The 70942-nt window shown below is 46.4% G+C and overlaps 5 protein-coding genes and 1 long non-coding RNA gene across 9 annotated transcripts in view; 1 reads left to right on the top strand and 5 right to left on the bottom strand.

The window, feature by feature from the left end:
* The window catches only part of LOC134029720 (ubiquitin-conjugating enzyme E2 J2), a 59819-nt gene extending 55915 nt beyond the window's left edge, over nucleotides 1-3904 (bottom strand). For 2 of the 4 annotated variants that reach the window (XM_062473994.1, XM_062473992.1), the window contains exon 1: nucleotides 3657-3900. In XM_062473994.1, coding sequence (XP_062329978.1) covers nucleotides 3657-3703 — 47 coding nt within the window. In that variant the 5' untranslated portion in view covers nucleotides 3704-3900. Of the gene's footprint in view, nucleotides 1-3656 lie in introns of all 4 variants that reach the window. The other 2 variants (XR_009931688.1, XM_062473991.1) reach the window with 2 other exon arrangements.
* A 955-nt stretch (nucleotides 3905-4859) lies between these two features.
* Nucleotides 4860-12988, top strand: pusl1 (pseudouridine synthase like 1). The gene is made up of 9 exons (XM_062461702.1): nucleotides 4860-4925; nucleotides 5320-5346; nucleotides 5402-5562; nucleotides 6483-6603; nucleotides 6698-6726; nucleotides 7084-7254; nucleotides 11766-11820; nucleotides 12028-12190; nucleotides 12786-12988. The coding sequence occupies exons 1-9, from the start codon at nucleotides 4860-4862 to the stop codon at nucleotides 12815-12817; spliced, it is 825 nt and encodes a 274-aa protein (XP_062317686.1). The 3' UTR covers nucleotides 12818-12988.
* On the bottom strand, nucleotides 12989-26260 carry ddx19b (DEAD-box helicase 19b). The gene is made up of 12 exons (XM_062473998.1): nucleotides 25986-26260; nucleotides 25473-25512; nucleotides 24943-25032; nucleotides 24720-24855; nucleotides 24521-24613; nucleotides 24241-24343; nucleotides 23231-23345; nucleotides 22865-23042; nucleotides 21300-21537; nucleotides 18712-18874; nucleotides 17450-17641; nucleotides 12989-15301 (listed from the first exon to the last, which is right to left on the bottom strand). Exons 1-12 carry the CDS (start codon nucleotides 26040-26042, stop codon nucleotides 15240-15242), a joined length of 1467 nt encoding a protein of 488 aa, XP_062329982.1. The 5' UTR covers nucleotides 26043-26260; the 3' UTR covers nucleotides 12989-15239.
* Nucleotides 26261-46245: 19985 nt separating this feature from the next.
* camk2n1 (calcium/calmodulin dependent protein kinase II inhibitor 1) lies at nucleotides 46246-49107 on the bottom strand. Its single transcript, XM_062473990.1, has 2 exons — nucleotides 48384-49107; nucleotides 46246-47577 (listed from the first exon to the last, which is right to left on the bottom strand). Exons 1-2 carry the CDS (start codon nucleotides 48553-48555, stop codon nucleotides 47507-47509), a joined length of 243 nt encoding a protein of 80 aa, XP_062329974.1. The 5' UTR covers nucleotides 48556-49107; the 3' UTR covers nucleotides 46246-47506.
* Nucleotides 49108-51654: 2547 nt separating this feature from the next.
* On the bottom strand, nucleotides 51655-52660 carry LOC134035191 (uncharacterized). Its single transcript, XR_009932328.1, has 3 exons — nucleotides 52386-52660; nucleotides 52012-52294; nucleotides 51655-51839 (listed from the first exon to the last, which is right to left on the bottom strand). It is a non-coding gene; the product is annotated as an uncharacterized LOC134035191 (long non-coding RNA).
* A 2552-nt stretch (nucleotides 52661-55212) lies between these two features.
* On the bottom strand, nucleotides 55213-58465 carry LOC134021072 (trypsin-like). Its single transcript, XM_062461575.1, has 5 exons — nucleotides 58399-58465; nucleotides 57316-57475; nucleotides 56226-56367; nucleotides 55740-56006; nucleotides 55213-55383 (listed from the first exon to the last, which is right to left on the bottom strand). The coding sequence occupies exons 1-5, from the start codon at nucleotides 58463-58465 to the stop codon at nucleotides 55213-55215; spliced, it is 807 nt and encodes a 268-aa protein (XP_062317559.1).
* Nucleotides 58466-70942: the final 12477 nt, after the last annotated feature.

Raw genomic sequence — 70942 nt, 5'->3', positions numbered from 1 at the left:
TGCCTCCATGGATCCCCTGCCTCCATGCATCCCCTGCCTCCATGCATCTCCTGCCTCCATGCATCCCCTGCCTCACTCCCATGTGGTGTTGGTTAGCAAGACTGCGTGTCTAAGACAGAGGTTTCATAGAAAGGTCACCACCTCACATCTCCTCCTCGAAGAAGTAAGAAGTGGTTCTTCTCCAGTAACAATCAGAAACAAAACAGATACACTACTATGCCAAGTACGTAGTCAAAGGAATAAATACCAGGGTTGTCCTTTTTAAAGAATAAAAGAGTAAAAAAATACCAGATTTGACGCAGCAGAATCAGGCCAGACGTGAACCTGGAACAGAATCCACCAGAGCAGATCAGCCGAGTCTGTCCCCACACGGAGGGCGTGGGTGAACTAGAACTGAAACCTGTACCTTCAAACCAAAGACAACTCCTTCATAGAGTCGCTATTTTGGTTGGTGTGTCATGTTTCCATGGATTAGATAAGACCCATGTCTGTTTGGGTTGCAGCTTAACTCTGACTCCATTTGCCTCCTACTCAGAGACAGCACTGCTGTTTAAACATGCATCAGGCTGGAGGACTGGGCCGGAAACTTGTGTTGGATCCACTGACCTGCAAATATGCCAACAGGAAAATAATAATAATCTGAGCCAATCAACATTCCTGTCCCGAGAATGAGAGCAGGTCACCTGAGCTAAACATGAGCTACAACCAACCCTGCTGGAGAGCAGGTCACCTGAGCTGCACACCTCACACAGGTCTGGTGTACAACCTGCCAAAACCGTGTCGTCTCTTCACCCTCTATGAGGAACGAGTGAAACTCAATGACAGAGAGGTTGAACTCCAGACAGCGTTGTGTTGACACAGAGTCCAGTTCAGCTGTACAGTGGAGCAGCTCTGGGCAGGAGGCTGTGTTTAGGGTGTGGCAGCTGCAGGTGGCAGGACAACAGAGGGACTAATAGGGGAGAGAGATACAGAGGAGTGTCAGTGTGTTTCAACGAGGAAACCAGAGAGAAAAAGAAGTCTGTGTGCCACACGCAGGTCTGGGCCTGCAGAGAGAGGGGATGAGCTGTTAGAGCCACGGGCTACAGAGCTGCACGTGCAGGAGGAAAGACAGATACACACACACACAGGTTTGTTTTACCATCCTAGTGAGGACAAATTCACTCCAGTTCCAAAGCTTCCCTAACCCCTAACCCCTAACCCCTAACCCTAACCCTAACCCAACCCTAACCCTAACCCTAACCCCTAACCCCTAACCCCTAACCCCTAACCCTAACCCTAACCCTAACCCTAACCCCTAACCCTAACCCCTAACCCCTAACCCCTAACCCTAACCCTAACCCCTAACCCCTAACCCCTAACCCCTAACCCCTAACCCTAACCCCTAACCCCTAACCCCTAACCCCAACCCTTAATGTAATTCGAACCATTAACCCCCCCAAAACCCCCTGGAAATAGCATTGAAGTTATGGGACCCAAGAAAAGGGCACCAAAAGGTACATTCTTTCTTAGTTGACCAAACAAGACCACACACACACTCTCCCTCAACAGCATTGCACAACAGCCACAGCAGACAGCAGCCTGCCGTCTTCTAGAACTCTCCCTCCGGCTGGAGGAACACAAACCAGATCTCACTACGTAAGGAAAATGTCCACTTGCTCCACACAGACCGTAGCTCTGTGATACATGGGAGTGTGGATCCCTTCCAGACTGAGATTCGTATCACGGTTTGGGGTTTTCAAGTTGTTTTTCCTCATCTGCTACTTCCATTATTGTGTCAAGCCTAATGAAACACTCTAGCTCTTATCCCCTGTTTTAATGTGAATGTCCTGAGAGAGGCTGAGACAGAGAGGCTGAGAGGCTGAGAGGCTGAGGCAGAGAGGCTGAGAGGCTGAGGCAGAGAGGCTGAGGCAGAGAGGCTGAGACAGAGAGGCTGAGAGGCTGAGGCAGAGAGGCTGAGGCAGAGAGGCTGAGGCAGAGAGGCTGAGAGGCTGAGGCAGAGAGGCTGAGAGGCTGAGGCAGAGAGGCTGAGGCAGAGAGGCTGAGACAGAGAGGCTGAGGCAGAGAGGCTGAGGCAGAGAGGCTGAGGCAGAGAGGCTGCCGTAGAGGACGCAGGGAAGAAGGACAGAAACAGAGAGTTTCCCAGGAGGAGAGAAGAGAGTGAACTCTCCAGAGTTTCAGGTTAGAGATATTTTTGGAGGGTTAGGATTAGAGATCTGTTTGGAAGGTTAGAGATCTGTTTTAAAGGTAGGAGATATAGAGTAAGTAGCGAAGGGTTGTCAACCTTGATCTCTGGTGTTACTGAGTTGTTTCTATAAGTGACTGCATCCCTGATAACTCTACTACAATCATAATACCCAACAATACTTTCTCAAAAGCTCATTATCACGAAATGTTTCTAAAATGTTTATGTTCCAAGGCAGATTACCAGCAACAGACATTTTAGGATTGTTTGAGTTTGTTCTTGTGAGTGTCTGTGTGAGAGTGTGAGTGTTTGTGTGAGAGTGTGTGTAGGATTGAGAGAGATGATACATAAATAACACGAAAATGTGAGAAAATGAATAAATGCCAAAAACGACAAAACCAGAGAACTGCAGTACTATAGTGTGCTCATAACTCCAAATAATACCATCATACTGCAACACAGAGAGGAACTAACAAAATATACCTCAGTAGATCTCAAATCAACAACACCAGACACTATAACCATAGTAACCAGGCAATGTGTGACCTAGATCTTAGATGACCTTCGTTTATCAAGCTCCCCTGGTCATATCCCTGAAGGATGTTTGGTTCATGTTAGACGCTACCCTCCAGGGGCCAGAGAACTGGAGCTCTGCCCAGAATATGAGGCCCCTCCCTGAAGACAGAACCCACAACCCAGCCTCCCTGCCACGGCTCCGGTGGTTTGACAAGGGCATCTCCAGATTGGCAGCCACTTGTCTTTGCACTGTCGTGTCGCTACAGTGTAGTAAGTGAACCGAGGGACTGCATCTAACATGCATCGCTTTCAGAAAATGGAATACGTCAGTAGACATGCAAATAGGCACGGGGACAGCACCCCCCTTTCAGAGCGCTGTCCGACTATCCCAGGGAAGCCCTCAGCTAAAATAGTCTCATGATCGTGAATGAAGAAACTGAATTATCTTCTACAGTCTCAGAGAGAGAGGGAGAGAGAGAGAGAGGGAGGACCCATATGCGTTATGTCTGATTGTTGCCTCTAGAAAAGAAAATCTTCGAATTATAAATACATTGTCAGGATGTTTATAAGGAATTCTTATCCCATATCATCTCCCACATCATCTCTGTGTACGATTGCAATCTCCTTTCTCCCCGTCACCTTACATAGAGTGATTCATTCAACTGGTTCTGAGGGCGCATTGTACAGGCAGTTACAGAACAAGGTGACAGACAGTCACGAGTAACAATCTTTCAACGATCGCTTTCTTTCATCAAAGCAATGTTAATATGTATCGATAATAAGTCAACGTGATTTATTGGAAACCAATGTCAATATGTCCGCATTGCCGTCCATCGGTGAACGACAATATTGTAATAGTGTTATTGCACGAAATAATCGATGAAATATATTCTGACCCTGGAATGATATTACTCGTTCCAGAATTGCGCACAGCTGTACATGGCATAAGCATTCTTACCTGAATCGAGGTGAATCTTTAATACATTCCTCAAAATCCACCGTCATTTTTGCGTTTATAGTATGTTTTTGTTGTACTATTCCTTCAATCTGTAAATTACATTGCCCGGCGCTTCTGTCGCGTGAAATATAGATACAGTGTCTGCTATTCCCTGTCGCGCGGCAGCTTCTTGCCCGGTAACGTTGACACTGTGTCACCGTATTCAGTCTCTCACTGCATGTCAAATGACCGGTCAAACGAGCACTGCCACAGCTGGAGAAGGACTAGGGGGCGTGGTTACACTGGTGAGACGACACACCCCTCTGCCAATCATCATGACGACATCATAGAGGGACGAACTTCTTTGACGGATAAAGGACCAGTAAGCGTAAAACTCACTTAACATCCGTGTTATTCCCTAAATGCTTCAAATTTCTGTTGACACAATATTTTTCATAACATTCGTCGTAAATTATTTTGGTAAATGACCTTTTATGTCATTGGTATTTCATTATTTTTAATAATGTGTTGAACGCGATCCGACCCGCAAAGGCGACACAAGGACACATGCTCAGGGCTCTCAAGTTTGAAGAAAATATTGTCTTGAGATTACCACCTGTCAACGTTTGGGTACTAAGATCCGGGAGACGGTAGTGGTCGATGTTTCTGATACGAGGCAGCCGGGGCAAGCCTGGTGTTGATGCACCAACACCAGCACCAACACCAGCAGGCCCTTTTAACCAGTCTACTGATGTATTAGCTTATGTGTAGAGGCCTCATCAGGAGAGAGAGGCAGGGCCTCATCAGGAGAGAGAGAGGCAGGGCCATCAAGAGAGCATGATAAATGTATAGTTGTTTATAGTTTTTAATATTTTATATTGATTGATTGAGCAAACGTTAACCGAGATTTAAAAAATATGTCAACAAATCACTTCTACAATAAACTGTTTTAGCACCATCATGTAGTCCAGTCCAGTAATGACTTTGCACAGAGACTGCAAACGTGTCACTATTGAGAAATGGCAGACGTAGAAAGTTCCTTTCATGCAGCTTCGTAAGCGTGTGCATGTCTAGACTTGATAACGAGGCCTCGTCAAGACTCCAGTCATGTTGTTAGAACGTTTGGGTGTTGTCTCTTCCAAACCATGTGATTTATCTTCAGGAGGAACTAGTTTGGTATGAGCCTGGTGTTATCTGTGCTTCTCTGATCTCATGACTGTAAATATGGTACGCCTCCCCCAGATGTGGACCCAGAGGGCCTCATACTGCTCCCGTGACATCACTGCTCCTGTGACATCATCACAGCGACAGGAGTTGAGATTAGATAGTGGCAGATAAATCCACATTATTTTGTTATCTAATGTATGTATTTAACCCTCGTGCTGCCTTCGGGTCACATGACCCAAAGGTTCATAACGAACCATCGTTGTGTTTACCCAATTTTACCCAATACAAAAACAAATTAAAATAATTTTCTTTTAACCTTCGCAATGTGGGGGGTCTGAGACAGCCCAACGGTTAAAAGAAAAGGCTTCACTTTGTCTTTGTATGCGGTAAATCTGTCGCAATACGACGGTGGGTCACAATGACTGATGGGTCAGAATGACCCGAAGATAACACAAGGGTTAATCTATGGAATTCTCTCTCTCTCTTTCTCTCCCTCTCTCCCTCCCTCCCTCCCTAGGACGCAGTGAGGAAGCTTCATCCGCTCGTGTCTTTGACCATCTCCAGCCGAACAGACACGCCCTCTCTCTCTCTCTCCCTAGGACGCAGTGTCTTTGACCATCTCCAGCCGAACAGACACGGGCGTCCACGCCCTCTCTAACTCCGCCCACTTTGACCTACAACGCAGAAACAACAAACCCCCATTCTCAGAGGACGTCCTAGTCGACGCCCTCAACTTTCACCTGAGGCAGGAGCCAATCAGGTATGGGCTTTGTTGTTAAGTGAGCGGGGCCATAGAGATGTTGTGGCAGTTGACTGAAGGATCTGTGACTAAATGACGTTGAGTTTGACATATGTACCATATATTTTTTTAATAAAGCTGTGGTTTATACCCCGATTTAACATTTTTGGGAACGTTTTGGGTTGGGAACGTTTTGGATAGTGGCAGAATCCTGCTTTCTCTTTCACACACCGGGCCTGTGATAGGGATTATTACCAACTGCTGAGGGAAATCACCTGTGTGTGGGGAGGGGGGAGTAGAGGGGTGTGTCACCTGAACTCACAATACCTCAGTCAACACAACTGAGACAGAAATAAAAAGGACAAAAATGACTTTACACTAGCATTAAATATGAGCCATTATACCAGTTATTACATGTTGGGCTGTTCTGCCACATGTCCCCTGTTGTGGGTCATGTTTTCTGAACAGGGTTAGATGTTCTCTGAACATTTCAGTGTAGGGAGGGCTGTCTGATCACATCCTGCTTGACGGTCAACGCAAGGCCTGGCTCTGCGAGGTGTCACACTCAATCTCCTCCCTGGGAAACCTAACCTACTTTTGCTATAGTCTACTGAGTACTGTATGCTGGCAATATATATAATAACCTATTCTATTAATATTGAGAACAGACAGACTACAGGTCAGGAAGTCTTCAGCCTCCTAGGAAGCCGAGGGTGTTTTCTGCAAACCTGTTCTGCCCTTTGTTTCACTCGCTCTACGACCGCCTCCGAGGTCAGAGCACGCCCTCCTGCTGCGGTTGGAGCCACAGGATCTTCAACTAAACAAGAAAAGAGTCGTTCCAAAAAAAGCTGTGTCAGAATCTCTCTGAAACATTTCTCAGGTGTGTTTTGGGGGCCGCTAGATATTCATGTGTGTTTCATGTTTCTGTTTCTGTGTTTCAGGGTCAGCTGTGCCTACCGTGTGCCTGAAGGGTTCCACGCACGTTTCCGCGCCACGTCACGGACGTACGTGTACCGGCTGGCTGCCGGCGTGACCCGGCCCTCACAACTGCCCCTGGCTGACCTCAGGCTGCCGGCGTGACCCGGCCCTCACAACTGCCCCTGGCTGACCTCAGGCTGCCGGCGTGACCCGGCCCTCACAACTGCCCCTGGCTGACCTCAGGCTGTGCTGGGGCCTATGCAACACGTGAGTTACCTTGGCAACCAACGGCCCCTCCCCTAGCTGGGTCACAGTATGTGTTTGGTGTCTTTCTACAGAACCATGAGGAGATCCATCCTCTAACTGAGTTGTAGTCACCCCCCCATGAGAGCTCACCCCCCCCCCCCCCCCCCCCACACACACACAATTTCATGAGCCACACTGCCCTGCCTCTCTCTCCTGATGAGGCCCTGCCGTTCTCTCCTTATGAAGCCCTGCCTCTCTCTCTCTTCTGATGAGGCCCTGCCCCTCTCTCTCTCTTTCTTCTGATGAGGCCCTGCCTCTCTCTCTCTTCTGATGAGGCCCTGCCTCTCTCACTCTCCTGATTGTGTGTGTTTGTTTAAGGGAGCTGAACGTGGGGGCCATGTGTGAGGCTGCTTCCCTGCTGGTGGGGACCCATAACTTCAGCAGCTTCAGAGCGTTGAATTCTGAGACACCCTCCAAGGACCCTGTGAAGACCCTGGACCTGGCTCTCCTGGAGCCGGGAGAGGCGTTCGCTCACAGACACTTCCACAGGTAACACACCTCCACAAGTAACACACCTCCACACACCTCCACAGGTAACACACCTCCACAAGTAACACACCTCCACACACCTCCACAGGTAACACACCTCCACAGGTAACACACCTCCACAGGTAACACACCTCCACAGGTAACACACCTCCACACACTTCCACAGGTAACACACCTCCACACACCTCCACAGGTAACACACCTCCACAGGTAACACACCTCCACAGGTAACACACCTCCACACACCTCCACAGGTAACACACCTCCACAGGTAACACACCTCCACACACCTCCACACACCTCCACAGGTAACACACCTCCACAGGTAACACACCTCCACACACCTCCACAGGTAACACACCTCCACACACCTCCACAGGTAACACACCTCCACACACCTCCACAGGTAACACACCTCCACAGGTAACACACCTCCACACACCTCCACAGGTAACACACCTCCACAGGTAACACACCTCCACACACCTCCACAGGTAACACACCTCCACACACCTCCACAGGTAACACACCTCCACACACCGCCACAGGTAACACACCTCCACACACTTCCACAGGTAACACATCTACACACACCTCCACGGGTAACACACCTACACACACTTCCACGGGTAACACACCTACACACACCTCCACAGGTAACACACCTCCACACACTTCCACAGGTAACAACACCACAGGAAGTCTCTATTCTCACAGAGACAAAGAGATAAGAACATTGACCCTCTTGTGGGGGACATTTTGGAGAGGTCAACTCTACTGTATGTTTACAGAACACAACATAAATGAGTAGGAATGTAGACTCTGATACTTATAATAAAGTTAATATGCATGCAGGCTTTCAATCTGTTAGCCGGGCTTGATTCTGTGCACTTCAGGGGGGGAATAAAATAAAATGTTTAAATATACCATGCAAGGGTTTTACAACAGGCTTAAACACCCTTTCAGCCTTTACAGTAATTGTACATCTCTACCTCTTGTGTGTGTGTGCATGCCTGCCTGCCTGCGGGGGGGCAGATATAATCCAGAATGCTGCAGGAGTTCAAAGGGGAGGCGCATGATGTTGACAGGATTAAAGGGGAGGCGCATGATGTTGACAGGATTAAAGGGGAGGCGCATGATGTTGACAGGATTAAAGGGGAGGCGCATGATGTTGACAGGATTAAAGGGGAGGCGCATGATGTTGACAGGATTAAAGGGGAGGCGCATGATGTTGACAGGATTAAAGGGGAGGCGCATGATGTTGACAGGATTAAAGGGGAGGCGCATGATGTTGACAGGATTAAAGGGGAGGCGCATGATGTTGACAGGATTAAAGGGGAGGCGCATGATGTTGACAGGATTAAAGGGGAGGCGCATGATGTTGACAGGATTAAAGGGGAGGCGCATGATGTTGACAGGATTAAAGGGGAGGCGCATGATGTTGACAGGATTAAAGGGGAGGCGCATGATGTTGACAGGATTAAAGGGGAGGCGCATGATGTTGACAGGATTAAAGGGGAGGCGCATGATGTTGACAGGATTAAAGGGGAGGCGCATGATGTTGACAGGATTAAAGGGGAGGCGCATGATGTTGACAGGATTAAAGGGGAGGCGCATGATGTTGACAGGATTAAAGGGGAGGCGCATGATGTTGACAGGATTAAAGGGGAGGCGCATGATGTTGACAGGATTAAAGGGGAGGCGCATGATGTTGACAGGATTAAAGGGGAGGCGCATGATGTTGACAGGATTAAAGGGGAGGCGCATGATGTTGACAGGATTAAAGGGGAGGCGCATGATGTTGACAGGATTAAAGGGCCACTGGGTCTCCCCGTGCCAAATGGCACTTTCATGATCATTTATTATTAACCATCAGAATATGGTCTACAATATGGACATGACGGGGGGAGGGTGTGTGTACCCTGAATAAATTATTCCAAATAACCCTAACCACCCCCAGAGCACAACACAGACACATGACTTGGCGCGGTTGGCGCCCCCTGCTTAGCTTCTATTCCCTTTAACCTCAAATCAGTTTGTGATTTGTTTGTCGAGCAGTAAAACAGATTTTGAGGATGAAAAAACTAATGTGTACCGCATACATTTTCAAACGGCTTCTCAATTTAAAATATTCCATCTCTAAACCAAACACGACTAGCATCCATATGTCTGTTAACTTACTGTTTCAGCTCTTGGTTGGTGCAGTTGAAGTCTGCATGCATATTTCACGAGGGACACTATCATAAGGAACGGAAATAACATAAAGGAAAATCTACCTGTGAATTATTAAAACGTCAAAATTGAACTGCTTTTTATATTGCGGTAGCAGAAGAGTCGTAGTGTTAGATGAGGTTAGGAGTTGTGTTGAAGCCTTCCGCAGGGAAACTAGAATTAGCTCCATGTCATTGTTGACGGTTCATTACGTTCCATGATTAACCCTTGTGCTGCCTTCGGGTCACATGACCCAAAGGTTCATAACGAACCATCGTTGTGTTTACCCAATTTTACCCAATACAAAAACAAATAAAAATAATTTTCTTTTAACCATCGCAATGTGGGGGGTCTGAGACAGCCCGACAGTTAAAAGAAAATGATTCACTTTGTTTTGGTATGCGGTAAAGTTGTCGCAATACGACGGTGGGTCACAATGACTGATGGGTCAGAATGACCCGAAGATAACACAAGGGTTAAGCGTATGGAGCTTAGGGAGCTGGAAGCATCTGTCGTAGATCTAGACCTGTACTGCTGGTCCTACACCGGTACTGCTGGTCCTACACCGGTACTGCTGGTCCTACACCTGTACTGCTGGTCCTACACCGGTACTGCTGGTCCTACACCTGTACTGCTGGTCCTACACCGGTACTGCTGGTCCTACACCTGTACTGATGGTCCTACACCTGTACTGATGGTCCTACACCTGTACTGCTGGTCCTACACCTGTACTGATGGTCCTACACCTATACTGCTGGTCCTATTCACACACTTCACGGGCCTGCTGTCATATCCATCTGTTGTTAAAAGGCTGATGTCAGTATTATTGCCTGAGGGGTTGAACATCCAATTAATTTGCAAATTAATTGAAAATGGCTTTTGAAGTCAACACAGTCACTTTCACTGATGGACTCCACAAACACTGTCATTCATCTGTGTGTCTGTGTTCACGTCAAGATGGCAACGTTAACCCTTGTGTTATCTTCGGGTCATTCTGACCCATCAGTCATTGTGACCCACCGTCGTATTGCGACAACTTTACCGCATACAAAAACAAAGTGAAGCATTTTCTTTTAACCGTTGGGCTGTCTCAGACCCCCCACATTGCGAAGGTTAAAATAAAATTATTTTTATTTGTTTTTGTATTGGGTAAAATTGGGTAAACACAACGATGGTTCGTTATGAACCTTTGGGTCATGTGACCCGAAGGCAGCACGAGGGTTAAGGCAACATGCCTCCATGCAAATACTGAATTACCATATGATAGAGGTTGATTGTGAAGCCAGAGATGGGAAGTAGATTGTTCTGGTATCAGTACTTTTTACTTTTACTCCTTTCAAACCTGGGTTGTTACTTTTTGTATGAATGTATTAATATGATGTGTTAGTAGTAATGTCCTTTTTACTTAAGTATATGTCAGAGCCCATAATTCTATCATTTAAGTGTAAAAGTGTAGTCAGTACTTTGACCATACTGTTATCAGGCAGCACATTCATGTGTTTTGGAGGAGTGGCTTTTAAGGGGGGGGGTGGGGAGATATTTGGATTTAAATCCTTTCAAACTCAAGCTGAAATTACATGGTTTGCTAAACTTTCGAGGATCATGTTGTTTAATTGTAATTTGTTTAACTACAGCTCTTCTGGTTCTACCCATTGGCACTCATTTGCTTTTTCACAATGTATGCTTCATGTTTTGGCTACCCGCAATGTTTGGGGTTATCTCGTTGTTTATGATCATTGACCTATGCACTTTTTGTAAAGCTCTCTTTTGGAAGTCAATGTGGATAAAAGTGTCTGCTAAATGAATAAATGTAAACTTGCCTATCCTGCCAGTTTGAAATTACCAGTAAACCTGTTATGAAAACTAAGACCCAAACCTCTGCGAAAACATGAAAGTAAATTTGCATTGACCCAGTAGCCACAGTTGTCTCTCTTTCCGTCTAACTCCTAAATGCCCTCCCTCCCTCCTTTTTTTTCAACGCACACAGTGAAAGAAGAGACGAGAACAGAGGAGCCTAAAACACAGTAGATTAAAGCAGAGTACAATAGAGTACAGTAGAGAGTCCTCAAGTACTCATCAATGATGCAAAATATGCAAATATTTTTTCAACCTTTCGAAACTGTTCAGGTTTTAGGATCGAGGTCAACAGTAGCTGATCTGTTACAGTGTGGGTTTGAAAGGGAAGAATGATGCCTTCCTCAGAGATGTGTGTATATATATATATATATATACACACATATATATCTATTTTCTCATATCTTCCACTGTTTGGCATTCACTTCCTGGTTGTGTCCTTTCAGAGAGATCCAGTTCTGGGAGCTTACTTTCAAGAGTAGATCCTTTCTCTACAAACAGGTGCGTCTCAAGTGGCTTTCCTTCATTTTCACAAGATACCAAAAGGCCTTCCTATTAACGAACAAGTTTACAGTAGATGTTTAGCACCTCCTGCTGGCAAATATGGAACACTGACTGGTAAACATCAATGACATGTTGTGTTTGTACTTTTGCAAGCTCCCTAACCTGACCTCCTTATTGCCTCGCCTGTTTGCTGTTGTCCTGCAGGTGCGAAGGATGACTGGGGATCTGGTGGCGGTCGGCCAGGGAAAGCTCTCCGTCTCTCAGTTAGAGAAACTACTGGAGGCCCAAGACTCCCTGGCCTATCCCCAGAACCTGACCGCGCCCCCCCAGGGCCTGTTTCTGACTCAGGTGGAGTACCAGCAACAAGGTGAGATGCTGCAGCTGAGCTCCAGGGTTCTGATCGCCCCGGCAGCTCACTAGATAAGTATGTGTGCCATGTAGGCTGAGGCCTTACCGCACGGCCTGGGTTCCGGCTGTGAGGCCTTACCGCACGGCCTGGGTTCCGGCTGTGAGGCCTTACCGCACGGCCTGGGTTCCGGCTGTGAGGCCTTACCGCACGGCCTGGGTTCTGGCTGTGAGGCCTTACCGCACGGCCTGGGTTCCGGCTGTGAGGCCTTACCGCACGGCCTGGGTTCCAGCTGTGAGGCCTTACCGCACGGCCTGGGTTCCGGCTGTGAGGCCTTACCGCACGGCCTGGGTTCCGGCTGTGAGGCCTTACCGCACGGCCTGGGTTCCAGCTGTGAGGCCTTACCGCACGGCCATGTTGCCTTTTGCTGCATGTCTTCCACTCTCTCCTTTCCTGTCACTTCACTTAATTTCCTAACCCAAAAGAAAATAATCGAAATAAAGGCATATAAAGCAGGAAATATTGCTAAAAATGCATCTTCAAAAGACAGGGAGGGATGCATATGACTGTAGCTCAGAATGTGTTGTGATGATGGAAGATTGTGTTCCTGTTTCAGATCTCCATCCCTGCACCAGCCCTGTGGGGTGACATCAGGACAGAGTTCACCTACTTTAGATGTTTTCTAGGCCCATTTATGTCCGTCATGATGCAATTTATTCTTTCAAAATATACAAATAAATATTTGTATGTATGTTTATGTAACAATATGCCAATATTAATGTATTTGTATCAAGCTGTTATAAACGTACTGAATCTCAATGAAGATCCACAAAGTTTATTTCAACACATCATTCACATGACAACAACTTAGAACAGATTGTCGTCATGCTACATAACACCATAGTCCTCACAACTTGTGTTATAAGATCTGACATCTAATAATTCCTACATCAGCTTTGATATTAAACCTAAGTCTATTTACACTTAAAAACAATTTCTTTAGAATGAAGTAACTTTAGTGTCAAGTACACAAAGACAGTTTGTTCTAAGTGGAGCGTATGGGACCATAGACTGCTGCTCGGTGTTCAATGGAAAAAGTGGTAAGGGTCAACAAAGTGCACTCAAAACTGTACATCCAAACATCCTAGTCAAACTACATTCAAGCCTCTTGGCTTTAACCCTTGTGTTATCTTCGGGTCATTCTGACCCATCAGTCATTGTGACCCACCTTCGTATTGCGACAGATTTACCGCATACAAAGACAAAGTGAAGCATTTTCTTTTAACAGCTAGGCTGTCTCAGACCCCCCACATTGCAAAGGTTAAAAGAAAATTATTTTAATTTGTTTTTGTATTGGGTAAAATTGGGTAAACACAACGATGGTTCGTTATGAACCTTTGGGTCATGTGACCCGAAGGCAGCACGAGGGTTAACAAAGACCCAGCACAATATAGATACATGTTGCTCAACATGAAACACGATACTCTCGCTCATGATTACAAATTTGGCAGCGTTTTCTCATTCAATATAAACGTGCATACACGTCTTTCTCGCAACACAACATTCCAGAAAACAGTCAATAGAACAAACTCCAACTGCATTTTCAATGACAGTTGGAGGAAAATGAGGTTTGTAGGATACAGTTCTGGTTTATCAATAATTGCCCTTTGTTTGACAGCAATCAAATTAGAAGTCATGAACTTTGAAAATCAGCTTCAGCTACAATAGCTGTTTTAAGATTTACCCGTGATCAAGATGATAAACTGCTTATTTGCGTGCCTAGCGTCAGGAATGGCACCGCACTTTAAGCAGTGATGCAAAATCATTCGGCCAAACCAAAAAAATAAAGTCTAATGTGACAAGTACAGGCAATTCCGTCCAAGAATCCATACACACATTAATTCTGGCATACCCACTGTCCTTGAGTCAAATCTGCATTTGGCTTTAAAGAGAAAACAGTACACGTTTTCCGAAACCTGCCCAAATTTCAAGTGTCTCAGAACATGCACTTCAGGAAGGAATTCGGTTTGGTTGAATTGAGCACCTCAAAATTATGTTTCAAGTGACTGTTTTTTCAGAGGACAAAGCCACAGCTTGCTCACTAATGAAGTTGACAAAGTGCGTAATTTGAAATACTAACCCAGAAGATTGTGAAAGGACTGATGAGACCACTGGCTAGTTTATACCGTCAGATATGAACATGAAATAAAACAGGACAGAAGCAGTAACATAATGAAGTTTAAGTGTAGCTGCTAAAACATTGAGATGGTCCACGGTTGGAATTCCCAAACGCCCAAACCTTTGATCAAATATATGATGAATAGGCTACTTATCACTGGATTTATCTATATATCCTCAAAATGTATTTTGCTATCCAAGTATTCGCATTTGGACTAAAATCCCTGACTTCAGAATGAAATGAATGAAAATGAATTTAGCCTCATTCCCATTCCACTGTGTACGCTGCACACTAAAACAGTGCTACAAGTTTGCATAGAGCCTAAAACCCAACCATAACCATGTCAAAGTAACCGTACATAAAAAAATTAAATAAAAATATTCTCTGAACAATCATATTTCACTCTTTGTACTTTGAATTCCATTATAGGCATTTCATTATTATTATAATTTTTTAAAGAATTACATTTGTTTATATGTCCATCTCTGTAAACAATGAATTACCTCCTCAGCATCTATGTAGCTCTGGTAACAACAGAAACTCAATGTTGCTTGAGGCAAATATTTAAGGAATGCTCTTTTTGAGAGATAAAATTGTGTTTCGTTTTTTAAGCAATGTATTGTTTTCAGTACCTCCACAGACATGAGCAGAACGGGAGGTACTTCACTGTTAACACCCTTTCCTTCAGGCACACACAACAGGACTAAAGAGCACATATTTTATTAAGAAGCACAAAGAGTGAAAGACATTTCAGAGATTAAAACAATTAAACAAGGAAGTACAGGAGGACATGTCCATGTGTGTGTGGCTTCGGTTGTCTCCCAGTAATAAAAGAGTAAAACACTCCAGTCTGGGGGGGTAACCTAAAAGTTGTGGTCGCAGACTTCCACTTTAACTCGCGATTTTCTCAATTTCATCCAGATCGTCTGTGTCCAGTTTCTCGATCTTCTTGTCTGTGGAAAGCGTGGAGATGGAGAGTCAGAGCTTCTGAAAACACGTCCAGTGAATCTAGGCAGCTGCTTGGGAATATTCGGTTTCCCAACCAACCGACACATACAGTAGTCCTCTTTCTACAAACGACATTTCACTAAAGTTGCACTTTTGTAAACACTTATACGCTTCACACAGGAACGAACACTCAGAGTTCTCCCAGCAGCAACTAGCTTAAGTTTCTACTAGACTAGCTGTAACATTATTTCATGATTAAATAATAATAATAATAATCAGTTGGCCATTACATCACAAACATTAGGCCTACATTGCGAATATTAATTTTAACTCAAATATAGCTAACTTATAGGCAGGTTAGGCAATGTTACTGAGAAGCACTTTGTCATATTTGCAAAGAGTAACTTCACGTCTCGATGGCAACCAATATTTCTAAAGGTTTTGACAGTAATATGAAATCATTCTGACATCTGTGGGTGTCGCAATACTGTAATAAACACGACCAATCATTAAGGGGTACCCTGACTATTGATTGGACGGGCTAGCTGTCTGTCTACCAACCTGCACGCACTCTGCCCCTCCACTCAATGCTCGTTACTAGGGGTGGGGGGGGAAATCGATTCGAATTTGAATCGCGATTCAGTGTTCTAGCTATTCATATCGATTCACAAATTTCATTTTTTTTTTTTTTTTTTATAACAATGAGTTTACTACACTGCAAGAAAAACTATACATTTCAAGATTTTAATTACGGGTGGAACGGTAGACTGAAGTCACGGTTCGGTTCATATCGTGGTTCAGACATCAACGTTCGGTACAATGGAGGGAAAAGCAAAACAAACCAGGTTCCTCTACAAGTGAATACGGCGCATTGAAGATGACATGTAAATTCCGATTGCTTCAGTGATTTTTTTTGCCCTATTTGTATGTGTATCTAAAGGCTGGTTAAGCACTGTAGGGAGGAGAAGTTGAAAAAAAATATTGTCTCCTTCCAGTGATTGGCACACCTGGGTGATGGTGTCGGATATTTTTGTCATTTAGCACACGCCAGATGCGTTATATGCGTTAGCATGTTAGATGTATTTCCACTTACATACCCCACAACTGCTGAACAACGCCGACACACAGTGCTTGTCTTATCCAACACTCTCTCGCCTGTACTACTGTACTGTAACTACTGTAAGTTTTCCCAAACTTGCAATCTTAAAGAGGCCGGCGGGTCCTCTATCTCTCATGGGTCGCTAGCTAGCTATCTCTGACTCACGGCGGCGCCAATCAGAGCTTCAGAGCTAAGGCGGGGCTACAGATTAGGTGTCCCTAAAGAACACGAGGATCTAACAGTAGTTCCGCAATACATTAATTAATTTGCATGCAACTTTGATTTATTTTATACCGTGTATTCTCCATGTAATTTCATGCACCGAACCGTGACGCCCGTACCGTTTCGGTTCAATACGAATACATGTACCGTTCCACCCCTAGTTTTGATGCATTGGGATCAACACTTAACTGCCTATCACAGTCAAATAGAAACAAGTAACACTAAACAGCAAACTGGAATCAAATGTAAGCATATATTGAATCGAAATTTGATTACAAATCGCAAAAATTGTGAATCGATTTTTAATCGAATCGTGACCAAGAATCGAATCGTGAGGTACCAAAAGATTCCCACCCCTACTCGTTACTGTAGTTTTATGGGAGTGGCTTTGATGGGAGGAGGTGGGATTTTTTGGTTTGATTCGTGTCAAACAAAAGCTAAAATAGCTAGCTTCGTGCAACTTGCCTACCCTGCCTTTAACGTACATTTAACTAGCTAGCTAGTTAACGTTCTCTCTGGCGCTGTCTAGAGGATGTATCCTCTGCCCTGTCACCGCCAGGTCAGGGCAGTCATGTTGTTTAATTGTAACTTGTTTAACTACATGCTCTTATGTTTTTTCCCATTTTCCCTTATTTGCTTTTCACAATGTATGCTTCATGTTTTGGCTACCCGCAATGTCTCACTGTTTTATGATCAGTGACCTATGCACTTTTGTAAAGCTCTCTTGGAAGTCGCTTTGGATAAAACCGGTTAATGTGGTTAGGGGTGTGTGGAGCTTGTGTGCTTAGGGGTGTGTGGAGCTTGTGTGCTTAGGGGTGTATGGAGGGCTTACTGAAGTGATCCTGGATCCGGTTAAGAATGTTCATACTGAACTTGCTGTCCACCATGTTGATGGCCAGCCCCCTTTTCCCAAAGCGGCCTGTACGTCCAATCCGGTGCAGGTACGTCTCGTTGTCTGGGTTACCATCCCGGTCCACCGGCAGGTCAAAGTTGATTACCACAGAAACCTGCTCCACATCGATACCTGGAGGTCAGGGTTAGCCTTGGTAAACAGGTAAAGCCTTGCTTCTATTGCAGCCCTTTGTGCTCAGACATGTTTAGTATCTTTCTAATCTGTTCTGTTGTCAAATACTAAGAGGGGAAAAATGCTCTTTGTGGTAAACCAATCAGATTTGACAGTCACTTTAAACTGCCACTGTGAACAAGACTTATCAACTTGTAGTTCCACAAAACTGTCCAACTCAACCCATTTACACAAGCTGGACATGTTTGGTACATGTACATAACATTTAGAACATTCCTACCAGTTTACTGTGCATTTTTATTAGCATTTCTATAATAACCTGTATTTGAGGTCATGTGATTAAATGAGGTGCCAGCAGGCTGTTTTTTTGTGGCTGGGGGCACCAGGGTGTGGCAGGGAGCACCAGGGTGTGGCTGGGGGCACCAGGGTGTGGCAGGGAGCACCAGGGTGTGGCAGGGGGCACCAGGGTGTGGCAGGGGGCACCAGGGTGTGGCAGGGAGCACCAGGGTGTGGCAGGGAGCACCAGGGTGTGGCAGGGAGCACCAGGGTGTGGCAGGGGGCACCAGGGTGTGGCTGGGGGCACCAGGGTGTGGCTGGGGGCACCAGGGTGTGGCAGGGAGCACCAGGGTGTGGCAGGGGGCACCAGGGTGTGGCAGGGGGCACCAGGGTGTGGCAGGGAGCACCAGGGTGTGGCAGGGAGCACCAGGGTGTGGCAGGGAGCACCAGGGTGTGGCTGGGGGCACCAGGGTGTGGCAGGGAGCACCAGGGTGTGGCAGGGGGCACCAGGGTGTGGCAGGGAGCACCAGGGTGTGGCTGGGGGCACCAGGGTGTGGCAGGGAGCACCAGGGTGTGGCAGGGGGCACCAGGGTGTGGCAGGGAGCACCAGGGTGTGGCAGGGAGCACCAGGGTGTGGCTGGGGGCACCAGGGTGTGGCTGGGGGCACCAGGGTGTGGCTGGGGGCACCAGGGTGTGGCAGGGAGCACCAGGGTGTGGCTGGGGGCACCAGGGTGTGGCAGGGAGCACCAGGGTGTGGCAGGGAGCACCAGGGTGTGGCAGGGAGCAGGCAGTACCTCTGGCACAGACGTTGGTGGTCACCAGCACCTTCTCCTTGCCGTCACGGAAGCGGTCGATGACGGCGGCCCTCTGCTCCACCTGCATCTCTCCACTGAGCAGCGCCACCTGGTGGCCCTCCCTGGACAGCTCCCCCGCCAGCCAGCCGGCCGTCTTCCTGGTCTGAGACACAGGAATGGACAAGCTCACACAAACTCTGGACAACTTTCAGAAGCTTTTTTCACATATTACCAAACTTCTGAGGAATACAATAGCTGGAAAATCACAAACACCCAGAACCACCTGTAATTCCGTCTGACTTGCATCCAATCAAGAAATGAACAGGTGGAGACAAACAAACGTGACAACACAGAACGATACCACTGCCCTCCCTCCCTCCCTCTCTCTCCCTCTCTCTCCCTCTCTCTCCCTCCCTCTCTCTCCCGCCCTCCCTCCCACCCCAGTCACACACACACACACACACCCCAGTCACACACACACACACCCCAGTCACACACACACACACCCCAGTCACACACACACACACACACACACCCCAGTCACACACACACACACACACACACACACACACACACACACACCCCAGTCACACACACACACACTCACACACCCCAGTCACACACACACACTCACACACCCCAGTCACACACACACTCCAGTCACACACACACACCCCAGTCACACACACACACTCACACACACCCCAGTCACACACACACACACCCCAGTCACACACACACTCACACACCCACACACCCCAGTCACACCCACACACCCCAGTCACACACACACTCACACACCCCAGTCACACACACACTCACACACCCCAGTCACACACACACACCCCAGTCACACACACACACCCCAGTCACACACACACACCCCAGTCACACACACACTCACACACCCCAGTCACACACACACTCACACACCCCAGTCACACACACACTCACACACCCCAGTCACACACACACACACACGCTTCTACTACTAACCTACAAATCTCTGCATGGATTGGCACCACTGTACCTCTCCGGTCTCCTTGCACCCTATTGCCCCGCAAGGACACTTAGATCTCAAGATGCCGGCTATCTGGTGGTTCCCAAAATTAAGAAAAAAACAGCTGGAGGTAGGGCGTTCTCATATAGAGCGCCTCTTCTCTGGAATAAACTACCCATCTCAATTAGGGAGTCTGATACTGTTTCGACGTTTAAAATTAGGTTAAAAACGTTATTGTTTAGTCAATTCTACGACTGTTAAAGGTAAGTATGTTACTAGTTGGAGGCAACGGGGGACGGGTTGTTTCCATCCTTATTTTTTAAGTATAACTTATTTTAGAGTTCTCTTCCCCTGGAACAGATTTCATGTTCCAAATGAGGGGGGCTGTCGCTGTCTTGGTGTGTGGGGTTGCATCAAATTCCCCTTTTTTGCTCTGTTAAATTGCTGCACCAGTCCACACTTGACCGGTGGGGATCTCATTCTATTATGACTGTAACTGTTAGCTGCTCCTGGCATTCTCTAATCCCTGCTCTCCTCTCTCTCTGTCCCCCCCCACACACATCCCTGTGGTGTGGGGGTTTGAGTTGTCAGCACCTGCCTGGTCGTCGGTCAGCCAACGCTGGACCTGGTCGCGAGTCTCCCGGTCCTGTCCTACATCTATAAAGTTAAATAATGGATTTTGGTGTTTTAAAAACCCATCGACACTGTATGACTATGTTTAGCCTGTGTTCTGCTCCTCTCTCCCACCAACCGTCTCTGGAGGAGGGGATCCCTCTCTGAATTGCTCCTCCCAAGGTTTCTTCCATTTTTTTTTTTCTCCTGTTGAGAGTTTTTTGGGAGTTTTTCCTTGTCTTCCTTGAGGGTTTAGGTTGGTTGAGGGGCAGTTTTATGGGCATATGTGAAGCCCTCTGTGACATGCTTGCGTGTAAAAAGGGCTATACAAATAAATTTGATTTGATTTGACACTCACACACACACCCCAGTCACACACACACACCCCAGTCACACTCACACACCCCAGTCACACTCACACACCCCAGTCACACTCACACACCCCAGTCACACTCACACACCCCAGTCACACTCACACACCCCAGTCACACTCACACACCCCAGTCACACTCACACACCCCAGTCACACTCACACACCCCAGTCACACTCACACACCCCAGTCACACTCACACACCCCAGTCACACTCACACACCCCAGTCACACTCACACACCCCAGTCACACTCACACACCCCAGTCACACTCACACACCCCAGTCACACTCACACACCCCAGTCACACTCACACACCCCAGTCACACTCACACACCCCAGTCACACACACACACCCCAGTCACACACACACACCCCAGTCACACACACACACCCCAGTCACACACACACACCCCAGTCACACACACACACCCCAGTCACACACACACACCCCAGTCACACACACACACCCCAGTCACACACACACACCCCAGTCACACACACACACCCCAGTCACACACACACACCCCAGTCACACACACACACCCCAGTCACACACACACACCCCAGTCACACACACACACCCCAGTCACACACACACTCACGTGACAGAAGATCATAGCCTGAGCGATGGTGATGGCTCCGTAGATGTTGCAGAGGGCCACAAACTTCTCCTCCTTGCTGTTGCAGAGGACATAGTACTGCTTGATGGTGTCCAGGGTCTCCTCCTCGCGCTTCAGCTTGATGATGTTGGGGTCGGGGACGATCCGCTGGGCAAAGTTCCACACCGTCTCCTCGAAGGTGGCCGAGAACAGCAGCATCTGGCACACCTTGGGCAGCATCCTGGAGATCCACATGTCACACTTCACACCCTGGAGATCCACATGTCACACTTCACACCCATCTGGGACGGCTCACGCATCAACTGCACACCTTTTAACTTGTATTATTTTAACTTCTGATCATTGAAAGGAATAGGAAGGTATATCGGCTTGATATACAGGGTCAGTCTGTCAACATATTTGTTTACCAAATGGTTTGTTCTTGTTTACATGATGTATGATAGACGTAAAAGACATTAAGCTTGTTAGGTTGTGTGGGCACTGGGCAGGTACATGTTAGGTTGTGTGGGCACAGACATGAAGCATGTTAGGTTGTGTGGGCACAGACATGAAGCATGTTAAGTTCTGTGGGCACAGACATGAAGCATGTTAGGTTGTGTGGGCACAGACATGAAGCATGTTAGGTTGTGTGGGCACAGACATGAAGCATGTTCGGTTATGTGGGCACAGACATGAAGCATGTTAGGTTGTGTGGGCACAGACATGAAGCATGTTAGGTTGTGTGGGCACAGACATGAAGCATGTTAAGTTCTGTGGGCACAAACATCAAGCATGTTAGGTTGTGTGGGCACAGACATGAAGCATGTTAGGTTGTGTGGGCAGAGACATTAAGCATGTTAGGTTGTGTGGGCAGAGACATTAAGCACGTTAGGTTGTGTGGGCAGACATTTAAGCATGTTAGGTTGTGTGGGCAGAGCTATTAAGCACGTTAGGTTGTGTGGGCAGAGACATTAAGCACGTTAGGTTGTGTGGGCAGAGACATTAAGCACGTTAGGTTGTGTGGGCAGAGACATTAAGCATGTTAGGTTGTGTGGGCAGAGACATTAAGCATGTTAGGTTGTGTGGGCAGAGCTATTAAGCACGTTAGGTTGTGTGGGCAGAGACATTAAGCACGTTAGGTTGTGTGGGCAGAGACATTAAGCATGTTAGGTTGTGTGGGCAGAGACATTAAGCATGTTAGGTTGTGTGGGCAGAGACATTTAAGCATATTAGGTTGTGTGGGCAGAGACATTTAAGCATGTTAGGTTGTGTGGGCAGAGACATTAAGCATGTTAGGTTGTGTGGGCAGAGACATTAAGCATGTTAGGTTGTGTGGGCAGAGACATTTAAGCATATTAGGTTGTGTGGGCAGAGACATTTAAGCATGTTAGGTTGTGTGGGCAGAGATATTAAGCAAGTTAGGTTGTGTGGGCAGAGACATTAAGCATGTTAGGTTGTGTGGGCAGAGACATTTAAGCATATTAGGTTGTGTGGGCAGAGACATTAAGCATTTTAGGTTGTGTGGGCAGAGACATTAAGCATGTTAGGTTGTGTGGGCAGGTGCTCACCTCTGGATGCGGATGCTCTGGTCCTGGTGTCCCTGTGTGGCAATCATCACGTCAGCCTCGTCCAGAACAAACACCTTGATCTTCTTGGGGTCGATGAACTTGAACTTGAGGCACCAGTCCAGCATGGTGCCGGGGGTTCCTATGACGACCTGCTCCTGCAGCTTGACCCCTCTCTGTACTGGATGAGGACGAGGAAGGACTGACATTCTCTCCATGCTAATTCTCTCCCGTCACCAGTGTTATGACGATCATAGCTAGTTACACATGGCTGCTGCCGTTCACAGCAAATCCTCCACTACAACAACATACTGAACATCCTCATCCTCAACAGGAGTTACAATGCATAAATAATAAAAGTGCAGTTACGTTTGTTGCCTCTGATAGCGTAGACCAGCTGAACCTCAGGGTAGAACTTCCCCATCTGCTCGATGACCTTGCCAGTCTGCAGAGCCAGCTCATAGGTGGGGGACACACACAGGCACTGAGGAGAGAGTTACACACACACACACTGAGGAGAGAGTTACACACACACAGGCACTGAGGAGAGAGTTACACACACACAGGCACTGAGGAGAGTTACACACACACAGGCACTGAGGAGTTACACACACACACAGGCACTGAGGAGAGAGTTACACACACACAGGCACTGAGGAGAGAGTTACACACACACAGGCACTGAGGAGAGAGTTACACACACACAGGCACTGAGGAGAGAGTTACACACACACAGGCACTGAGGAGAGTGTTACACACACACAGGCACTGAGGAGAGAGTTACACGCACACACAGGCACTGAGGAGAGAGTTACACGCACACACAGGCACTGAGGAGAGAGTTACACACACACAGGCACTGAGGAGAGAGTTACACCCACACAGGCACTGAGGAGAGAGTTACACACACACAGGCACTGAGGAGAGAGTTACACACACAGGCACTGAGGAGAGAGTTACACACACACAGGCACTGAGGAGAGAGTTGCACACACACACACACAGGCACTGAGGAGAGAGTTGCACACACACAGGCACTGAGGAGAGAGTTACACACACACACACAGGCACTGAGGAGAGAGTTACACACGCAGGCACTGAGGAGAGAGTTACACACACAGGCACTGAGGAGAGAGTTACACACACAGGCACTGTGGAGAGTTACACACACAGGCACTGAGGAGTTACACACACAGAGGCACTGAGGAGAGAGTTACACACACAGAGGCACTGAGGAGAGAGTTACACACACAGGCACTGTGGAGAGAGTTACACACACAGGCACTGAGGAGAGAGTTACACACACAGGCACTGTGGAGAGAGGGAGGACCAGCACTGAGGCCAAGATTCAACTGACGCTGGAAGGGGGTCAGGCTTACCTGAGGCCACTTGTTGTTGGGGTCGACGTGACTGAGCATGGCCAGGACGAAGGCAGCCGTCTTGCCCGTGCCAGACTGGGATTGGGCAATCAGGTTCTGAGGACTGTAACACAATAGGAGACCATGTCACGACAAGGGGGGCGGGGGGGGGGGAATAGAAAGTGAGAGAGATGGAGAAAGGGAAAGAAATAGAGAAGGAGAGAAATAGACAGAAAAAAAAGAGGTCCAGAAGTGGCTTGAGCATCGTATCTCCTGCAAGCATGCAGCATTATGTCCTCACGGTTCAGCGAGCATCATGGGTAAAGCGTTCTCCTGGATCTTGGAGGGCCGGTTGAAACCCATGGCGTACACACCTTTCAGCAACTGAGGTTTGCTGTTGAGGAAAAAGTTATTAACAATAACCAGCTAAAGGAAGAGGATTGTCAACGATTCAAAATAATCTTTGTATCACAAGGTGGACATTTAGCAGGGCAACTAACAGTCTCAGTTCCTCGAATGACTTGACAGAGTAGAGAGGAGAATTAGGATCCCTCTGTAGTACTTCGACCTGATTGGTTGTGTTGACCAGATTACTGCGTATCAATTTATTCAACAACGACTGGGCCGCCTTGTCATCTGAAAACAGAGAAACACGAGTGTCATTTTGATGGTACATTATTACAGATCTGTTATACAAAATATCAGCTTAGTCTCAGTAATAACCTTTATCATCCTCCTCCGTCTTGTCTCCTTCGGCTCTGTCTGGCTTCGCAGCGCTGCTTGCTTCTGGTGAGGTCGCTGTGGTTGAGGTGCCTTTAGAACAATGTTACCCGTTGACAATAATTGAGGGACTTGTCGCTCTTGTTGGCTAGTTGTAACTGATTTAACTATTTGTACTCGCTGTGAATTATATTATTGTTGATTGCTTTCCTCCAGGTACACTAGCACTTTTGAGGATCATGTTGATTAATTTTGTTAAACTACAAGCTCTTCTGGTTCTACCCATTGGCACTTATTTGCTTTTCACAATGTATGCTTCATGTTTTGGCTACCCGCAATGTTTGGGGCTATCTCGCTGTTTATGATCATTGACCTATACACTTTTTGTAAAGCTCTTGGAAGTCGCTTTGGATAAAAGCGTCTGCTAAATGAAAACAATGTAATGGTACCCATCAACTCAGGCTATGGCCAGTTCAGGGTAAGTTAGATTAATTTACTCTTGGAATATAATATATCGTGTGATTTCCTCTCACCATTTTCTTCTGGCTTGTCGCTGATTTGCAGGGTTCCAATCTGCAAAAGAAGTACAGAGGCTGTTAACTAGATTTCGAAGGCGACGTCCGATGTCATCATTGATGGGACTCGCTGTAATGTCCACGTTGTGATTGCATGCAACCTAGTAGGGCTGGACACGAGTCTTGTGTCAGCGTGCTGGCTTTCAAGCGATGTATAAAACCTCTAACTAACACAGACGGCCTGGGTTAATCGCAATACATTTGGTCAAGCCAAAAATGCTGTAGGCCAGCAAACTCACGTTAGTTAAAGACACTGATAAAAGTTAGTTGGATAGCATGCTTATTAGCAAGCGCCCACTGCTGCGTCAGCAAGCTAGCCTAGTTTGCTATAGGAGCAGATAAATGACAGAGAGACAAACACTTCAGGTAGTTATAATACGTAGAATAACAACCTAAAAAATGCAAGTGGCCACACAACGGGCCCATGGTCAGACACATTTGACAAAGACAAGTTCGGCTTGTACGACTTACAGATTCCGCCGCGGCTTCCTGCTCGTCCACCGCCAGGGCCCAAGAGTCTGTAGCCATGATGCCAGCTGTTCTCAGTGTGCTAATGCTTCAATTTCTCCACCAAAACTGTTTTCGCTTCGGTGCCGACCAGATAACCTCGCTAGGAAGACTAGCTATAAGTTTCGAAAGTCCGTAAAAGAAACTAATTTGTACAATGGCGTGACGAATTCAGCTCCGAGTGCCCCAGTACGACCGACCAGCCTTCCGGGTGGAGAGACGATACAACATAAGATGGGTTCCCCCTGGCAAGCGCTTCATCCTTTCTCACGACGAGTATAAAAAAAAGTCGGTTTACGGTTTATTTTAGAATCCAATAATTTGTAGCGAATGTTTTTTACATTTTGATTGAGATCAATATATTGTTATTTTATATTCGTGTATTTTAGGACATGTTTCTTAGCAGTGAGACCACCCGAGTCGGTCTGTAGATGTCGCCCAAAACGTCCAACCTGAAGAACTCTTTCAATAACTATTTGGGTGTGCTCAAGCCTTCGGCGAGAGCACAACCTTTGTTCTCTCACATATATATTTATTGGGTGTGCTCAAGCCTTCGGCGAGAGCACAACCTTTGTTCTCTCACATATATATTTATTTATTATTATTATTTATTTTCGCCCCCCTAAGGATCAGTCAATATTTGGACTACATACACAACGGCGGTGTCAAAAGGTTCGTCTTGGTAGCGATTGCGTTGGTTGTATTTTTATTTACGTTCCGTTGCATGGTTTAAGTAGAAATTGCGTTTTTGTGGTGAAAAGTGAAGCTAACGGTGGCTAATTTGCTAGCCACAGTCACTGACGTTACTAACGTCACTACGTCACTAACGTCACGAAAACACGCGTGACTACCTGTAGCAGAACATTCGTTTCACATCTGTTAACTTGGGGGATAGCTAGGCTAACTATAGCTTTACTGCAAGGCAGCTGCAGAAACGCCACAAGCAAAGAGGCCAGGGTGATAACTATTTACTCATTTTACTTTGTGATGTGAAACACAATTATGAAATGTCCATCCATCCATCCATCATCTTCCGCTTGTCCGGGGGTCGGGTCGCGGGGGCAGCAACCTAAGCAGGGAGGCCCAGACTTTCCTCTCCCCGGCCACTTCCACCAGCTCTTCCTGGGGGACCCCGAGGCGTTCCCAGGCCAGCCGAGAGACATAGTCCCTCCAGCGTGTCCTGGGTCTTCCCCGGGGCCTCTTCCCAGTGGGACGTGCCCAGAACACCTCACCAGGGAGGCGTCCAGGAGGCATCCTTATCAGATGCCCGAGCCACCTCAACTGGCCCCTCTCGACGCGGAGGAGCAGCGGTTCTACTCTGAGCCCCTCCCGGATGACCGAGCTTCTCACCCTATCTCTAAGGGAGAGCCCGGACACCCTGCGGAGAAAACTCATTTTGGCCGCTTGTATTCGCGATCTCGTTCTTTCGGTCACTACCCACAGTTCGTGACCATAGGTGAGGGTAGGAACGTAGATCGACTGGTAAATAGAGAGCTTCGCCTTTCGACTCAGCTCCTTCTTCACCACAACGGACCGATGCAGAGCCCGCATCACTGCGGACGCCGCACCGATCCGCCTGTCGATCTCGCGCTCCATCCTTCCCTCACTCGTGAACAAGACCCCGAGATACTTGAACTCCTCCGCTTGGGACAAGATCTCCTCCCCGACCCGGAGATTGCACTCCACCTTTTTCCGGTCGATAACCATGGCCTCAGATTTGGAGGTGCTGATTCCCATCCCAGCCGCTTCGCATTCGGTTGCGAACCGCTCCAGTGAGAGCTGGAGGTCACGGCCCGATGAAGCCAACAGGACCACATCATCCGCAAAAAGCAGCGACCCGATCCTGAGGTCCCCAAACCGGACCCCCTCAACGCCCTGGCTGCGCCTAGAAATTCTGTCCATATAAGTTATGAACAGAATCGGTGACAAAGGGCAGCCCTGGCGGAGTCCAACCCTCACCGGGAACAAGTTCGACTTACCGGTCGTACAGGGACCGAACAGCCCCGATCAGGGAGTCCGGTACCCCGTACTCCCGGAGCACCCCCCACATGAGCCCCCGAGGGACACGGTCGAACGCCTTTTCCAAATCCACAAAACATGTGTAGACTGGTTGGGCGAACTCCCATGCACCCTCCAGAACCCTGCCGAGGGTATAGAGCTGGTCCACAGTTCCACGGCCAGGACGAAAACCACATTGCTCCTCCTGAATCCAAGGTTCGACAATCCGAGGGGGAACCACCACCCCGGTCTGCCAGTCCAGAGGCACTGTCCCTGATGTCCACGCGATGTTGCAGAGTCGTGCCAACCAAGACAGCCCTACAACATCCAGAGCCTTAAGGAACTCCGGGCGGACCTCATCCACCCCAGGGGCCTTGCCACCGCGGAGCTTTTCAACCACCTCGGCGACCTCAGCCCCAGAGATAGAAGGGCCCCCCCAATGTCCCCAGACTCTGCCTCCACGTCGGAACGCGTGTTGGTGGGATTAAGGAGGTCTTCAAAGTATTCCTTCCACCGATCCAGGACGTCCCCCATCGAGGTCAGCAGCGCACCATCCCCACCATATACAGCGTTGACAGTGCACTGCTTCCCCCTCCTGAGTCGCCGGATGGTGGTCCAGAACCTTTTCGAAGCCGTTCGGAAGTCATTCTCCATGGCCTCGCCGAACTCCTCCCACGCCCGGGTTTTTGCCTCCGCGACCGCCAAAGCCGCATTCCGCTTGGCCTGCCGGTACACATCAGCTGCCTCTGGAGTCCTACCAGCCAACAAAGTCCGATAGGCCTCCTTCTTCAGCTTGACGGCTTCCCTCACCTCCGGCGTCCACCACCGGGTCCGAGGGTTACCGCCGCGACATGCACCGACCGCCTTGCGTCCGCAGCTCCGGTCAGCCGCCTCAACAATGGAGGCCCGGAACATGGCCCATTCGGACTCAATGTCCCCGGCCTCCCCCGAGACATGGTCGAAGCTCTCCCGGAGGTGGGAGTTGAAGCTCCTTCTGACAGGGGATTCTGACAGCCGTTCCCAGCAGACCCTCACATTACGTTTGGGCCTGCCAGGCCTGACCGGCGTCTTCCCCCACCATCGTAGCCAACTCACCACCAGGTGGTGATCAGTTGACAGCTCCGCCCCTCTCCTCACCCGAGTGTCCAAGACATTCGGCCTCAGATCCGACGACACGACTACAAAGTCTATCATCGAACTGAGACCTCGGGTGTCCTGGTGCCAAGTGCACATATGAACACCCTTATGCTTGAACATGGTGTTCGTTATGGACAAGCCGTGTCTAGCACAGAAGTCCAACAACAAAACACCGCTCGGGTTCAGATTGGGGGGGCCGTTCCTCCCAATCACGCCCCTCCAGGTCTCACTGTCATTGCCCACATGAGCATTGAAGTCCCCCAGGAGGACGAGGGAATCTCCGTTATGAAATGTAATGTACAATATTAGCTGATATTATTAAGGAAGTAAGCCCACATCTACTTTCGGAAACGGTAGTCTACTATTTCACTGAAGCATTAGCATGACATTAGCCTCTGTTCCCCGGGCAACACATACCACAGTGCTCTATGATGCATCTGTTTTCAATCGTTAAAATAAACATTCCTCACAAATACATTTTCTTTGTAGGATTTACGCATTCGGTTGCGAACCGCTCCAGTGAGAGCTGGAGGTCACGGCCCGATGAAGCCAACAGGACCACATCATCCGCAAAAAGCAGCGACCCGATCCTGAGGTCCCCAAACCGGACCCCCTCAACGCCCTGGCTGCGCCTAGAAATTCTGTCCATATAAGTTATGAACAGAATCGGTGACAAAGGGCAGCCCTGGCGGAGTCCAACCCTCACCGGGAACAAGTTCGACTTACCGGTCGTACAGGGACCGAACAGCCCCGATCAGGGAGTCCGGTACCCCGTACTCCCGGAGCACCCCCCACATGAGCCCCCGAGGGACACGGTCGAACGCCTTTTCCAAATCCACAAAACATGTGTAGACTGGTTGGGCGAACTCCCATGCACCCTCCAGAACCCTGCCGAGGGTATAGAGCTGGTCCACAGTTCCACGGCCAGGACGAAAACCACATTGCTCCTCCTGAATCCAAGGTTCGACAATCCGAGGGGGAACCACCACCCCGGTCTGCCAGTCCAGAGGCACTGTCCCTGATGTCCACGCGATGTTGCAGAGTCGTGCCAACCAAGACAGCCCTACAACATCCAGAGCCTTAAGGAACTCCGGGCGGACCTCATCCACCCCAGGGGCCTTGCCACCGCGGAGCTTTTCAACCACCTCGGCGACCTCAGCCCCAGAGATAGAAGGGCCCCCCCAATGTCCCCAGACTCTGCCTCCACGTCGGAACGCGTGTTGGTGGGATTAAGGAGGTCTTCAAAGTATTCCTTCCACCGATCCAGGACGTCCCCCATCGAGGTCAGCAGCGCACCATCCCCACCATATACAGCGTTGACAGTGCACTGCTTCCCCCTCCTGAGTCGCCGGATGGTGGTCCAGAACCTTTTCGAAGCCGTTCGGAAGTCATTCTCCATGGCCTCGCCGAACTCCTCCCACGCCCGGGTTTTTGCCTCCGCGACCGCCAAAGCCGCATTCCGCTTGGCCTGCCGGTACACATCAGCTGCCTCTGGAGTCCTACCAGCCAACAAAGTCCGATAGGCCTCCTTCTTCAGCTTGACGGCTTCCCTCACCTCCGGCGTCCACCACCGGGTCCGAGGGTTACCGCCGCGACATGCACCGACCGCCTTGCGTCCGCAGCTCCGGTCAGCCGCCTCAACAATGGAGGCCCGGAACATGGCCCATTCGGACTCAATGTCCCCGGCCTCCCCCGAGACATGGTCGAAGCTCTCCCGGAGGTGGGAGTTGAAGCTCCTTCTGACAGGGGATTCTGACAGCCGTTCCCAGCAGACCCTCACATTACGTTTGGGCCTGCCAGGCCTGACCGGCGTCTTCCCCCACCATCGTAGCCAACTCACCACCAGGTGGTGATCAGTTGACAGCTCCGCCCCTCTCCTCACCCGAGTGTCCAAGACATTCGGCCTCAGATCCGACGACACGACTACAAAGTCTATCATCGAACTGAGACCTCGGGTGTCCTGGTGCCAAGTGCACATATGAACACCCTTATGCTTGAACATGGTGTTCGTTATGGACAAGCCGTGTCTAGCACAGAAGTCCAACAACAAAACACCGCTCGGGTTCAGATTGGGGGGGCCGTTCCTCCCAATCACGCCCCTCCAGGTCTCACTGTCATTGCCCACATGAGCATTGAAGTCCCCCAGGAGGACGAGGGAATCTCCGTTATGAAATGTAATGTACAATATTAGCTGATATTATTAAGGAAGTAAGCCCACATCTACTTTCGGAAACGGTAGTCTACTATTTCACTGAAGCATTAGCATGACATTAGCCTCTGTTCCCCGGGCAACACATACCACAGTGCTCTATGATGCATCTGTTTTCAATCGTTAAAATAAACATTCCTCACAAATACATTTTCTTTGTAGGATTTACTATGACATTACATTACAAGTAAACGATTTGTTGGTGAAATTATCATTACCTGTGGTTTCAAACCAGTGTTGCTCATTGCAACGCTGTAGCCTACACGAGACACGACAAAAACATCTAACATACACAGCTGTTTAGGAAGTCAAACGGCGACAGAACATGTTCGGCACTCCCTTTACTTAAATCAAAAGTCTTTCAATAGGTGAAACTATCTGACTACTAACCTGAACTTCATTGCCACAGCCTAAACGTTGTCAATCTGTTCATGAAAATAATTAATTTCAGCTTAAACCGTACAACGGAACGTTAAATCCAATTCAACCAACGCAATCGCTACCAAGACGAACACAGCAGTAGTCTAGTACTGTACCGTAGTAGTACAATTTACCGGGGCAGCTCTCCACACAGGGCTATATCGCACTTGGCGTTGTTACTGACAACGATCGCTACCAGTGAGCTTTTTATGAAAGCGATTTTCCACTAAATAAATGTCAAGTTTATTTACGTTTTGGGGGGCATATTTTCAGTTAGCAGATGGTACTGTTTGAATCACGATTCCATCTTCATATTTTATATAAAAATAAATTTTTATATATAAAATATACAGAAATATCAGTTGTAAAAATGTCATTCAAAAACGGACCCCTGTGCAACCGACGCAAGCACACCCTACAATTTCCCCAGAAATTGTACCCTCTAGTTAATATCTGCAAAGTTGCATAGAATGCAGTGCAGCGAGTTGAACGAGTCCAACAAAAGAATATATTATTGTTCTTAATTTAAGAAACACCATAGTCCCGAATATTTGGGAAAGGTTTGGTGGATTCAACAAGAAGGTTGGGAGGATGAATGCCAATTTATTATTATGTAACATTCTTCGACATGTCAATAAATCTCTCGTTCAAGAGCATTCCTGATCATGAATAGATGTTCAATAGAAAGCTTACTTTTAATCTATTACGTAACGCTACTCTCTAGATTGCCCCCAAGGTAATGCTCGGTCTTTAACCAAGGCCAACCAAGACTATTCTGAACCTCATTAGCTAATCCGATGGATGTTCATCATGGAACATTTTTAGAAAACGAAGTGATGTTGCAGGTGAAGCTGCCCTGACTCCAGCCCCCCCTCCAGAGCCCCTGGAGGCGGAGGACCTCGTGCCCTGCATTGACCAGGTCTGCAGCAGTTAAGGACGGTAGGCCCAGAGGTCGCCTCTGTAGCCAGACTTGCGCTCCTTAATCAAATGCAGAATTGATTTCACACCTTCCACTCGTTCCACTGGGGTGGATAGATAGATGATGACAGTAGCTCTGGATTGTGCTGAGGAAGATTACATTGATCTCTGTTCCGCTGTCACTCGATGGCAATCGTGTGAGCGGGTGTGTGTGCGGGTGTGTGCGGGCGGGTGTGTGCGGGCGTGGGTGTGTGTGTGTGTGACACAAGGAAAAAAGGAGACTTGTCAAGCTTCAGTTTAGAGACACAGTTGAGTCTAATGTTGCTTCCAAATCTGCTGCTGTGCTGGAGGTATCCATGGCAACTAAAAGCGTAAAAGTAAGGTTTAGGTCCCCTGAGAGAGAAGACTCATTTGAAGGATCGAATAACACGTTAAAATACTGTGTGGAATCGTGACAGAGTAAAGGTTGTCTGTAACTTAGGCACAGAGAGAGAAACTGTATATATAGATGGTTGCAAAACTGATTATACAACATAATTTCATATTCATGAAAACATGATTTATTATGAATGCAACAATACTGTTCCAACATTCCTTTCTTCACACAAGATTTTAACTAACTGCCTTTTCTCTGTATACCTGAGAGGTGATGTAGCTTGGTGTAGATGTGGTGTAGCTTGGTGAAGATGTGGTGTAGATGTGGTGTAGCTTGGTGTAGATGTGGTGTAGATGTGGTGTAGATGTGGTGTAGCTTGGTGTAGATGTGGTGTAGCTTGGTGTATATGTGGTGTAGCTTGGTGTAGATGTGGTGTAGATGTGGTGTAGCTTGGTGTAGATGTGGTGTAGATGCGGTGTAGATTTGGTGTAGATGTGGTGTAGATGTGGTGTAGATGTGGTGTAGATGTGGTGTAGATGTGGTGTAGATGTGGTGTAGCTTGGTGTAGATGTGGTGTAGATGTGGTGTAGATGTGGTGTAGATGTGGTGTAGCTTGGTGTTGATGTGGTGTAGCTTGGTGTAAATGTGGTGTAGATTTGGTGTAGATGTGGTGTAGATGTGGTGTAGCTTGGTGTAGATGTGGTGTAGATGTGGTGTAGCTTGGTGTAGATGTGGTGTAGATGTGGTGTAGCTTGGTGTAGATGTGGTGTAGCTTGGTGTAGATGTGGTGTAGATGTGGTGCAGATGTGGTGTAGCTTGGTGTAGATGGTGTAGATGTGGTGTAGCTTGGTGTAGATGTGGTGTAGCTTGGTGTAGATGGTGTAGATGTGGTGTAGATGTGGTGTAGCTTGGTGTAGATGTGGTGTAGATGTGGTCTAAATGTGGTGTAGCTTGGTGTAGATATGGTGTAGATGTGGTGCAGATGTGGTGTAGCTTGGTGTAGCTTGGTGTAGATGGTGTAGATGTGGTGTAGATGTGGTGTAGCTTGGTGTAGATGTGGTGTAGCTTGGTGTAGATGTGGTGTAGATGTGATAATTGCAAAGTAAATGTTACCTTTTACTGAAACATGTTTTTCTTTTATTGCACAGATGTACAAAAGTACACAATTCACTCATCATTACCACCGTTACCCCCCACACATCTTCTCATGATGTAGTTGCCACACAAACAAACTGCATTTATTCCACTCTGGGGTTACATTTGTCAAAGTGTGTGTGTGTGGCACTTGTGGCAACACTACAGCCTTAGAATGCACACAAAACTATGTGGAACACTTCAAACACATTGGGTTCCAGTCTGATTCCCTTCGTAGAGCCGTAGAGACGTAGAGCCCTGGTCCTTAGTTGCTACTCGTCCGCTAATTAATCAGAATCAAAGCGAGGCAAATCCTGTAAACAGACTGCAGGTCCCTGACCAGACAGGGATGGGGATTAGGGAAGATTCTCCCCAGACCTATGCTCTCCTCCTCCTAACAGTCATTAAGATTCAGACCCATGATGCTGTTTCCTTGGCAGGAGCACTCCCACGCCAGAATTAAAATGGTGATGCAGCACTTGTTTTCTGTCTAAGGGAAAAGAGAGGGAAAAAGAGAGAGAGATGGCGGAAGAGGGGAGAAAATGAGAGAGGGGGTGAGTGGGCAGCAAGAGAGAGAGGAGAGAGAGGGGTGAGAGAGAGGGGGGTGGGATGGTTGGTATTCCTGGGGCTTAGCTGGCAAACCGACCGATTCAGAATAGACACCACCTTGGAATTACAATGGAGATGAAACAGTCCTACTATTGGTACATTGTCCCAGGCCATTGGATGTGTGAGATAAAATGGGTAGTGGGGTTATCCTTGTCGATAACTTGGACGATAATATTATGGACTTACTACACAGTACCTTTCTACAGGGTATAGGGTAAGGGAGAGGGGTGGGGTAGGGGAGAGGATGGGGGAGAGGTGGTGAGGGAACAGGAGAGGGGGAGAGGATGTGAGGGTGGGGGAGAGGTAGAGGAAGGGAGAGGCGGTGGGGTGGGGGAGAGGAAGGGAGAGGTGGTGGGGGTGGTGAGGGTGGGGTAGAGGGAGAGGAAGGGAGAGGCGGTGGGCTGGTAGGACAGGCAGGCTGACTGCAGGCTCAATACTCAGCCAGCACAGAGCCATCGTCTGGCCCCTCCAGTCAGAGCCATCGCCTGGCCCCTCCAGTCAGAGCCGTCGCCTGGCCCCTCCAGTCAGAGCCATCGCCTAGCCCCTCCAGTCAGAGCCGTCGCCTGGCCCCTCCAGTCAGAGCCATCGCCTGGCCCCTCCAGTCAGAGCCATCGCCTGGCCCCTCCAGTCAGAGCCGTCGCCTGGCCCCTCCAGTCAGAGCCATCGCCTGGCCCCTCCAGTCAGAGCCATCGCCTGGCCCCTCCAGTCAGAGCCATCGCCTGGCCCCTCCAGTCAATAAACAGCTGGATTATTACGTAACCATCAGAGGGAGCGAACAGAGGCTGGTCCTTGGGAGAATTTTAAGGGGCCTACCTGAAACTAGTGTTAGAAGTCACAGAACTATCCATATTCTTCCAACAGATTTATCTACCCCTGTTTTATCTGTTAATACCCCACAGATGAAACTGGCCCTTCTAAATGTTAGATCACTAAATAACAAAACATTTCTAGTTAATGATCTGGTCAAAGAAAACAACTTAGACTGCATCTGTCTAACAGAAACCTGGCTAAACAATGACACGGCAACAGCAACTTTGATAGAAGCGTGTCCGCCTGATTACAGCTTTCACCAAGTTTCAAGGACATCAAAAAAAGGTGGAGGAGTCGCAGCTATTTTCTCCTCTAAACTGTTGTTCAAAATCACTGAGCTAGGTGAATTCACATCATATGAATATCTTGCTATAGAGCTCAAAACCGAATCAATACTTTTTGTTATTATATATCGGCCACCCAAGCACTCGCCAATATTCATACAAGAATTCTCTGAACTATTATCACTATGTGTCACTAGATATGACAAAGTAGTTTTAAACGGAGACTTAAATATTCAAGTAAATAAAAAAGCAGACCCAAGAACTATTGAGCTCTTAAATCTCCTTGACAGTTTCAATCTAATTCAACACATAACAGACCCAACACACCGGCACGGAAACACACTAGATCTAGTGATAACAACTGGACTAAATATCAATAATATTTCAATAACTGATCTACCCCTCTCAGACCATCATTATATACTTTTTAATGTGGAAATTATCCTAACAAAAAACAAAAAAGAATTCTTAGTCCATAGAAGATATTTAGACGATACAGGTATGATGACATTTTCTGAACAATTTGCTCTATATGAGCCGACTAACCATGATTGCTCTCTGAATGAAATGGTAGAGAACCTCAATGATGCACTATTATCTGTGTTAGACTCTGTTGCACCACTGAAAACCAAAAAGAAGTGCACAAGCAGAACCTCCCCATGGCTGAGAAATAAAAATGTTAGTGAAACGAAAAGAAAATGCCGTGCAGCAGAGAGAAAATGGAGGAAAACAAAGATCACTATCCACTACAATATCTACAAAGATACACTAACCACCTATAACAAAACCATCCGTCTAGCAAGCAGAGAATATTTCTCCAACATTATTACAGAAAATGCCAGAAATTCCAGAGTTCTTTTCTCCACCATTGACCAGCTGCTAAACACTGTCCCTGCTCCACCTCCATCCTCAGCAGTTAAATGTGAAGAGCTTGCTTTGTTCTTCAAGAACAAAATAACTTTGATCAGAGCGAGTATTATTAATAGTGGGGTCGAAACTGACATCAGTAGATTCTGCAACATAACCATGAGCACATTTACCTGTATCACACTTAGTGAACTTTCCAAAATTGTCAGCGAATCTAACTCCACAACCTCAGATATTGATCCTATACCCACAACATTCTTTAAGCGAGTGTTTGATAGTGTCTCAGGTCCGGTGCTAGAGATTATAAACACATCCCTTAGAACTGGCGTCTTCCCAGATGCCTTCAAAACAGCTGTTGTAAAGCCCCTATTAAAGAAACCCAAATTGGATAACATTCTTGCAAATTAAAGACCAATATCAAACCTTCCATTTATTAGTAAAGTACTGGAAAAGATAGTTTTAGTCCAATTAAATTCTTTTCTTGAAGAAAATAACATCCTGGAAGTCTCGCAGTCAGGTTTCAGGAAATATCACAGTACTGAAACTGCTCTCACCAAAATAATTAGCGACCTCAGACTAAACTCTGATGCAAATAAAGTCTCTATCCTTATCCTGTTAGATCTCAGTGCAGCATTTGATACAATTGATCACGACATCCTAATCAATAGACTAGAAAAGCTTATTGGGTTCACGGATAGTGTATTGAACTGGCTGAAATCATATATCACAGGAAGGAAGTTTTATGTTAGTTTAGGTGACCATAGGTCCAAGAAACATGAGAACTGCTACAGGGTTGCTCAAGGAAGCTGCTTAGGTCCATTACTTTTTTCTCTTTATATGTTACCACTCGGCGACATAATCAGAGAACATAACATAGATTTCCATAGCTATGCGGATGACACACAACTATATATATCCACTGAACCCAACGATGCAACGGCCATCAATTCCATTACCAACTGCCTGTTGGCAATAAACAAATGGATGAATGATAACTTTCTTAAATTAAATGAAGACAAAACCCTAGACAAAAGTCCTACTATGTGGCCCCAAATCCAAAAGAGAGATGCTTATTAAGAATCTTGGAGGCTTAACCCCCTGTCTTAAACCAGAGGTGACGAGTCTTGGTGTAATCCTGGACTCAGATTTGAATTTCAACTCTCACATTAATAAAGTGACCAAAACAGCTTTCTTTCACCTGAGGAATATAGCAAAGGTACGACCATTCATAAACCAAAATGATGCAGAGAAGTTAATTCATGCTTTTATATCCAGCCGGCTGGACTACTGTAACGCACTTTTCACTGGTCTTCCCAAGAAAACCACTGAAAGACTACAGCTCATTCAAAATTCTGCAGCTAGATTATTAACCAAAACTAAAAGGAGAGAACACATTAGTCCTGTCCTAGCTACTTTACACTGGCTCCCTGTTACCTTCAGAATTGACTTTAAGGTCCTTTTCCTCACATACAAAGCTCTACACAGACAAGGACCTAGCTACATTGCTAACTCCTTTATAAACTACACACCAGCTAGAACACTGCGATCATCAAATGCAGGCCTATTAGAGGTCACCAGAAGCAGTCATAAGAAGATTGGTGATTCGGCCTTTGTCAATTACGCCCCAAAACTATGGAACAAATTACCCATAAATATTAGGGAAGCAAACACTCTAGACATTTTTAAAAGACAGCTTAAAACCTACCTTTTTACTGAAGCATTTAAGTAATTTTATTTCAAAAGGGTTTTCCTACTTTTAAAAGTTGTTTTCTCTCTTGAACAGAGATCTTATTGGGATTTTTATTTTTGTTTGAATTGTTTATCACTTGTATTATTGTTTTTATTGATTTTATTGATTTTATGTAAAGCACCTTGAGCTACAATTCTTGTATGAAATGTGCTATATAAATAAAGACTTACTTACTTACTTACTTACTACCTTAACACGGCCCTGTGTTCAGACTCAATCCCCACCAAATTTGAATTCCCTCATAATTTATTGATGCAGGCAATCAAATTGAGTATCAATAATGTAGAAGGGTTCAGAACAGTGTTGATACAAAATACCGTGCTTGTGTTTATTCAGACCTGCAGACATATGTGCTATGTTTAGTCACACGTGCTCTCTCCCTCTCTCTCTTTACCTCTGTCTCTCTCTCTCTACCTCTCTGTCTCTCTCTCTACCTCTCTCTCTACCTCCCTGGAGGCTGTCTCTCTACCTTTCTGTTTCTCTCTCTCTCTACCTCTCTCCCTCGCCAGCACACTGATGCATGATTTGTGTCTGCATCAGTGAGTAGTAGAACAGCTTCAGAAATGTCTCGTCTCCGATGATTTTCCTTTCATAAATGTATGCAGAATAAACCTCCCTGAGGTGAATAATCCCGCTTTAGAGGGTCTGTGAAACGGCAGCGCATGCAATGCAACACATCTCTGTGGAAACCGTGGCTGTAAGTTAGAAGAGAGATGACCAGGAGGCTTGTGTCACAGCAGAAGAACAGTGACAGGTTTGACGTGGGAGAGCCTTCTGTCACTGGGAGGGAGGGGGAGGGGGGGAGGGGGGCCTGGGGGGGAGGGGGAGGGGGAGGGAGGGGGGCGAGGGAGGGAGGGAAGGGGGGAGGGAGGGAGGGGAAGGAGGAGGAGGTCAGCAGACGATGGGAACAGTTGTCCAATGACATACATGACCACCTTTAATCATGCCTCCTTGGATGGTACACTGTTGTGTTTGGACGCGGGCCAATCACGCATGTAGGACAAATTAAGTGACCAATGGCAGATTTCCATCTAGGTCACCATATTTTATTCAGGAGACACACGTACACAGTTACATGTCACCTCGCCTGGGGACCCCACGGAGTCCCACTCCACCATGGAGACACGCGCCTCCATTTTGTTCCGTTTTGAAAGGAGGCTGTCTGTCCTAAAGGCTGTATGTCCTAGAGGCTGTCCTGGAGGCTGTCTGTCTTGGAGGCTGTCTTTCCTTGAGGCTGTCCTGGAGGCCGTCTGTCCTAAAGACTGTCTCTCCTGGAGGCTGTCTGTCTTAGAGGCTGTCTGTCCTGGAGGCTGTCTGTCTTGGAGGCTGTCTGTCCTAAAGACTGTCTCTCCTGGAGGCTGTCTGTCTTGGAGGCTGTCTGTCCTGGAGGCTGTCTGTCTTGGAGGCTGTCTGTCCTGGAGGCTGTCTGTCTTGGAGGCTGTCTGTCCTAAAGACTGTCTCTCCTGGAGGCTGTCTGTCTTAGAGGCTGTCTGTCCTAGAGGCTGTCCTAAAGACTGTCTCTCCTGGAGGCTGTCTGTCCTGGAGGCTGTCTGTCTTAGAGTCTGTCCTAGAGGCTGTCTCCTAGAGGCTGTCCTGGAGGCTGTCGGTTCTAGAGGCTGTCTGTCCTAGAGGCTGTCCTGGAGGCTGTCTGTCTTAGAGGCTGTCTGTCCTAGAGGCTGTCCTAAAGGCTGTCTCTCCTGCAGGCTGTCTCTCCTGCAGGCTGTCTCTCCTGCAGGCTGTCTGTCCTGGAGGTTGTCTGTCCTAGAGTCTGTCCTAGAGGCTGTCTCCTAGAGGCTGTCCTGGAGGCTGTTTGTCCTAGAGGCTGTCTGTCCTGCAGGCTGTCTCTTCTGCAGGCAGTATGTCTCTATATGTCTATATGTCTCTATATGTATGTCTCTAAAGGCTGTCTCTCCTGCAGGCAGTCCTGGAGGCTGTCTGTCCTAGAGTCTGTCCTATAGGCTGTCTCCAAGAGGCTGTCCTGGAGGTTGTCTGTCCTAGAGGCTGTCCTGGAGGCTGTCTGTCCTGGAGGCTGTCTGTCCTGGAGGCTGTCTGTCCTGGAGGCTGTCTGTCCTAGAGGCTGTCCTGGAGGCTGTCTGTCCTGGAGGCTGTCTGTCCTGGAGGCTGTCTGTCCTAGAGGCTGTCCTGGAGGCTGTCTGTCCTAGAGGCTGTCTGTCCTGGAGGCTGTCTGTCCTGGAGGCTGTCTGTCCTGGAGGCTGTCTGTCCTAGAGGCTGTCTGTCCTAGAGGCTGTCCTGGAGGCTGTCTGTCCTAGAGGCTGTCTGAAAGCTCCCTGACACAGCATCCATCAACAGAGCCACTGACCCAACACACAGTTGTTCTGGCACAGGAGTGCTTTTTCTCAACAATGAGTCAAACCATAGAAGTAGAAAACAAACTTACTAACGAACGCTCTAGCAATTCAGTTACAACTGTTCTAGTACACATTTTAATGTATTTTACAGTAACTGCAATAAGCGAAGACAGAACAGTAGAAGAGTCTAGAAGTTGGTTTCCACCAGCTCCTGTGATGATGCCCCTTGTCTCCCTCCCAGACTTCACAGCAACAAAGCCGGCAAGAGCCGGGAACGGTTGCCATGACAACCATCCGGTGGGTCTGAACTGTTTCTCTCTGGCGCACGTTTCAACATACTGAGTCTGGATCCCTCTCTCTGTCTCCCTCTCTGACTCTCTCTCCATCTCTCTCCCTCCGTCTCTCTATCTCTCTCCATCTCTCTCTCTACCTCTCTCTCCCTCCATCTCTCTCTCTACCTCTCTCTCCTTCCATGTCTTGTCTCTTCCAGTCTCTCCCTCTATCTGTCTGTTCATCGCTCTCTCTCCTTCTCTCTATCTCTCTCTCTGTAAGCTTCCCCATACTCCTGTTTGATGATAACACACTGTGGCCTCTGTCTACATTTCTGTATGTCTGTCTGCCTGCCTGTCTGTTGCACTCATTTGCTAAAATAAGGATTCTGCAGGTTTCGCTTTGCTATGAGAGAAAGGATTAGAAACTAACAGGACTCGTCTGTCAGACTCCCATCATGCTTGTAAACCTGTCAGACGTCAACTGCAGTCCTATGAAGACAGCATGCACCACCCCAGAAGAGTGGAGTCACAGCATGTCTCACCACCCCAGGAGAGTGGAGTCACAGCGTCTCACCACCCCAGAAGAGTGGAGTCACAGCGTGTCTCACCACCCCAGAAGAGTGGAGTCACAGCGTGTCTCACCACCCCAGGAGAGTGGAGTCACAGCGTGTCTCACCACCCCAGGAGAGTGGACTCACAGCGTGTCTCACCACCCCAGAAGAGTGGAGTCACAGCGTGTCTCACCACCCCAGAAGAGTGGAGTCACAGCGTGTCTCACCACCCCAGAAGAGTGGAGTCACAGCGTGTCTCACCACCCCAGGAGAGTGGACTCACAGCGTGTCTCACCACCCCAGGAGAGTGGAGTCACAGCGTGTCTCACCACCCCAGGAGAGTGGAGTCACAGCGTGTCTCACCAACCCAGGAGAGTGGACTCACAGCGTGTCTCACCACCCCAGGAGAGTGGTAGCTAGTATTAGTATCAGTATTCCTGGTAGCTAGTATTAGTATCAGTATTACTGGTAGCTAGTATCAGTATCAGTATTACTGGTAGCTAGTATCAGTATCAGTATTACTGGTAGCTAGTATGAGTATCAGTATATATGTAACTATTCCCAGGTAGCTAGTATATATGCAACAATTCCCAGTATAATTTCCGTCCAAACCAGACTTTCCAGATTAGCACACAGGCAACCTGCAGACAAACACAGACACCAACATTCATATGCAAATCTGTTCACATGCAGCTATTTGCATGCCCCACCTCGCCATGCCCCACCTCGCCATGCCTCACCTCGCCATGCCCCACCTCGCCATGCCCCACCTCGCCATGCCCCACCTCGCCATGCCCCACCTCGCCATGCCCCACCTCGCCATGCCTCACCTCGCCATGCCCCACCTCGCCATGCCCCACCTCGCCATGCCTCACCTCGCCATGCCCCACCTCGCCATGCCCCACCTCGCCATGCCCCACCTCGCCATGCCCCACCTCGCCATGCCCCACCTCGCCATGCCTCACCTCGCCATGCCCCACCTCGCCATGCCTCACCTCGCCATGCCCCACCTCGCCATGCCCCACCTCGCCATGCCTCACCTCGCCATGCCCCACCTCGCCATGCCTCACCTCGCCATGCCTCACCTCGCCATGCCCCACCTCGCCATGCCTCACCTCGCCATGCCCCACCTCGCCATGCCCCACCTCGCCATGCCTCACCTCGCCATGCCCCACCTCGCCATGCCCCACCTCGCCATGCCTCACCTCGCCATGCCTCACCTCGCCATGCCTCACCTCGCCATGCCCCACCTCGCCATGCCCCACCTCGCCATGCCTCACCTCGCCATGCCTCACCTCGCCATGCCTCACCTCGCCATGCCCCACCTCGCCATGCCCCACCTCGCCATGCCTCACCTCGCCATGCCCCACCTCGCCATGCCTCACCTCGCCATGCCCCACCTCGCCATGCCTCACCTCGCCATGCCCCACCTCGCCATGCCCCACCTCGCCATGCCTCACCTCGCCATGCCCCACCTCGCCATGCCCCACCTCGCCATGCCCCACCTCGCCATGCCTCACCTCGCCATGCCTCACCTCGCCATGCCTCACCTCGCCATGCCCCACCTCGCCATGCCCCACCTCGCCATGCCTCACCTCGCCATGCCCCACCTCGCCATGCCCCACCTCGCCATGCCCCACCTCGCCATGCCCCACCTCGCCATGCCTCACCCCTCACGGCGGTGAAAACCTTGATCTAGTTGGGTCGATGCGGCTATACTGATTATAAACAGACACTTTTGAAGTAGGTTTTAACTTAAGGCCTCTGAGTTACTTACAGTGGATGTCCACGCTCCGAAGGAAATGCCGGAGCCTCTGAGTCGTCGGTTTACATGCTAGGTTGGTGGTTAAATCCATATTATAGTAGAGATAAACAACTGATTAGTGAGTATGCATACTTTAAGGTCGGTGCTCTGATCAATCAGACGATTTTTACCTACGCCAGTTTCATGCCACTAACTGTTTAGCGCTCAAGGTTATAGGTAACGCACTTGTGCACATTACTAAAAATTTGAGTCAGATATTAACGAGTCAATTATCTCCCTGAACATCTAACCAGAATTGAAGGGTTTCCCAAGCCGGGGACAAACACCAAGCGTCTCCGGCCTTACGATTCACCACCTACATCTGTCTGTCTACAACGCCTGTTTGTCTGCAATGCCTGTCTGTCTGCAATGCCTGTCTGTCTGCAACGCCTGTCTGTCAACAACGCCTGTCTGTCTGCAATGCCTGTCTGTCTGCAACGCCGGTCTGTCAGCAACGCCTGTCTGTCAGCAACGCCTGTCTGTCTGCAATGCCTGTCTGTCTGTTGGCTCACAGGTGACAGCTTAGTGGGATGTTTTAAAGGTAGTCTGAGTTTGTGAGCAGAGCATCAGGGTCTGTGTTTGAGTTTCCAATTGAAAAGTCTGACTGTCACACCATTGTTTGTGTGTCTCTCCGAGGGCATTGCCAGAGTGAGGTTCCCCTCATGTCAGACTGGCCTCTCAACGCTCTCTCTCCCCAGATTGTCTACCTGTCACAGCTTACATAACCCGACACTGATACACACTCCTGCCAGCCCTCTCAAGAGCCCAGTGATTGCACTCTTCTCAGAGTCCTCCAACACAAACCATTAACTACACAATCACCCAGATAACAATGGATTCTTTTTAAAGCCCTCCCATTGCAGAGTATCTCAGTGCAAAGCCCGACCCTTTAAATAAGCTCAATCATTCCATTCCTTTGAGACATTAGAGCTGTTCACTGGTAGATCACTGTCATAGATGGTAGTTATTTACCAGGGAGTAAATGGCAGTGGAGCTGAAGAGAGAGGTGGATGTGAAGGGGGAGGGTTGAGGGGGGGGTGAATGGGGGAGAAAGATGAGGAGGTGAAGGGGGAGGTGGGCCATGGAGGGTCAGGTGGCTGAGCGGTTAGGGAATTGGGCTAGTAATCAGAAGGTTGCCAGTTTGATTCCCGGCCGTGCCAAATGTCGTTGTGTCCTTGGGCAAGGCACTTCACCCTACTTGTCTCGGGGAGAATGTCCCTGTACTTACTGTAAGTCGCTCTGGATAAAAGCATCTGCTAAATGACTAAATGTAAATGGGGGGAGAACGGCTTGTTACAGAAAGAAGGAATGCCAGGTATGGGACACTTCCACCAGCTCCCTCATAGCGGTGTGCTGAAACTGTGGGGGGAGAGGGTGGGGGATGTTTAACAGCGACACACAGGACAGAAGAAGGAGAACATTCCAGGAAGATCCAGATTGTATCAAGAAGCCAGCGCTCCGCTGAAGCGTCTGGTGAACACAAGGTGCATCCGTTACCATGGCAGCCAGCCCAGACAGCCTCTTTCATGTCTGTCAAGACTGGAGAGGAGAGAGGAAGAGATAAGAGGAAAGAGGTAAGGAGAATAGAGGAGAGAGGACAGGAGAGAACAGGAGATGAGGAGAGAGGAGAAGAAGAGGGGGGGAGAGGAGAAGAGGAGAGAGGACAGGAGAGATGAGGAGAGAGGAGAGAGGAGAAGAGGAGAGAGGACAGGAGAGATGAGGAGAGAAGAGAGGAGAAGAGAGGAGAGAGGACAGGAGAGAGAGGAGAAGAGGAGAGAGGACAGGAGAGATGAGGAGAGAGAAGAGAGGAGAAGAGAGGAGAGAGGACAGGAGAGATGAGGAGAGAGGACAGGAGAGATGAGAGAGGAGAAGAAGAGGAGGGGAGAGGAAGAGGAGACACAAGTGGTGAGATGAGAGAACAGAAGCTGAACCAGCCCAGGTGAATGTGCTGCTGTGGCCTACAGCAGGACGAGGACTACGGTGAGTCCTGGTATCTCGGTGGGCGGAGCTTACGCTGACAGAGCCTCGTCTCCAGAGCCGAGCAGAACGTCAGGTCTCATCATGCTACCCTGGGCTGCAGGTCAGGGTGCAGAGCTGCAGGTCAGGGTGCAGCGCTGCAGGTCAGGGTGCAGCGCTGCAGGTCAGGGTGCAGAGCTGCAGATCAGGGTGCAGAGCTGCAGGTCAGGGTGCAGCGCTGCAGATCAGGGTGCAGCGCTGCAGGTCAGGGTGCAGCGCTGCAGATCAGGGTGCAGCGCTGCAGGTCAGGGTGCAGAGCGAAGTTAAAGAGAGGAGAGAGGGACTGAGATTTAAAGGGTTCACAGCAGGAGCTGGAGATGCCTTGACTCCTTTCCCTTTGGAACAGGGAAATGGAAGACGCTTTGCGGGCCTGAAGAGTGAGACGTCAGAGATGCAGGTCTGCATACATGCCCTCACATCAACTATGGAGGACTCTATGGCGAGACCCAACACCAATTTGTACATTTTGTCCACTCGATATCCTGTCATGACAACCTTATTCCTCCAGCCATATTGTTTTTTGTTCCTTCTTTGTAGAAACAGGAATTTATGTTTCTCACAGAGAAACCTGCTGACTCGCCCCCTCTTGCTGTCACACACAAGCTGACAGTCTGGGGAACAAGGATGGTGTTTATATCATTCACATGGAGTCTGATTTCCTTCCATTCTTCACTATCTTTCCATTTCATGTTTTTTTTCTCAGCATTTGGGAGACATCAGCCTGCAGTGCGGACCACAATGAACACTGTAAACTGTAAAATAACGTCTTCAGAATCTTTATTACAAGATATTAGGCTACTGTACAAATCAGTGAATAGGTACAGTACTCAGTATGAAGTCATTCAAAGCTGTATACAAGGTTTTCAGAACGCTTTGCTGTGCATGCATGATCCCAGTAGGTTTTTTTTGCCATGCATGAGCTGGTACTTTAGTGTGTTAAGAAAGAGCCCTGAAAAATGGCAATGCACCCAAACAAATAAAGTGTACAGTAAATGTATAGAAAGCACAAAAGAACAAGTTGCAGGTATATCTCCCTAAGATATTTGGCACACACGATAATATGCAATGCAATATAAATAGTTTTATCAACAGGGTGTATACAGTTTCAGTCCAGGCCTGGGCCTTGGAAGCTTACCATCCTGACATACAGTATATAAACCATCCTGACATACAGTATATAAACCATCCTGTCGTACAGAATATAAACCACTCTACAGGATGGTAACAGAACACTCAGGCAACATCAAAATTCATAAGTAAAAAAAGGAAAATCCACTTTCATTCTCCACATACAAAACACACGCTCTCAGACCTTGAGTACTGCAAAAAGATGTATCCCAAGGATCAATAAATATTGTCTTCTATACAGACGGCTTGTGACTAACCATTTTGCTGTTTTCCACTTGTGCAAGGAAATGTGGGCTACTGTTTCAATATTTACAAACTTGGTTATGTCGTATTGAATTGCACTCGTCAAAGTCAAGGGCAGAAAAACATGGTAACATGGTTTGATTGATAGTGTGTGCTTTAGTATCGAACGTTTCATATTCTATCTATCCTCTTCCTGACTATGTGTAGCTGAGTTTCCCTCCACTGCAGGAACCCTTTCCTCTGTGTTCTTCAGGTGTTCTGGAGGTGTTTGGAGACGGTGTGGTTGAGTCGCCCACCCGGGTATCCCTCCGCCACCCGGGTATCCCTCCGCCACCCGGGTATCCCTCCGCCACCCGGGTATCCCTCCGCCACCCGGGTATCCCTCCGCCACCTCCTCCCATCTGCTCCACCAGGCCACCGTCACAACCGGGAGGTCTGGAAGTGCTTGCTGCCGCATGAAAGTGCTTATATACAGTGTCTTTGGATTAAAACTGTTAATATCGAATAAAAAATTATAATGTCTATTCAGGGAGAGTGTGTGTGAGAGATGGAGGGGTGGGGGGGGGGGGGTAATGGTTTAAGAAAGTGTGTGTGTGTGAGGATGGGGGAGTCATGGTTTAAGAAAGGGTGTGTATGAGGGGGATCATGGTTTAAGCCTCTGGAGGGGTCTTCTCTGGTACATCTTTCTGTGTGTCGTCGACGTTCTCGTCCTCGATCACAACTGTGAGAAAAGGTTTAGGGTTAAAGATCATGTGGAGCTGAGCCAAGTTAGCAAGTTAGTTTTCATACTGTGTTTAGAATGGATGCCATGATAACCCTGTGTGTGTGAGGGGGGCTATATGTGTGTACTGGGGGGTATGTGTGTGTGTTTGTGTTGTGTGTGTGGGGAGGACGTATGTGTGTAGGGAGTGTGTGTGTGTGTGGGGGGGGTGTATGTGTGTGTGGGGTGTGTGTGTGGAGTTGTATGTGTAGGGGGTTGTATGTATGTGTGTGTGTGTGTGTGTGTGTGGGGGGGGGGGGGGGGTATTCTGTACAAGGACCAAACCTTAGAACAGTTATCTGTAATACTCTTGAGTAAATTCTTTGAGATGTGTCATTAGTCATGCAGGACACACACAAACATGCATGTGAGCCTGCGCACACACACACTTCAAAAACTATTGTATGGCGCTCAATAATAGGTTGCATTTTTCATATTCATAGATTGACATTAACTCATTCGCAGCAACCATGCATGTGTTACAGGGAGGTAGTCAGCACGACTTGGTCAGCATTCGCATTTGAAGGCAATTGCACGCACGCACTGCGCATTCAACTTATGTTGCAATGCGAATAGAATTCGTGTAAACCATGGTTGACATAGATTATCAGAAAAACGGATCGATTTTTGCTTCATTTCGCCTAGCTTTGGTTGGCTGTGTCAATGTGAAGGTGTAGGGTTTCATCTGAGTGGTCCTACATCCATATGGTCCATACAGACATTGAAAATACCATCATGAAAACATGTGAATGCCTCAATTTAGTTACCCCGTTTGCTCCTGCCTATTTGTCCAAGTTTCGGCGGGCGTTTGCCATTCTGTGAGCCACTGAAGAAGTTGTTGGTGTCTTGAAGGCGACAGGTGAAGGAAAGGTGTCCCTCGTCGCCTTCATTTCCATAATGACTCATTTTTTCTTCGTTGAAAGGCAGCACTTCCGACATTTCCAACGGCGTCTTTACTACCAAGGCGCACAAAGGCAAATAGATGTCTTGACGTCTAGCCCTTTTGTGGTAAATAAACCAGAGAAAACAAATTAAACGTGCTGACACGATCTAGCGAGCCCTTTCTGTTTACCTCGAAGGCACGTGTCTCCGTTGATGCGCAACAAAACGCGATTAAAAAGAATTTCCTCAATTTCCCCCTTCGCCAAGATTCGGCAACATTATTCAAAATTTCCAACGGTTTCCGTGCGTATTTCTTTGGAAATGAAGTCGCTTGTAGAACAGCAGTGATACGCCCGTTGGTTTCGAGCGGCTGGACCGTCGCTCGGAAAATCTGACTGAGAAATGCAAATAGGGGAACGATGCAAAACACGGATCCCAGGGAGACCTGGGGAGAGAGCGCGTCACGCAGGCGAGCCGGGGCTTTTCTGGTGCAGCCCAGAGAAACATCCAGTTGTCCTCGCGCTGGCTGGATGTTCCACTCGCCGGGATCTGGTATTTTTCTAGCCATTAACGTGTCGACAAATGGAATTTGTTTCGTATTTTTGCAGGAATATTCCGTGATTACAAAAAAAGACAGGGAATGGCCAAACTGAAATTGTGGGTCCCAAACTCAGATTTTATCTCTAACTAAATATATCTGTTGGTGGAAATGTTTTGGGATGCAGGCAACATGGTATAGTCCTACATACTGATCTCCTCTGAGAAGCCATGAACCGCTGTTCCATGGACCGATGAGAACACGCATGACACCTAGCCAGATGATGGCAGTATTTTCTCAGGTTATGTATGACATGACTCATTTGAGACACCAGTGAAGACCTTCCAATTACCAAGAGAAAAGATGACTCTTGAAACTTGCAGTGTTCAGTGCCCAGGCCAGCTCCATGCACAGGGTTAGGGTTAGGGCAGTGTTCAGTGCCCAGGCCAGCTCCATGCACAGGGTTAGGGTTAGGGCAGTGTTCAGTGCCCAGGCCAGCTCCATGCACAGGGTTAGGGTTAGGGCAGTGTTCAGTGCCCAGGCCAGCTCCATGCACAGGGTTAGGGTTAGGGCTGTGGCCTAGGGAGTGGGTCACACTCCCATCAGACCCCTGCAGGAACAACCCTTCAATTAAAGATTTTGTCTTAAGCCAGTGTGTCCTTCTTACTGTCTTTCTCTGGGCTCCTCTGTGGAGGAGCAGGTGTAGCGTGATGTGCTTTACATGACATATAAGAGATCGGGTGTTCATCCCTAAATATAGTTTCTCACAGTCTCTGTCTCCAGAGATCTTCTTACAGAGCCATGTCAAAGATGATGAAACGAGACACCTGTACAGGAGTCAGTGGGGACACGTCCCTGGTACAGCTGGGACACACCCTGTCCCCACGGAGCTTCAGGTGTAGAGGTACAGGCCATCCATCCTTCCTTCTCCCTCCCTCTCTCTCTTTTTCTCTCCCTCTCTCTCTCCCTTCCACTCTTTCTCCCTCTCTCTCTCTTTCCCTCTCTCCCTCTCTTTCCCTCTCTCCCTCTCTCTCCCTCTCTTTCTCCCTTTCCTTTTCTCTCTTTCTCCCTCTCTCTCTCTCCCACACATACACTCTCAACACTTTTTATATCAATGTAGCACTACTGTGTAACACCATTACGACAGCATTTTGTAGCATGTAGTCTAGTATCCCATTCATAATAGAAGCTGTTTATATATTCTTGGTGTGATATTGTTAGGTTGTGCAGTCATGATTGTCATGACATTATAGGGTTAGGGTTAATAATAAATCTTTTCAGTTTAGAACCAAGCAGAAAATTCACAAAGATTTAAAATGTGGTAATTTACAGTTTTTTTCAAATGCTTACACACATTTTTTTACTTGTCCTCTTTTTTTTCAAAACTTAACACACAAATCCAACAACTGCACACACAAAATGCAAAATGCCTCGCTTCTCTTGCACTGCATTCAAAATATCACAAACACGTCTCAAAAGCACACATTTGTCTCATGTTGCAAACACTTTTGCCATTATATTACATTTTTGTGTATATCATATACACTCAGTTATTCAAAACCTAAAGCTCTTCTTTCATGAGCTCCTTTGTACATTTACAGTTTTTATCAATTGCTAACACACATTTTTTGAAAGCCTACCCCGATTTCTCAAAACTCTAAACACAAACCCCAAAACCACTCACACAAAATTCAAAACACTTCATAACTCCTGCAAAATGCTACTTTGGTTTCAAAACAATGTTATGTCACCTCAAAATTGTATTTTGATTTCAAACAACAAACACAGACTATTATTTGAGTAGACTTTTCAAGCATGGATTGAACACTGATGTACTCAAGTGAAAACACTACGATGAATGGGAAAACACCATGTATGAAGGCCTTATCAGGAGCATTTTGCCTTTTCATGTTCAGTGATACCATAGGCTTACTTAGGCTTAGTACATATTGTTATACTGTAAAATGTAACTGTAAAATGTTTTTACTCCAATATGAAACAACACACAAATATACAGTAACAAAAATATTTATTTGTTTCAAAAGTGAAATAAAGAATAGGCCAGTACAGTCAACAACAAAGAAGAAAAGTAAAATAAAAATATATATACTGTGAAACACTGTAAAAAAGGAGGACAAAATAATTAGGCTGCATCCTGTCTTCGGATCCTGTCTGGCCAGAGGACCTCATCAACATCACAGGCTATGTTCTCTCTGGCCAGACAGCGGGGAAAGTAACACCTGGTGTGGCGAATCCAGCCCTGAAAGGCCTCAGGGGCTATATTGCCACATGCCTCCTCCATGGCCTGTATCAGGGGCATCTGCGCCTGCGGATTGCGTTCGTATACCTTCCATCTCCAGGCAGAAAAAAACTCCTCTATTGCGTTTAGAAATGGAGAGTATGGTGGGAGGGGAAGCACCAAAAACCGTGGGTGGTTGGTGAACCAATTGTGGATCAGAGCAGCCCGGTGGAAACTTACATTGTCCCAGATAACAACATACCTGGGCTGCTCTGCATGGACTATTTGGTCGGGTGGAATAAGTGTGTTGTGGAGTGTGTCCAGGAATATGAGGAGATGGGCAGTGTTGTAGGGGCCAATGATTGAGTGGTGATGGAGGATGCCGTTGTGGTTTATGGCAGCACACAGAGTGATATTCCCTCCCCGCTGGCCAGGGACATTGATAATGGCGCGTTGTCCAATGATGTTTCTGCCCCTGCGCCTTGTTTTGGAGAGGTTGAAACCAGCCTCATCAATATAAATAAATGTATTCGACTCCTCAGCTGCCTCTAGCTCAAGAACTCTCTGAAACAAACATGACAATATTACAGTAGTTATCAGAAATAGGCCTACACATTGTTGTAAAACACTTGAAAATACTGTAACATTGAATTGGATTACAATATAGTCCACTAATGTGTCAGTGCTACAGTAATAGGACGCAATCAGCTGTAAGAATATATAGAGTAAGACTTACTTGCACATAGTCATGGCGCAAATCTTTGACTCTGTCAGAGTTTCTGTTGAACGGCACTCTGTATATCTGCTTCATTCTTAGTGCGTTCCGCCTCAGAACACGGTCCACTGTAGCCTGGCCAACTGTGAGAATGTTGGGGAATGTGACTTGGTCATTGATTATTGTATTCCTTATTTGTCTTATGGTTAATGCGTTATTTGCCATAACCATGTTGACTATTGCTGTTTCCTGTGCATCTGAGAAGGTACGCTCCCTCCCACCACGCCGGGGTAATCTTTCAGTTCTGCAAAATGTACAAATACAGAACAATGGAAAATACTCTAAATACAAAAATACAACAGTTTTTCTGTCATAGTAGGCCTAGTATTTCTTACCTATTTTCTCTCCTGAACGTCCGTATGATGGATGCAACGGAGTAGCGGCTAATATTTGGTTGCACCCTCTGGCCTGCCTCCTGCATGGTCAAACCATGGTTCACGACATGGTCGACCACTGTGGCCCGAATTTCATCAGTGATTACTGCTCTCCTTCCACCTCTTCCTCCTCCTCGTCCGCCTCCTCGTCCTCCTCTTACCCTTACTCCTCTGCCTCTCTGAAATGCTTGTGCTTCCATGTCGTTCATTGCTCTCCAAACCAGGAGCTCACCTATGTCCCTTATATTGCTAAAATCTTGATTATAAATTGCACAACAGCCTTGGAAATTGAAGTTTTATTAATTGAATAACAATGTGTTCTGTCTGAAAACAAGAAGCTTTTGGCATGGATGAAGTGTTAAAAATAAAGAGGATTGTGTGTAGTGTTTTGGAGACTGTGTGGTTTACCAATTGAAATCTGTGTTTAAAGCAGATAATTGTGTGTTGTGTTTTGAGGAAAGTGTGGCTCGCAATTGAAATTTGTGTCTAAAGCAGCAAAATGTGTTTATAGTTCAGCAGAATTGGTTAAAAGAGTTGGCACATGAGTTACAAGTTGTGGTGATTGTGTCATATGTTCCTATTTTTGTGTGTTAGCAATCAATAAAAACTGTATGTACAAGATTGAAAGTAAATGGCAGAGATGATGAAAAATTCATGGTAAACATGAAAACAAGATTGAAACCAAACTCACGTATTTTCCTTTACTATAAGCATTTGTGGTTGTGAATACAGTATTACACAGTACAAAAGAAAGAGTGTAGTAGGACAGAAACCAAACCTAATTTTGAAAAAGGTGATTACGGAATGGTGTGTCTGTGTGTGCCATGAACTTTAGCATACAGTAATATATACCATTTTCTACAATATTGTCAGAATGTTTTCTTACAGTCACTGTACTGTTGCACTGTATGATACAGTAATCCACCAGACTGTGACCAATTATGCAGTGCACTGCAGTCAATGGATGCATGGGTGCTAAAATATATGTTTGTGTGTAGTATACCGTGTGTTGTGCTGAAACAGCTATTATGTGTACATTAGAACATGTGTACATTACAGTACATTGTTACATACCTGTTATCATTTGTACAGTAAAGGTTCAAATTATACCACCACTGTAAATTGACTCAAATTAGGCTATTTATAGGCCTAAAGCCATGATTGGTTGGTGTTGAGTAAAGCAATGAGTGTTTGCACATGTGAGGAGTTAGTGTGAGGCACCGATGAATTAGTGTGTCATTTTGATTGGTTGTGTTTGAAAAAGGAAAACAAGATGCTTCCTGTTGGAATTTTGTGTGTTACGTGGAGAATTGTGTGTTGTGTTTTGCAAAAAGTGTTTTATGAAATTGAAAACTGAGTCAAAAGCCAAAAATGTGCGTATTGTTTTGCAGATTTGATGTGTGGTTCTGGTTTTTGAGTGTCAGGTTTCAGAAATTGTGTGACAAGTAAGGATTTTGTGTGTAAGCAGTTGAAAAAAACTGTAATATAAAATAACGGCATAATATTTAAAATCAAACCGATAAAAATTCACAACTATTTTGATGTGTTTAAAAGAGAAAGAACATCTAACTAATTAAAAAGATTTGATTTTGCTTTGGGAACATTTTGAAATATTTTCAACACAAGTTGGTGGTTTTTATCACTGTAGTTGAGCTCTGCTGAGTCAGAGTGACAGATGAGAATGACTAAACACAGACTACCGGTATGTCCTGTATACAGGAGACAGCATCTTGTATTAGAACAATGACCAAAGATGTGGCATCTGTACATAAGTAGATTTTTCTGGTGTCAGTACTTTACTTCACAATTCACTTTCATTCCAAAAATGTTTTACACAAATATCTGTACTTTCTACTTCTTACATTTTCAAGCCAGGCTTGTTACTTTAGTTTTAATTTGTATTTGGTGGCATGATCAATATTATTTCTTGTCATTGTGCCTTTTTTCATTTCCTGGTTATCACAACAAACTTAAGATATTCGACGAAGCTATGAAGCTCAGCAAAGAATAGCAACAAGACAAATAGCATTGATTCTTTTTTCGAAAAAATGTCCTCTCCTCTCCTTTAATTGTGTGTGAAAAAAAGTTCTGAAAAAAAGGTTTGAAAGGTTTAAAAAATTATTTCGAAAAATAGTTTCAAAAGGTTGAAAAAATATTTGTTAGTTTTTTTCAAAACTGAAGTTTACATCATTGATGAGTACTTGATGAGGACTCTACTGTACTCTATTGTACTCTGCTCTGTTCTAATTTAATATGCTCTGTTTTAGGCTTCTCAGTTCTCCTCTCCCATCTTCTCCTCTCCTTTCACTGAGAGTTTTGAAAGGTTGAAAAAATATTTTCGAAAATGGTTTTTGAAAAAAAGTTTGGAAGGTTGAAATTTTATTTTTTGAAAAAAGGTAACCAGTAACCAGGTAAAAAGGATTGCTGTGTCCATAGTGTTTTTTTGTATTAATGTATTAATATGATATGAGGTCCAGTTATCAGCATAACACTAAAACAGGTAGTAGTCATGGCTACATTTTGTCATGTATAGTATGTCAGAGCCCACACTTCTTTAGTTTAACTTGAGTGAAAAAGTGTAGAGAGTACTTCAACCTTTACCAGAGTCTTTTTAAACATGAGACATGAGTATCTGTACTTCTACTTGAGTGAAGTATGTGTGTGCTTTTTCCATCTCTGACATGCTTCTCAGGTGTGTCATACACACTCCTCCAGTTGAGCAAAGTTGAACTACTGGGGTGGTTTTGGAAACAGTGCTGGGAGGTGCTGTGTGTGTGTGTGGAGTACATTAATACTTCATGCAGCGTGTGTACTGGCTGTAGATGGTTCTGTCGATCCAGTGGCGGAACTTGGACACCGCTGTGTAGACTCCTGGAAACCTGGCATCCCCACAGCCGTTGCCCCAGGAGACCACACCGTAGACACGCCCCTCGCACACCAGCGGTCCTCCGGAATCTCCCTGGAACGACAAGGCCACGCCCATCCCTCAGTACTGAGGTCTGTCTCATGGAAAGTTCACTAGTGTTAGGAGTGCTAGGAAGAGTAACAGCCAGGTGAGGTAAGTGGTTTTGGAAACTGTTTAGAAAGCTCTCAGAGAGAGATGTAAGCATGCTCGTTACAGAAGCATGTTTGACACACAGACATGTGGGTTCTATGCTTCAAAAGTTGTCTAAAGGCTGCACCGCAATTAAATCAAAACACACCACACTTACGGAATCCAAAAATAAGTATTTCCTTCATAAAGGACCTATTTTAGTATCCATTTCCGAGTCCTGCTGAATGTCAGTGGGCCGGGCAGAAGGCCCAGGACCGTACCTTGCAGGCATCACGGCCTCCAGAGTTGGACCCAGCACAGATCATGTTAGCCGTGATGCTCCCGTTAAAAGACTCGCTGCCGTTACATGTAGCCGTGGAGACGATGGGCAGCTTAACAGTTCGGAGGGTGGGGGGTGTATGGCCGCCCTCCGGGCTGGTGTAGCCCCACCCAGACACCCGACACACCCTCCCTGCTGCCACGCCCGAGTCCTGGCGTGGGAGGGGAGCCAGGGACACGAAGCTGTTCAGCACCATCGGCACTCGCAGCTGGAAGGAAGCACAGAGCTGATGTCACCACTTCACTCCACTAGCCGCTTCATTTACAGGAGGAATTCATTTGGGCTTAAGAGCTTGACACATAGTACTTACTCATGTGTTAGTAGTGTAATACTTCATTGATTTGCACCGTGAAGAAGTTGCTCATTGTAAGCATAGAGAGAGAGAGGTTGTGGTAGAGTGAGGCAGCAGTATTCTGTAGTTTCGTACCTTAATGAGCATGATGTCTGCGTTGTTGGTGCTCCTGTTGTAGAGCGGGTGAGGGATGAGCGTGTGGGGTTTGGAGTACTGCTCCACCCCCTGGTAGCTGCCCAGAGTGTGGTCCGCTGCCACCACCATCATGTGCTCTGGCCTGAGGACATGCCGGGAAACACTACAAATGTTTGTCCAAATAGCAACCATCTGTTGCCCTTTCCCCCAAGGAAAAACATACCCAAGGTATATTGAACCCATTTTTAACCATGTCCCCCCCCACAACAGAATATTACCATGAATTGTGTTGGGAATCACAATCAGTGCATACTGGTGGATGAGTAGTACAAGTGTGTGTGTTTGTGTGTGTTTGTGTGGATCTGAGGGGGCACAATGGGGCCTTGTGTGAGAGCTGGGACACAATGACAGTATCTGAGTTTTGCTTCCTGCAGTCACCAGTAACACACTCCACAACGACACAGCAAGGTGACCTGCCAGCCCACCTGCTCCCTGCTGGCCCCGCACAGCTTGCTGTCTCACACAACATGACCCAGCAACATGAAGACATCTGCTGCAACATCCCTCCTTTGCAGTGGGTAATTGTGTGTTTACATGCATGATTATCAAGTATCAGGTCAACATAGCTTGTAGGAGTCTTTCATCACTCTCCATTCACTACACACGTTCATCACTGAAGAAATTCCCCAAAAGTACACTTGTTTTGACATCTGTTTTGACATTAATTTTCCACTCGATGACTGGCTTGAAAACAACTGTGTTCCACCAATGCAACACCAATTCTCAGCAAGGCAACAAGGAGAGAGTGGAGGGGTGGAGTCAGGTGGCTGAGCGGTTAGGTAATCGGGCTAGTAATCAGAAGGTTGCCCGTTCGATTCCTTGCTGTGCTAATGACGTTGTGTCCTTGGGAAAGGCACTTCACCCTACTTACTGTAAGTCGCTCTGGATAAGAGCGTCTGCTAAATGACTAAATGTAAATGTAGAGTGGCTTTCCCTGACTGTGTCCAAATATCCAATCCAATTTAGAGCAGAGACCAAAATCCTCACCACCCTCTCTTGCACACCTGTACCTATTGAGTAGCAGACATACCCGATGTCGCAGTGAGCAGCAGTCAGCACCCAGTACTTGTGGACCAGCGAGCCTCCGCAGAAGTGCTGGCCCTGGGAGCTCTGGAGCGACACCATGTACCTCAGGGAGTGTGGGGCGGGGGAGTATCCTCCAACGACTCGCCCCTGCACCAGGTTCTGGCCTGCATGGAAAGAAAAACAGTGTCATTACTGACCGCCGATGTTAAGGGTGAGAAAGTGCGGAGTAAGGTTTGGGAGGTTGGATAGTGTTTCCTTTGAGGGACATGTGCTCACATGCCATGTGTGAGTCACATGGCATGTGACTAAACGAGTGAATTCCAATGAAACGTCCACATCAAAAATATGTTTTTATAGAGATAGAATCAGGCTTGAGAGAAGTCGGTGGGAGCCTAGGTCATTAAGCTTTCACTTCAGTTGCAGTTCGAAACATATTAATCACACACAACTGAACGCTGAACAAGAAAACCCAGAAGCGCATCGACAGTGTTGTAAAATGCTTTAGGACCACATGATAGGATGGCGTATTCATGCTTTTTCACAGCCATTGACCCCAGTCACAATTAGTGGTTTTGTGTCATCTCCATGGGTTGGCTGTAATGAAGAAACTCCTACATGACCTGACCTCTGCCACATCCCAGAACACTGGAGAGGTGTTGCCCTTGCTGCGTTACGCAACCACAAACTACTTTCCCCCAAGCTAGAGACAACACAAAAGAAAGAAGTTTAGAGACGAAAGGAATTAAAACATCAGTCATTTTTATTCCGCAAAGTCACGATTAAAATATTCAGTGATTCTTGTCAGTTGTCAGGCTGTAATGATGGTGATGACAATGTGTGCCTATATCTGTTGTTTGTATTTGTAACATATATATTTTGGCATAGTGCTTCAGCAATAGAAAGTTTTCAAAAGCCTACATGCCAATGACAGCAAAATATTAACTATTGTATGCAAATATATAATGTCAATGACCTATTTGTAAATACAAAAATGTACTACGTCTAATATAATAATACCATTACGTAAGTTAGAAGCCAAGAAAATCATTATTCTATCAATATGTGAACCAGTCTGGGGAATACTCACAGTTGGCTGCTGGAGGCTCCATGGCCAGGCAGAGACACACTAGGACCAGCATGGTAGCAGAGGGCATCGTTTGTCTGAAGGCTATGCTAACCAGCCAGGTAGCAGGAGAACGACAGTGTCCTACAGTAGAAGTGACTGTCTGGCTGCTTGAGGCTGACACACTCTCCTGTCTGATCACCAAGATCATCAGGTTTCATCCTAAACCCTGATTTCACTCTACAGGATCCACTGAAAAAATGTTGGATCATCGCAACAGTAAAGGATTGAGATTCCCCAACAAAGTGCACCTTTATTCAAAGTCCAGACATGCACACGCACCCCCCCCAACACACACACACCCACACACACACACACCCACACACACACACCCACACACACCCACACCCACACACACACACACACACACACACACACACACACACACATACTCGTCTTTCCCCCTCAGGGGGTCCGCTAGATTTTAGCCCACATATGGGGCCCACCCTTTCCAATGGTCCTACACCTCTGTAAAAAATCAGGGAATGTAAAGTGCAGTTCCTAATCACAAATATCACTTCAAATTGACATAATTCACAACTTTGGTACACCAGTGTTATGGACACTTGTGGGGTCATGTTTTTAGCGTACAGCAATTGTGGGGACCACATTTACACACATATACACGTTTCTAGCTTTTGTATTTTAGAGGGGACAGACAGTCAAATGTTTTCTAGCTTTTGTATCTTAGAGGGGACACAGTCAATAAACTATCTGGAGACAACTGTTTTTCGTATTTTGTCCTTGATTGGTAGGTGAAATTGCAGGACTTTGTGATTTACATTTTTATTTCAACTTCTACATCCGGCATCTAGTCTCCCATGCTCTTTTCCCTCAACAATAACCAACCTCCTGAACATCAAGTCAAGATCAGTCACTGTGTAGTTAACCTCAGTAAGAAACTGTCATTAGGTAGACTGGGCAGTACTCACAAAACACTAATTTGTTCACAACATTTATTTAACTTTTTTTTTTTGTGAATGTCAATATCATTTGTACTGTACATTTCACTCCCTAAAATAAAAAAAAATGTATTTCTCAAAGATTACAAACACTTCATTGGAACCCTCCCTCCCTCACATTTTCCTTCTTAGGGAACAAATACGGTTTTTGATATAAAATTTTACTGCTTTCCAGTCTCTATTTCTTAGGGCTTGAGGTTCAGCAGTGATGCAGCGCTGACAGTCCATTTTTCCTGGAACTTTCTGCATCACTATGAAGTTGTTCAGATGCTTTTCTACGGCAGCCGATTCCTCTGGCATCCAGCTTCGTTTCACAGAAGTTTGTTTACCTAAGTAGACATACAAAGCTTTTATCATTCTTTCAGATGATTCCAATCACTGATCACTTTCCTCTGTTCTAACCATTAAGTCAACACGTGAAATGCCCAACAAGAAACTCGCCATCAATCTCCTTAAATTTTGCTAAGCTCACCTCTCTTTTTTCCAGTCTCGTCTTTGCTTTGGTCGTCCCTTGTGGAAGTACATGATAGTGGGTCTTCCCTGCAAGCATCTCCTGACCCTTGTGCTCCTGGAGTACGGGCACCTAGATACAGAAGGTTTTATAATACAGATAAATCATAATCTTTAAGATGCCACCTATTACATCTCCTCTAAACAGTATGATTTCTCTGAACTCGCCTCTTTTTTTTTCTGACTTCCTCTTGAGCTTGCCTTTGTTTTGGTCATCACATTCTTGCATGGAGGTCACCCTGTCCCCATCTTCTGACCTCTGTGTTTCTGGCATACTGGCATGTTCTGTAGGCACCGAAAATATTTAGATCAACTAACCTTAATTGTCAATAAAACTGTCAAGACTTGGATGTTTATCATGCATACTAAGTAAAATGGTGAGAACTAGTGAAATCTACAGGCATTCAACTGTCCAAATCAACATGCAATTGTCATACATTTACATATCTAATAAATCAGATCATAACGCATTAAGAAAAACAATCACACACACCTCCAACGTCTTGGTCTGAACACACTTCCATGGATTCATCCGCCATCTGCATCTCTGTGTCAATATCAACAGTCTCTAAAATGGTAATAAACAATAGGCATGAGTTGGAAAGCTAAAACTTGTGATGAACTCCCCCGGCACATGGATACCAAAGCACTACAAAAATTGTCTTATTTATATAAATACTTAATCTAAACATTTTATGGTTATGGTTAATTCTAGCTCTTTTCACCAGTATGTAATGTTCTGAGTATGACAACTTCTTACCACCATACCTGAATTCTCTGTACTTGATTCAAATTGTTATTACATTATGCTCCTTTAACTTCCCACATTAAAAACATGACATCCACATATCTGAACAGTTAAAATTCAAAATATACTGTTATATTTTCACCATATAATTGTGCACTAAGACTAAAATGTATTTTAGACTTAATACCATTTGGATCAATGTGAATCTCATCCAGACTTTTCCCTTTGTATTCTCCAAGCCGTCCCTGTTCTAGTGCCATGAGAACTTTGCTTATTTTAGCAAGCTGGAGAGTGCCCTCTGGAAGGCGGTAGTGCTTTCTGTGGACGTCAATGTTATGTCCAAGAAAATCTGCCAACTGATCAAGTTCTGTAGTCTTGAGATTCAGAACGGTTGAAAGAGTTGCAATGTGTTTTCTCAGTTTCGTTGAGGTTAGTGCTTTGCGGTTTTTGACATCAACACATTCATGCACAAACTGTCTTATGCAGTCACAACCCCTGATGTAATGGACAGATTTTGGCAACGCAAACAAGAATCCATTTTCTTTCAGCACACCACATTCTTCTCGCTTCTCAATCAACATATCGAGCGATTCCCTCATCAGTGGAGTGAGAAGAACAGGGACTTTCCTTCCTCTCTTTCCTACTATGGTTATCCGGATAAAATGTTTGCAAAGCTTCTGCTCGAGTTCTGTGAGAGCTAAGTTAACATCTTCATGCGCCTCTGATACATCTCTTGTTAAATACGAAGTCAATGGCATTCTGGACACTTCTCCTTCCCTCCGGCGGTTGAAAAGGATTACTTGCGCCAGGGTCACCTTAGTGAGGTCTTTCCAGTTCTGGGGTGAAACCTCTTCTTTCAGGGCATTCAAGTGGTGCTGCTGTTTTGCAGACAAATGAGAATGGAGATTCAAGACATCCTCTGTGAAGGGCAAGAGTTGAGGAGCATTCCATTTGGACTGATTAATTTGAGTTAGAGCTTGGCTTGCTATGTCAAATCTCCAACTCTCTTTGTATAGCTGTGCGAATTCGTCTGCATTTTGAACTGCTTCCTTATCTTTTTTTTTCAAGCCTTCAGATTTTATAAACATGGCCAAAGAATGCAAGGTGTGTCCAACTTTGCGAGCGTAAGATGGACGGTCAAATTGTCCAGTTTCATCACTTAACCCAGCCACGTGTCTTGCAGCTGTAACAGCGTGGTTGTAGTTTTCAGGTTTGATCAGCTCTCTCATTGTCTTCACAGGTGTAACTTCTTCCGCTGCTAGCATCAGCCTAGCAAGCTCTCTCATCTTTTGTCTTATGTACTGGTGCTGGCTGGTTGCCCTTTCATTCTTTGTGAACAGTCTTTTCCCATACTCTAAAATACAGCAGTCTTTTTTCACAGCAAGAGTAATCTTGTCTTGAATCATACAATTTAAGAACTTCCAGTATGCATTATTAAATCCAGCTGGAGCAGGTTCCGCGAACGCACACAGTGCTTGGACCCTTGTCTTACCTGGTTTGGAGGTCAGCCTCTCAGGGTTCAATTTGCAGACCTGGAAATGTCGCCACATTGTTCTTTTTTTGAATAATCCAGAGCAGTAAACACAATGCATAAATTCATGTCCTTCCGTTTCTTTCTTTGGCTGCTTGCATGGCACAAGTTTGCCTTTCTTACTCTCCAAGACCTCCCTGTTATTCACACAGTTACCTTTATTTCGGATATAGTCCAATTGCACTTTTCTTTCTTTGGATTTTTTTGTAAAACTAAGGGCTTTTGCAACATCTATCTCATTGCTGTGCTTACGCTGCAAGTGTCTGGACATTTTTTGAACTACTTGTTTACAATAAAGGCAGTGGTGTTTCTTGTTGTATCTCCTAGAACCATCCTCATTTTTTGAAGCGGGACTGGCAAAAACAGATGGTATTAAAACACTGGACTCCTTATTAGTACATGTTTGCTCTATTTCCTTGTCATCAAGATTGGCCATGCTATGCTTTGAGCTGCTCTGACGCGTAGACTCTGATCTGCTCTGACTTGTAGATGTCATTTTGTGCTTTATATTTTCCTGGGAAATGGTTAAGCTGCAGTCACTGTCTGTGCTTTCCTCTGTGCTTTCCTCATTAGGATTGGGTGCGTATTCCTCCCCACTATCATCAGTTGAGTCTAACAACTCATCTCCTATAGGACTCATTTGAATCTTGAAAGAAAAAAAAGACGGTAAACTTAAAAAGATATGTCAGACTATGTACAGCACAAGTACATTTACAAATAATGTGATACTGGTAAAACTTAGTGTAACAGCTTGAGTGTAAAATGTAGAATAAAGCATTAAAATGCACACCCATGGCTATCCCTAGCGGCTGAGTTTGGTCAAGCAAAAATCCCTACTTTGCATGTTTGCCTCTCTAGTTAATAAACTTGATTTTGAGAAGCACTACCCTTTAAGCGAAAAAGAGTAAAAGGTGGCTTACAAGATGGCCTATGCTTGTTCTTGCCCTTAGTGAAGCGAGTCTGAGTGAGGGATCCGTTGTATTGTCATCCATCTGCAACAAGACAGTTTCACTCACATCCTAATAAAATAAATAACTAGAGAAAAGATGGTTTGGGAAATTCAACATATTGGTATTCAAAGCATTAACGGCATACCAGAGTGTCTTTAGTCTTTACATCAGTTTTGTCCGATTGGACACTTGAACAATAGCTTAGAGACTCCTCATAGTCAGTGTCTTCCACTATGCTCTCACTTGAATCATAGAGAAGATCCGTAAAGTCTGGTACTCTGTCAATCATCTGAAAGAAGAGAATTGTCAAGGTATAGTCAGTATGGTCACATCCTATTAAAACCAATCACAAGGGAAAGGGCAAATTGTGTGACATTATTTTACAGGTATTCAAAATATCAAAGGCATACCAAAATGCTTTTTGTCCTCCTCAGCATTGGCACAACTGGATGTAGACCCAGGTCATTCAAAAAATAATTAGATTCATCCGTTTCATCAGCTTCATCCGTTTCATCCGTGTCCGGATAATCAACAAGAGAAAAACCTCTGACAGTACACATCTAAGTAAAATGAAAAACAAAATCAGGTTATCCAACGCCACCACCGGCTGTCCCTCATAACCATAGAGGAGGCAGATACGGCTACTATCCTTAAGGGCCCGCTCACCAATGTCAGTCTGATTGCTACAGAGACAGAACTACATACATATCTACATAACTCCATTACCTCTGGGCTAGCATCATCACAGGACGTCGTATGGTTAAGGCACGCCTCAGTCTCTACTCCCACAGCAGGAGCCTGCAAGATAGAATAGCAAGACTCATTAAGATCTGGTCAATATTGTTTGAATGGATATCTACAAAAGTCACAACTGAAAACCATTTCTGAATTAGCATCACTTAAAGCCAGGTGCAAGACCTGGTCTTTTCTAGATGTCTCAATAACACACAGGGGGCTGCAATGGATCACATTCAAAATATTGGTTATAAACACTCAACAGCTCAAGATGCGCAACATTATGGCTCTAACAACTGGAGTTTAGATACTGAAAGGTGTTGGCCAAATGGTTTAAAATCACTGACAATGTCATCTACACGGGAGGGCCCCATAAGGACAAGACTAGTTTCCAAGAAGAGTGTGTGTGAAGTTAAAAGGACCCCATAAGGACAAGACTAGTTTCCAAGAAGAGTGTGTGTGAAGTTAAAAGGACCCCATGAGGACAAGACTAGACCCCAAGATGTGTGTGTCTGAAGTTTAAAGGACCCCATGAGGACAAGACTAGCAACCAAGTGTGTGTGAGGTTAACTCCATCTGAATCCAAAATCCAAATCCATGCCCAGAGCCCCACGAGGGTTAGACTAGAAAGGAAGGTGTGTGTCAGATTAACCCTCCTCCCTCAATCAGAGGTCTACCGATCACTCAAAATGAGTGACCCTGCTTGAAAAGCTCTATCAGAAATGCAATGTGAACACCTAACTTTCTTGATCATGGAAGTCCATAGGATAGGAATAAGCCATTCTGGTCCTGGAGGTCAAAACACTTCTGGTTTTCCTGTTTTACATGGCTGGTCCTGACATTCACCTGATAATCAAGCTCTGAATCCCTCTATTCAGAAGGATGGATGGAAACCACAAGTGTTTTGGCCTTCCAGGATGGGAATTGCCTATCCCTCACAGACTGCACAGGTCACCTACAGTCAACACAGTGTGTGACAATGGTGACCGTCTACATAAGTCCCTTACCTCTGGGCTAGCATCATCACAGGACGTCGTATGGTTAAGGCACGCCTCAGTCTCTACTCCCACAGCAGGAGCCTGCAAGATAGAATAGCAAGACTCATTAAGATCTGGTCAATATTGTTTGAATGGATATCTACAAAAGTCACAACTGAAAACCATTTCTGAATTAGCATCACTTAAAGCCAGGTGCAAGACCTGGTCTTTCCTAGATGTCTCAATAACACACAGGGGGCTGCAATGGATCACATTCAAAATATTGGTTATAAACACTCAACAGCTCAAGATGCGCAACATTATGGCTCTAACAACTGGAGTTTAGATACTGAAAGGTGTTGGCCAAATGGTTTAAAATCACTGACAATGTCATCTATACGGGAGGGCCCCATAAGGACAAGACTAGTTTCCAAGAAGAGTGTGTGTGAAGTTAAAAGGACCCCATAAGGACAAGACTAGTTTCCAAGAAGAGTGTGTGTGAAGTTAAAAGGACCCCATGAGGACAAGACTAGACCCCAAGATGTGTGTGTCTGAAGTTTAAAGGACCCCATGAGGACAAGACTAGCAACCAAGTGTGTGTGAAGTTAACTCCATCTGAATCCAAAATCCAAATCCATGCCCAGAGCCCCACGAGGGCTAGACTAGAAAGGAAGGTGTGTCAGATTAACCCTGCTCCCTCAATCAGAGGTCTACCGATCACTCAAAACGAGTGACCCTGCTTGAAAAGCTCTATCAGAAATGCAATGTGAACACCTAACTTTCTTGATCATGGAAGTCCATAGGATAGGAATAAGCCATTCTGGTCCTGGAGGTCAAAACACTTCTGGTTTTCCTGTTTTACATGGCTGGTGCTGACATTCACCTGATAATCAAGCTCTGAATCCCTCTATTCAGAAGGATGGATGGAAACCACAAGTGTTTTGGCCTTCCAGGATGGGAATTGCCTATCCCTCACAGACTGCACAGGTCACCTACAGTCAACACAGTGTGTGACAATGGTGACCGTCTACATAAGTCCCTTACCTCTGGGCTAGCATCATCACAGGACGTCGTATGGTTAAGGCACGCCTCAGTCTCTACTCCCACAGCAGGAGCCTGCAAGATAGAATAGCAAGACTCATTAAGATCTGGTCAATATTGTTTGAATGGATATCTACAAAAGTCACAACTGAAAACCATTTCTGAATTAGCATCACTTAAAGCCAGGTGCAAGACCTGGTCTTTCCTAGATGTCTCAATAACACACAGGGGGCTGCAATGGATCACATTCAAAATATTGGTTATAAACACTCAACAGCTCAAGATGCGCAACATTATGGCTCTAACAACTGGAGTTTAGATACTGAAAGGTGTTGGCCAAATGGTTTAAAATCACTGACAATGTCATCTATACGGGAGGGCCCCATAAGGACAAGACTAGTTTCCAAGAAGAGTGTGTGTGAAGTTAAAAGGACCCCATAAGGACAAGACTAGTTTCCAAGAAGAGTGTGTGTGAAGTTAAAAGGACCCCATGAGGACAAGACTAGACCCCAAGATGTGTGTGTCTGAAGTTTAAAGGACCCCATGAGGACAAGACTAGCAACCAAGTGTGTGTGAGGTTAACTCCATCTGAATCCAAAATCCAAATCCATGCCCAGAGCCCCACGAGGGTTAGACTAGAAAGGAAGGTGTGTGTCAGATTAACCCTCCTCCCTCAATCAGAGGTCTACCGATCACTCAAAATGAGTGACCCTGCTTGAAAAGCTCTATCAGAAATGCAATGTGAACACCTAACTTTCTTGATCATGGAAGTCCATAGGATAGGAATAAGCCATTCTGGTCCTGGAGGTCAAAACACTTCTGGTTTTCCTGTTTTACATGGCTGGTCCTGACATTCACCTGATAATCAAGCTCTGAATCCCTCTATTCAGAAGGATGGATGGAAACCACAAGTGTTTTGGCCTTCCAGGATGGGAATTGCCTATCCCTCACAGACTGCACAGGTCACCTACAGTCAACACAGTGTGTGACAATGGTGACCGTCTACATAAGTCCCTTACCTCTGGGCTAGCATCATCACAGGACGTCGTATGGTTAAGGCACGCCTCAGTCTCTACTCCCACAGCAGGAGCCTGCAAGATAGAATAGCAAGACTCATTAAGATCTGGTCAATATTGTTTGAATGGATATCTACAAAAGTCACAACTGAAAACCATTTCTGAATTAGCATCACTTAAAGCCAGGTGCAAGACCTGGTCTTTCCTAGATGTCTCAATAACACACAGGGGGCTGCAATGGATCACATTCAAAATATTGGTTATAAACACTCAACAGCTCAAGATGCGCAACATTATGGCTCTAACAACTGGAGTTTAGATACTGAAAGGTGTTGGCCAAATGGTTTAAAATCACTGACAATGTCATCTATACGGGAGGGCCCCATAAGGACAAGACTAGTTTCCAAGAAGAGTGTGTGTGAAGTTAAAAGGACCCCATAAGGACAAGACTAGTTTCCAAGAAGAGTGTGTGTGAAGTTAAAAGGACCCCATGAGGACAAGACTAGACCCCAAGATGTGTGTGTCTGAAGTTTAAAGGACCCCATGAGGACAAGACTAGCAACCAAGTGTGTGTGAAGTTAACTCCATCTGAATCCAAAATCCAAATCCATGCCCAGAGCCCCACGAGGGCTAGACTAGAAAGGAAGGTGTGTCAGATTAACCCTGCTCCCTCAATCAGAGGTCTACCGATCACTCAAAACGAGTGACCCTGCTTGAAAAGCTCTATCAGAAATGCAATGTGAACACCTAACTTTCTTGATCATGGAAGTCCATAGGATAGGAATAAGCCATTCTGGTCCTGGAGGTCAAAACACTTCTGGTTTTCCTGTTTTACATGGCTGGTGCTGACATTCACCTGATAATCAAGCTCTGAATCCCTCTATTCAGAAGGATGGATGGAAACCACAAGTGTTTTGGCCTTCCAGGATGGGAATTGCCTATCCCTCACAGACTGCACAGGTCACCTACAGTCAACACAGTGTGTGACAATGGTGACCGTCTACATAAGTCCCTTACCTCTGGGCTAGCATCATCACAGGACGTCGTATGGTTAAGGCACGCCTCAGTCTCTACTCCCACAGCAGGAGCCTGCAAGATAGAATAGCAAGACTCATTAAGATCTGGTCAATATTGTTTGAATGGATATCTACAAAAGTCACAACTGAAAACCATTTCTGAATTAGCATCACTTAAAGCCAGGTGCAAGACCTGGTCTTTCCTAGATGTCTCAATAACACACAGGGGGCTGCAATGGATCACATTCAAAATATTGGTTATAAACACTCAACAGCTCAAGATGCGCAACATTATGGCTCTAACAACTGGAGTTTAGATACTGAAAGGTGTTGGCCAAATGGTTTAAAATCACTGACAATGTCATCTACACGGGAGGGCCCCATAAGGACAAGACTAGTTTCCAAGAAGAGTGTGTGTGAAGTTAAAAGGACCCCATAAGGACAAGACTAGTTTCCAAGAAGAGTGTGTGTGAAGTTAAAAGGACCCCATGAGGACAAGACTAGACCCCAAGATGTGTGTGTCTGAAGTTTAAAGGACCCCATGAGGACAAGACTAGCAACCAAGTGTGTGTGAGGTTAACTCCATCTGAATCCAAAATCCAAATCCATGCCCAGAGCCCCACGAGGGTTAGACTAGAAAGGAAGGTGTGTGTCAGATTAACCCTCCTCCCTCAATCAGAGGTCTACCGATCACTCAAAATGAGTGACCCTGCTTGAAAAGCTCTATCAGAAATGCAATGTGAACACCTAACTTTCTTGATCATGGAAGTCCATAGGATAGGAATAAGCCATTCTGGTCCTGGAGGTCAAAACACTTCTGGTTTTCCTGTTTTACATGGCTGGTCCTGACATTCACCTGATAATCAAGCTCTGAATCCCTCTATTCAGAAGGATGGATGGAAACCACAAGTGTTTTGGCCTTCCAGGATGGGAATTGCCTATCCCTCACAGACTGCACAGGTCACCTACAGTCAACACAGTGTGTGACAATGGTGACCGTCTACATAAGTCCCTTACCTCTGGGCTAGCATCATCACAGGACGTCGTATGGTTAAGGCACGCCTCAGTCTCTACTCCCACAGCAGGAGCCTGCAAGATAGAATAGCAAGACTCATTAAGATCTGGTCAATATTGTTTGAATGGATATCTACAAAAGTCACAACTGAAAACCATTTCTGAATTAGCATCACTTAAAGCCAGGTGCAAGACCTGGTCTTTCCTAGATGTCTCAATAACACACAGGGGGCTGCAATGGATCACATTCAAAATATTGGTTATAAACACTCAACAGCTCAAGATGCGCAACATTATGGCTCTAACAACTGGAGTTTAGATACTGAAAGGTGTTGGCCAAATGGTTTAAAATCACTGACAATGTCATCTATACGGGAGGGCCCCATAAGGACAAGACTAGTTTCCAAGAAGAGTGTGTGTGAAGTTAAAAGGACCCCATAAGGACAAGACTAGTTTCCAAGAAGAGTGTGTGTGAAGTTAAAAGGACCCCATGAGGACAAGACTAGACCCCAAGATGTGTGTGTCTGAAGTTTAAAGGACCCCATGAGGACAAGACTAGCAACCAAGTGTGTGTGAAGTTAACTCCATCTGAATCCAAAATCCAAATCCATGCCCAGAGCCCCACGAGGGCTAGACTAGAAAGGAAGGTGTGTCAGATTAACCCTGCTCCCTCAATCAGAGGTCTACCGATCACTCAAAACGAGTGACCCTGCTTGAAAAGCTCTATCAGAAATGCAATGTGAACACCTAACTTTCTTGATCATGGAAGTCCATAGGATAGGAATAAGCCATTCTGGTCCTGGAGGTCAAAACACTTCTGGTTTTCCTGTTTTACATGGCTGGTGCTGACATTCACCTGATAATCAAGCTCTGAATCCCTCTATTCAGAAGGATGGATGGAAACCACAAGTGTTTTGGCCTTCCAGGATGGGAATTGCCTATCCCTCACAGACTGCACAGGTCACCTACAGTCAACACAGTGTGTGACAATGGTGACCGTCTACATAAGTCCCTTACCTCTGGGCTAGCATCATCACAGGACGTCGTATGGTTAAGGCACGCCTCAGTCTCTACTCCCACAGCAGGAGCCTGCAAGATAGAATAGCAAGACTCATTAAGATCTGGTCAATATTGTTTGAATGGATATCTACAAAAGTCACAACTGAAAACCATTTCTGAATTAGCATCACTTAAAGCCAGGTGCAAGACCTGGTCTTTCCTAGATGTCTCAATAACACACAGGGGGCTGCAATGGATCACATTCAAAATATTGGTTATAAACACTCAACAGCTCAAGATGCGCAACATTATGGCTCTAACAACTGGAGTTTAGATACTGAAAGGTGTTGGCCAAATGGTTTAAAATCACTGACAATGTCATCTATACGGGAGGGCCCCATAAGGACAAGACTAGTTTCCAAGAAGAGTGTGTGTGAAGTTAAAAGGACCCCATAAGGACAAGACTAGTTTCCAAGAAGAGTGTGTGTGAAGTTAAAAGGACCCCATGAGGACAAGACTAGACCCCAAGATGTGTGTGTCTGAAGTTTAAAGGACCCCATGAGGACAAGACTAGCAACCAAGTGTGTGTGAAGTTAACTCCATCTGAATCCAAAATCCAAATCCATGCCCAGAGCCCCACGAGGGCTAGACTAGAAAGGAAGGTGTGTCAGATTAACCCTGCTCCCTCAATCAGAGGTCTACCGATCACTCAAAACGAGTGACCCTGCTTGAAAAGCTCTATCAGAAATGCAATGTGAACACCTAACTTTCTTGATCATGGAAGTCCATAGGATAGGAATAAGCCATTCTGGTCCTGGAGGTCAAAACACTTCTGGTTTTCCTGTTTTACATGGCTGGTGCTGACATTCACCTGATAATCAAGCTCTGAATCCCTCTATTCAGAAGGATGGATGGAAACCACAAGTGTTTTGGCCTTCCAGGATGGGAATTGCCTATCCCTCACAGACTGCACAGGTCACCTACAGTCAACACAGTGTGTGACAATGGT

Source organism: Osmerus eperlanus, chromosome 1 (assembly GCF_963692335.1).
Source record: "Osmerus eperlanus chromosome 1, fOsmEpe2.1, whole genome shotgun sequence".
In the NCBI taxonomy this organism is placed as follows: Eukaryota; Metazoa; Chordata; class Actinopteri; order Osmeriformes; family Osmeridae; genus Osmerus; species Osmerus eperlanus.
Note: the sequence above shows the minus strand (reverse complement) of the source record. Positions and strands in the feature narration are given on the sequence as shown.

Coding starts and splice junctions, on each gene's coding strand:
- pusl1 (XM_062461702.1), top strand. CDS start 4,860: ATGGTACGCCTCCCCCAGATGTGGACCCAGAGGGCCTCATACTGCTCC. Junction 6,604..6,697: donor CACAACTGCCCCTGGCTGAC/CTCAGGCTGCCG, acceptor CCCCTGGCTGAC/CTCAGGCTGTGCTGGGGCCT. Junction 7,255..11,765: donor GCTCACAGACACTTCCACAG/GTAACACACCTC, acceptor GTGTCCTTTCAG/AGAGATCCAGTTCTGGGAGC.
- LOC134021072 (XM_062461575.1), bottom strand. CDS start 58,465: ATGCCCTCTGCTACCATGCTGGTCCTAGTGTGTCTCTGCCTGGCCATG. Junction 57,476..58,398: donor GGAGCCTCCAGCAGCCAACT/GTGAGTATTCCC, acceptor CTTTCCATGCAG/GCCAGAACCTGGTGCAGGGG. Junction 56,368..57,315: donor GCTGCTCACTGCGACATCGG/GTATGTCTGCTA, acceptor GCATGTCCTCAG/GCCAGAGCACATGATGGTGG.
- camk2n1 (XM_062473990.1), bottom strand. CDS start 48,555: ATGTCGGAAGTGCTGCCTTTCAACGAAGAAAAAATGAGTCATTATGGA. Junction 47,578..48,383: donor AATAGGCAGGAGCAAACGGG/GTAACTAAATTG, acceptor CTTTTCTCACAG/TTGTGATCGAGGACGAGAAC.
- ddx19b (XM_062473998.1), bottom strand. CDS start 26,042: ATGGCTACAGACTCTTGGGCCCTGGCGGTGGACGAGCAGGAAGCCGCG. Junction 25,513..25,985: donor AGGAAGCCGCGGCGGAATCT/GTAAGTCGTACA, acceptor CTTCTTTTGCAG/ATTGGAACCCTGCAAATCAG. Junction 18,875..21,299: donor AGGCTATGATCTTCTGTCAC/GTGAGTGTGTGT, acceptor CCTGTGTCTCAG/ACCAGGAAGACGGCCGGCTG.